The 66932-nt window shown below is 46.2% G+C and overlaps 1 protein-coding gene across 2 annotated transcripts; it reads right to left on the bottom strand.

Annotated features, from left to right (window-relative positions):
- Positions 1-6845: 6845 nt before the first annotated feature.
- On the bottom strand, positions 6846-39211 carry VSTM5 (V-set and transmembrane domain containing 5). 2 transcript variants are annotated; one of them, XR_007156412.1, is made up of 5 exons: positions 39040-39211; positions 9593-9919; positions 9338-9478; positions 8629-9202; positions 6846-7253 (listed from the first exon to the last, which is right to left on the bottom strand). XR_007156412.1 is itself a non-coding variant. In XM_047878710.1 (4 exons), the coding sequence occupies exons 1-4, from the start codon at positions 39128-39130 to the stop codon at positions 9159-9161; spliced, it is 603 nt and encodes a 200-aa protein (XP_047734666.1). In that variant the 5' UTR covers positions 39131-39211; the 3' UTR covers positions 7920-9158. The 2 variants fall into 2 exon arrangements, 1 of the variants encoding a protein (XP_047734666.1); XM_047878710.1 differs by lacking the exon at positions 6846-7253 and having other exon boundaries at positions 7920-9202.
- Positions 39212-66932: the final 27721 nt, after the last annotated feature.

Here is a 66932-nt window from a genome sequence, read left to right as displayed (position 1 = left end):
GGAACTTGTAAGCCACAAAGTACCATAACATCTCTGTGTGTTTGTTTTCCCCTTCTGATCGAGATGCTGCATCTTTCTATCCATGGAAATTCTAAGAAACTGTTAGGACTCTACAATTACAAAGCTTTATAAAAAATAAATCTCTTCATGGTGGCCCACAAAAGTTGCCTTAGCTAATTATCCTAAGCTAATCCATACAGATCGACTCACATGTGGAGTCTTCTGTAATTTTGAAGGCTCATACTCAAAGGACTTTTGCCAGGAGACTTCGTTTTGGTGGGGGTTTTGTTTTTTTGTTTAATTTCCACCCACTACAAATTGATAATTTGGTAAATATAATAAAAATGAGTTATTAGAAGAGTTACAGTTTAAAGAGATCCAGAATAAAAGTCCCCCTCATTATAATAGACATAAAATGGCTATCAACTAGAAAAAACGAACGCTTTGTTGTGTAGGATTATCTGGTCAGGAGCCAGTGCCACGACCACACCGAGTGGAGCGGAGAGCCCAAGGTGTAACCACGGGCTCTCTTAAGCTTTATCCGAGGACAGTGGAGCAACCGCACGCTGCCACGATCTTCATCGCTGGGGAGTGAAGAGCCATTACCCGCCACTTAGAAAACAGTGGAAAAGGAAGGAGAGGCAGGGGGAAGATGGCAGCTCGGCCACTGGGCCAGCAACTCGTGTGCCTTGTGTTGATTCACATTCTCCAGCTTAATTAATGTTGCAACCTGGATGACCCGGCAATGGAAGAATATACCGTGAAAGTTGGGAGGCGAGCGGGAGCAAACCAGTTAGTCCCTAACCGTGTGTTTAATGGGCTGGCAAAAGAGCTGGGTTCTGATGTCGGTTCTACCCCTGCTTAGCTGTCTCCGTTTGGCAACGTTACCCCGGCTGCACCCGGTCCCTTACGTGTTAAAACAAGGACAAGAATGCCCCTGCTCACCTCAGTGGTGGTTCAAAGGTCTCAGTATGGTTGGTAATGGATGTGAAGTTCTAAAGGGCTGGCAGATAGAAAACATAGTGACTGTTCTCGGAAAGTCCAGCGTTTTAGAAGTCAGTCAGTGGTTAAGACGCCGGCTTTATGTGTATTTATCCGTAGGAGAGAGCATTTTAGAATGTCCTGTTTTGCTCAAATTTACAGGTGATAAAGACAGCGAGTGCATCTGTGGCCATGAAGATTTTTGTTTTTTTCCAGTTCATTTTGAAAGCCATGCTCTGTGGTCAATTTCTTTCCATACCTTGGTTCACTTCTACTTCGTACTCCAATTCTTCGTTGCCTTGGGACTAAAATCTCTGACTCTCACTTCAGGGTGGGAACTGACGTTGACAGGCAGTTCACAGCTGAGAAACCCTGTGTCTGAAATAGCAAGTGCCAAGTGCTACGCGAACTTTGTGACTGGAGCTTCGTCTTCGTTCTCAAGTTTGCTGTTTCCTATTTACAAGTCTACCTCTAGAAATTCATCCTCTAGGCATACTTCGCAAAGGACAGAGTCACAGAGATCACCGTCTGCAAACTGAAAAGTTGAGACCGATCTAAATACCCAAAAAAGGAAATGGCCTAAATTATGGTAAAGGAACCCGAAATAACTGGTGCTCATTTTTACTTCTTTAAAAGTTGAGCTCACCACATGGCCAACGTGTTTTTCTGCTCCCAATATTCTGGCTCCCCTTGATGAGGAACCAGGAAAACTTCTGTATTATACTTTATTTCTCTTCCTATTTACTGATTGTGAAACATTTGTTGTAGAACAGACTATATTCGGCTTGAAATGATAGATGAGGGAGAAGTTTGAGATATAAAAGTAGCACACGTGCAACAGGATAGAGAGCCTGGAAATAAACCCATAGCTACATGGTCAGTTAATCTAGGACAAAGGTGGCAGGAATATGCAATGGGAAAAAGTCTCTTCAACAAATCGTGTTGGGAAAACTGGACAGCGACATGCAGAAGAATGAAATTGGACCGCTTTCTTTCACCATACACAAAATTAACTCAAATGGGTTAAAGATGTAAATATGAGACCTGAAACCATAAGACTCCTAAAAGAAAACATAGATAGTAATCTCTTGGATGTCGGCCTTAGCAAATATTTAAGGATATGTCTCAAGGGAAACAAAAGCAAAAATAAACTACTGAGACTTCGTCAAAATAAAAAGCTTCTGCACAGCAAAGGAAACTATCAACAAAACCAAAATGCAACCTGTTAAAGATATGTGCAAATGATATAGCCAAAGGGGATTAAAATCCAAAATATATAAAGAGCTGATAAAGCTCCACACCAAAAAAAAAAAAAAAAGCAACAACCTGATTTAAAAGTGGGCAGAGGAACTTAATAGCCATTTTCTCAAAGAAGATATACAGATGGATAATAGACTTATGAAAAGATACTCAGCATCAGGAAAATGCAAATCAAAACCACAATGAGATGCCACCTCACACCTGGCAGAATGCCTAGTATCAAAAAGACAAGAAATAACCATGTTGGTGAGGATGTAGGGGAAACGGACCCCTCCTGCACTGTTGGTGAGAATGCAAACTCGCACAACCACACTGGAAGACGGTGTGGAAGTTCCCAAAAAAATTAAAAACAGAAATACCTGTGATCCAGTATTTCCACTGCTGGATATTTACCCAAAGAAAATGAAAAGATATGGATCTCCTGTGTTTATTGCAGCATGATTTACAATAGCCAAGGTATAGAGGCAACCCAAGTTTTCATCAATAGATGAATGGATAAAGAAGAGTGGTGTGTGCGTGTGTGTGTACTTCTATATATGTATATACACCTATTATGCTAAGTGAAACAAGTCAGAGAAATACCATAGGATTTCACTCATACGTGGAATCAAAACACAAAAGAAGAAACGGAAACAGACTCGAATACAGAGAACAAACTGGTGGTTGCCAGAGGGAGGTGGGTGGGGGAATGGGTGAAATTGATAAAGGGGATTAAGAGGTACAAACTTCAAATTATGAAATAAGTCACAGAGATTAAAAGTACAGTGCAAGAAATACAGTCAATATTGTAATAACGTTACACGGTGACAGATGGTATCTAACATGGTGAGACCTGAAACTACCATAACATTGCGTGTGGATCATACTTCAATTAAAACAGAAACCAAAGTGGGGCACCTGGGTGGCTCAGTCGGTTAAGCGTCCGACTTCGGCTCAGGTCATGATCTCACGGTCCGTGAGTTCGAGCCCTGCGTTGGGCTCTGTGCTGCCAGCTCAGAGCCTGGAGCCCGTTTCAGATTCTGTGTCTCCCTCTCTCTCTGCCCCTCCCCTGTTCATGCTCTGTCTCTCTCTGTCTCAAAAATAAACGTTATGGGGCGCCTGGGTGGCGCAGTCGGTAAGCGTCCGACTTCAGCCAGGTCACGATCTCGCGGTCCGTGAGTTCGAGCCCCGCGTCGGGCTCTGGGCTGATGGCTCAGAGCCTGGAGCCTGTTTCTGATACTGTGTCTCCCTCTCTCTCTGCCCCTCCCCCGTTCATGCTCTGTCTCTCTCTGTCTCAAAAATAAATAAACGTTGAAAAAAAAAAATTAAAAAAAAAAAAAAAAAAAAAAGTTAAAAAAAAACCAGAAACCAAAGCTTTCTGAGGTTAAAAATGTACATTTCTCTTAGTAGAGTCTTGGCTGTATTTATTCATGTAATTTAACCCACCCCCCCCCAAAAGTAACATACAATCTGCAAAACTTCCCAATAATTTAGATGAAGCCAGTGATGTGTCTCTTACCTAAATCTATTCACAGCTTTTCTTTTGACGCACTTGACAAATGCTCCCAGTCCAAGCCCCTTGGGACCCAAAAGGCACTAATAGAGAACTGTGATCTGTGTTTAGTATTTAAAAAAGCCTAAAGGCGATCACACATTTAACCAAAACTTCACCATCAGATTTCTTTTCCAGAACACTATCAAAGTGATACCAATGATTTCGTTTTGACCAGGAATCCTAATTGACACTTTAATATTTGTGATTAATAAAAACAGGAAAATAAATAATTGTTTAATAAATTCATTTTGTTTGGCAAGAAAAGAAATCGTTCAAACCATGAGGTACCTGAAGGAAAAATACTTTTAGCATTTTTAAGGCCAGAACTGCCCAAAACAAACCCTGGTCTGTTGCATCAAAGGAATGTAACCTACCTGTTTCCACTTTATAAGGTGACATCTAAAGCTGAAACTTTAGGGGTGCCTGGGTGGCTCAGTCAGTTGAGTGTCTGACTTCAGCTCAGGTCATGATCTCGCGGTCTGTGAGTTCAAGCCCTGCATTGGGCTGTGTGCTGATAGCTCAGAGCCTGGAGCCTGTTTCAGATTCTGTGTCTCCCTCTCTCTCTGCCCCTCCCCCACTCATGCTCTGTCTCTCTCTCTGTCAAAAATAAACACACAAAAAAAATTTTAAAGCTGAAACTTTGGATTTCTTTTACATGAACAATACTCTTTCTCCCTCCTCCAAATAGTCCCTAAGAAGCTTTACAGTAAAACCCACCACGGGCGCCTGGGTGGCTCAGTCGGTTAAGCGTCCGACTTCAGCTCAGGTCACGATCTCGCGATCTCACGGTCCCTGAGTTCGAGCCCTGCGGCGGGCTCTGGGCTGATGGCTCAGAGCCTGGAGCCTGCTTCCGATTCTGTGTCTCCCTCTCTCTCTGCTCCTCCCCCATTCATGGTCTCTCTGTCTCAAAAATAAATAAACGTTAAAAAAAATTAAAAAACAAAAAACCCACCAATATTATGAAACAATCACTCTGAAGTCCTGAAAGAGTAAAGGATTCCTAGGGAACAGAGCTGACTGTGTTAGTTAACAAGAAGCAGCCACCTTGGTTGAAGGAACAAGTCTGCCATTCAAAGAAAGATGGCTCAAGATATTTATTTTTGTATATATCATTTGAAATAAAAAGTACCTTCTGAGTGAACAATTGTAATGTATCCATGCTAGGGATTGCACTGTGCAGGCAATAAGAATGAAGTTTAGGAATAAGTAGAGACTTGAAATACTGCCTAAGAAACATTAAGGGAAAACAAGCCAATTGTAGGATAACACGTATCACAGAAGCCCATTTGCCTAAAAAGAAAACAGATGGACTATTGGGATGTGTGCATGGAAAGAAAGAGAAAGAGAGAGAGAGAGAGAGGTGTTCACAGATGCCTACGGCTAGAAGGATACATGCCCAATGTAACTACTCTTCCCTCTGGGGAGTAGGACTTGAGGGAGAATTTTACTTTTTACTTTATATACAGACTTGAGTATCATTTCAATTTTAAAGAAGGATTTCTCACTTTTGCAATGAAACCAAGCCCCAACGCCCACCCGATTTCTAAAAGGCAGTGGAAGTGGTGTCCTGAGCCTCACCACGCGTGGACTGGAAAGGCCGCCACCCCTTGAGAAGTTGCGTGGTGGACAGACGCTCCCACAGTGGCCACAGGCCTGGCTCTGTGTCCCTAAACCCGAGGCGCTCGATGCTTCCCTGCAGCGGCCAAAGAAACCCAGGCTGGGATATGAAACCGATGGGAGAGGGAGGGTTCCCCTTGCCCCAGGGTTTGACAGCAGGCTCCTGCTCAGGGCAGGTCTCAGAACTGGCTACCTCGCACTGCGCAGCTCCTCACCTTCCGGTGACTTCTATCTCAAGGGGGCGTGGCGTGCTGTGCGTGCCTCCCACGGGGGCCTCCGCCGTCCTTCCAAACCCGGAACACGATGAAATGAGAAAGTACGGTGTATACCTTTTTAATTTTCTTAGATCGCAATCTGAGAGGACGTTCTGTAGACAGAGCATGTTACGTTCCGTGCGGCATCTCACGCACCGTTGAACGCGGTGGTACAATGGTCACATCTTTATTTCAGCCCTTTCCGGAAGCAGAAAGGACTCTGTTGAATTATGGTTAATATTCTGGAAGCAAAAACTTCCAATTAGGCTTCTGGGAGGATGCAGGGCAGAATGATGGGCAGGTGTTTTTCAGAATCACTAAAAAATGTTTACAGTTCCTCGTCATTTAAAAAAGGTGCCAGACCAGGATGTGGAGAAACAGGAACCCTCTTGCACTGTTGGTGGGAATGCAAATTGGCGCAGCCACTCTGGAAAACAGTGTGGAGGTTCCTCAAAAAATTAAAAATAGGCCTACCCTATGACCCAGCAATAGCACTGCTCGGAATTTACCCAAGGAATACAGGAGTACTGATGCATAGGGGCACTTGTACCCCAATGTTTATAGCAGCACTCTCAACAATAGCCAAATTATGTAAAGAGCCTAAATGTCCATCAACTGATGAATGGATAAAGAAGTTGTGGTTTATATACACAATGGAGTACTATGTGGCAATGAGAAAGAATGAAATATGGCCCTTTGTAGCAACGTGGATGGAACTGGAGAGTGTGATGCTAAGTGAAATAAGCCATACAGAGAAAGACAGATACCATATGTTTTCACTCTTATGTGATCCTGAGAAACTTAACAGAAACCCAGGGGGCAGGGGAAGGAAAAAAAAAAAAGAGGTTAGAGTGGGAGAGAGCCAAAGCATAAGAGACTCTTAAAAACTGAGAACAAACTGAGGGTTGAAGGGGGTGGGAGGGAGGGGAGGGTGGGTGATGGGTATTGAGGAGGGCACCTGTTGGGATGAGCACTGGGTGTTGTATGGAAACCAACTTGACAATAAATTTCATATATTGAAAAAATAAAAATAAAAAAGGTGCCAGACCCATGGCTGTGGCTGGGGTTTTTCTAATGCCCACGGGTGATGGAAACCTCACCCAGGGCCTCTGAGTGCTTGGCAGGACTGGGCTCACACACAAAGGGCTGGGGCTTTATTTTCAGGCTTTATTTTGTTCTTTACAACAATTTTTTTTTTCACAGTTTAAAACATAACTTATAGCTTAACATTTCCAGTGGCCAACCTCTGGAATTTCAGATTTTCTTTTCTGAAAAATAGACAAACACTTCAGGCTCTGGAATCAAATAACTTTCCACAAGACCGTTCAGGATGGAGGGAGCTTTAAAAGTGCAAAATAAAGAAATGGAGAGGCAGGGGCATAACTTTTCATGAGCTATGGGGTGGGGGGCAGTTTAATTTACATTTGGGTTTGCCATGAAGGCCTCTCACTGGTTCCGGTTTTCCATTTCTCCTTTTATTCTGGAGATTACCACCCCTGACTTCTGACAAGCTAGAAGCACAGTTCTGGAAAGCAGGTGGTGTAAAAGAGCACACACAGATGCCAGCAGGTGCCCGGATCCAAACGGGTTTCCTGCTGATGCGCTTTCTGTGGGAAAGAGAAGAAAGAACTAATCAGATTATCCTTGACCCCCTTTTTATTCCCGTGCTCCCACCCTGCTTCTTCATGATAGTGGGGACTTGTATGAGGAACCCATCCCGGGGGGGGGACTGGTTCCTCTGACTGCTGCCTGGGGAAAGGGCACAGGTGTGCGTGCTTACAAGTGCGTGCACAGGAGGTGGCCTGGGGGGTGAGAACCTTCTCTGTGCAGGTGCTCAAGCTACAAATCAGTTGTGTAGACCAACTACTCTCTTGCCTTTTGAATCAAGTAATGCCTTTAGAGACTTTCTCTAAGAGCACAGAGCTCCTGTGTGACTACTCCAAAAATCCCTTCTTGTTACCCCGGATTATTTACAGAAAGGCCTAACTTCTCCAGGCAACTTTTTTTGCCACATGGGAAGGAGAAAAGATATTGACACTGGGGACTTCAAGCGAAGAGAGGGGCACCTGAGTGGCTCAGTTGGTGAAGCATGGGACTTCGGCTCAGGTCATGATCTCACAGTTCATGAGTTCATACCTCAAGTCGGGCTCTCTGCTGTCAGCACAGAGCCCATTTTGAATCTTCTGTCCCCCTCACTCTCTGCCCCTCCCTGGCCCCCCCCCCTCGCAAAAACAAACATTTCAAAAAACAAAGAGGAGAAGAGAAGGGAATGCTCCACTAATTGGCCTGGTGCGTTTGGTCTGTAGCTAAGAGTGTTGGAGAGAGAAAGGATAATGGAAAACAAGTTCATGCCTATTTAGAGCTTGCTAAATGGAAGTCGGGGTGGAGAAACTTTCAAGTAAACACGGTGACTGACAAGCCGAGAGCCTAAGAGCCCAGGCCACTTGTCCTCCAGTCCCCAGGTCCCCGTGGAGCCCCGGTACACCAGAGCGTGTATCAGTTTACAGCACTCGGTAGCCTGCTTGGCTTTCCAGACCCTTGAAGAATCCTCCTGCTTTCCTGAAATTGCTCAGTGAGCTCTGTGCATACTGTGGGCTTCACCTGATACCCCGACTGTGAGGTAGGTGAGCGCCAAGTATTCCTAAGCCCACTTGGGAGGGAGCAAGGGCCTGACTTGAGACAAAGTGTTGGTGACGAGGGGCACAGTCATACCACCCACCACGCAGGCTCACTTTCATAGGTACCAGAACCTGGCTTGTCGGGAAACCATTTGGAGGCCAGCTGCTGCCCACAGTGGAGATGAACATCTGTGTTCCTCACTCTGGCCTAAGTAGGGGCCAGAGGAGGCAAAATCCAACTAATGTTGGGCTACAAGAGGAAGAGAGAGGTCATTTTCTCCCTATTTCTTGCTTCTGACATCGATCCCTCAGGAACAAGCGGAGCCCCTCTCCCTAACCAGGCCCCGGGGTCTGCTCCAAGCACCTCATTAGGGCCCAGTCTCTCCCCCTGCATGGCAGGCAGATCATCTAAAAGCCTCGGGTTTTCTCACAGTAGCTCCCGCAGCAGAGGCTGGAGGGACCAGCAGAGCAGAAAGGAACACGGAGAGCCTGTCCAACGCTGGCTGCACGCTCGGTCCGGGGCCACTCCGGCCTCGGACACGGGGACACCTCCAGCGGCCACCCCCAGGGCCGCGACGAGTGTAGCCAGCAAGCGGCCCGACCAGCACGAGGCCACTGGCGTGGGTCCGCAAAGCGGCAGCCGAGCGAGGCTCTGGCCCAAAGCCTCAAGCACGCTTCTCCTTGAGCTTCTTGCAAGCACTAGAACGGACTTTGTCCAATCCAGAGTCCTCGAGTCCACGGAGTCAATTTCGCGAACATCCGCAGTCCCCTCGGGACCGTGTGGCTACTGGCCGGGCGGCAGGAGGCGGGGAGGGCGGATTGGCGGCGTTCGCGCCCTTTGTGGAAAATACTCTTCTCCTCTTGAGGTAGGAATGTAACTGGGCGCAGCCTTGGCTAACACTCCACATCTTGCAGCTCAATCTCCTCAGTGGTGCTCTCTGCAAAGCAAAAGACAAGCCGGTCAGTTGCCCGCCAGCCACAGGGGGGGGTTGGTTCTCGGTGAGACCAGGATAACAAGAACCACCTCCAGCCATAAAAGCGTGAATGGATCACCACAGGGCCCAGAGAATTACCTTTGAGTTTGTGTCTTCTCTTCCTCTGGAATTTATACGCACACTTATTACAAACCCACATGAGGCTGATTAACAGCGCGGCCACGGCAGCGAGCAAAGCAAGGAAGACAGCCACAAAATGGAGGTCTTCGTAGAGGATCTCTACGGGGCGGGCAGGGCAAGGGGAAGATAATGGCTCTTTTAATACCACGAAGTCGCTGCCCCACACATGGGCAGTTCAGAGAGGTGCCAGGCCCCGGGGGGGGGCTGCCTTACCCGACACGTGCAGCACGATGGTGCCAAACTGGCTGCTCCCCAAGCGCTCCGTCACCGTGATGATGTAGTAGCCCGAGTCCCTCACGCCCACGCCGAAGAGCTGGATGGAGCCGTTGTCGAAAGTGCAGAGCCTGTCCTTGTGGCTCTGGGAGATGTTGGCCTGAGTGCCCGGCTTCCACTCCACGATCTTCTGTGCGCCCCAGTTGGAGGTGTACTTCCATTCAATGGTGGGGACGCCATGGCAGGAGTACTCAACCGAGAGCAAGATGTCTTCCTCCACCGTGGCATTGATGGCCGACTGGGGGATGTACAGGGACACACCCTGACCTGCAGGATGGAATGCCAGACGAGGGGCAGCGTCTGTATGAACTTAGAGGAAAGCGGACTTCCACCACTCGTTGATTTATTCAGCAACTATTTATTGAGTGCCTAGCACATGCCAGGCTATCTTCTAGGTTCTGGTGCTGGCACTACAGTGGTGAACATTATGGACCGAGTAATTGTACCCCGCATCACGAAACTCCCATGTCGGAATCCCAACCTCCAGTGTGACTGTATTTGGAGATGCAGCCGCTAAGGAGGTAATCAAGGTGAGGGGCACCTGAGTGGCTCAGTCGGTTAAGCGTCTGACTTCGGCTCAGGTCACGATCTCACAGTTTGTGAGTTTGAGCCCCGCATCGGGCTCTGTGCTGACAGCTCGGAACCTGGAACCTGCTTCAGGTTCTGTGTCTCTCTCGGCCCCTTCCCCACTCACACTCTGTCTCTGTCTCTCTCTCTCTCTCTAAGATAAACATTTAAAAAAATTAAAAAAAAAAAAAGAGGAGGTAATCCAGGTTAAATGAGGTCATAAGGGTAGGGACCTGATCCAATAAGATTACTGTCTTCATAAGAAGAGACACCAGAGAGCTCTCTCTCTCATTACCTCTCCACGGGAATGCAAGGGGGAAATGAGAGAAAATGCTATGTGAGGTTGCAGCAAGAAGCAGGAAGACAGATTTCACCAGAAACTGAACTGACCTGTGCTTAGACCCGGGATCTAGGACTGTCCATCCTCTGGAACTGTGAGAAAATAAATTTCTGTTGCTTAAGCCCCTCAGTCTGTGCTATTTTGTGTGTGTGTGTGTGTGTGTGTGTGTGTGTGTGTGTATGTGTGTGTGTGTGTATACACACACATACATATATATACATATATATACACACACACACACACACATACACACACACACACACACACACACCCCGTGAACAAGATCCAAGGTGACTGTTTACTGGATGAACAATAAACCTCCCTGGTGACTCCATTCTAAACGGGAGGCACACAAGGATGAAATAAACAAATGAAATCATTCTGGATAATGACAAGTGCTTTAAAGACAATAAACCAGGGCACTAGTGACCAGTGGGGTAAAGGTGGCTCTAGAGAGAATGGTCAGGGAAGATCTCGCAGAGGAGATGACCTTTTTTTTTTTTTTTAATTATTTTTTTTCTTAAATTTACATCCAAGTTAGTTAGCATGTAGTGCAATAACAATTTGATTTCAGGAGTAGAATCCAGCGATTCATCCCCTCCGTATAACACCCAGTGCTCATCCCAACAAGCCTCTTCCTTAATAATGCCCATCGCCCATTTAGCCCATCCTCCCACCCACAACCCCTCTAGCAACCCTCAGTTGGTTCTCTGTATTTAAGAGTCTCTTATGTGTTTATATTCTTTTTTCATCCCTTCCCTTATGTTCATCTGTTTTGTGTCTTAAATTCCATACATAAGTGAAGTCATATGATATTTGTTTTTCTCTAATTTTGCTTCGCAGAATACACTCTACTTGCATCTATGTTGTTGCAAATGGCAAGATTTCATTCTTTTTGATAGCTGAGTAATATTCCAGTGTGTGTGTGTGTGTGTGTGTGTGTGTGTGTGTGTGTATTCCACTTCTTTATCCATTCACCAGTCGATGGACATTTGGACACTTTCCATACTTTGGCTACTATAAACAGTGGGGTGCATGGGCCCAGCAGAATCAGCGCTCCTGTTATCCTTTGGATAAATACCTAGTAGTGCAATTGCTGGGTCGTAGGGTAGTCCTATTCTTCATTTTTTTGAGGAACCTCCATACTGTTTTCCAGAGCAGCTGCACCACTTTGCATTCCCACCAGCAGTGCAAAGGGGTTTGAGGAGATGACCTTTGAATGGAGACCTGAATGACAGGCATGCAACGTGTGGAGACTTGAGGGAAGAGCAGGTCAGGCAGAGGGAGCATGTGAAAAACTGTGAGGGGATGGTGAGTGCTGGTGTGTCTGAGGGACAGAAGGAAGGCCAGCATGTCAGAATGCAGTGGGGAGAGACAGAGGTGGGGCTGGAGAGCTGGCAGGACACGGGCCACAATGTGAGGGTCAGGAGTGGGGTTCACTCATGGCTGATGGGAACCACAGGAGGGCTCAGGCAGGAGGGGACATTCTCCGCTAAGCTTGAGAATGTCTGCTGTGGAGAACATTCTGGGGGAGAGGGGATAAGCCCAGATGCAGGAAGAGCAGGCAGGTGGCTGCTGCAGGGGACAGATAAGAGATGGAGGTCAAGGGGCACATGGGTGGCTCAGTCAGTTAAGCATCCGACTTCAGCTCGGGTCATGATCTCACGGTCTGTGAGTTCAAGTCCCATGTTGGGCTGTGTGCTGACAGCTCGGAGCCTGGAGCCTGCTTTGGATTGTGTGTCTCCCTCTCTCTCTCTGCCCCAACTCTGCTCATGCTCTGTCTCTCTCTCTCTCAAAAATAAATAAACATTAAAAAATAAAATAAAATAAAAAGAAGAGATGAGGCATAGCCTCACAGGGCATGAACGGGGAGAAGAAACATGCTGGCGAACTAGATGTGGGCGGTGGGTGAGTCAAAGAGGCGTCAAGCAGAAGTTTCTGCACAAGTGTGTACTAGCACCGTTGACTAAGGTCATACATATATGCCGTCATACGTGTAGTAAGCGGGTGCCATGCACAAGCCCTGTGCAACCACCTGCACAAATTGCCTCATTAATGTCTCGCACACAACCTACTGCAATTCTATCGAGAATGGAGCAAAACCTCATTGTCAACAGGACTAACTAGCTTGTCCAAGTTCATTCTGCAAGGCTGAGAGTCAACAAGCTGGCTCCAAAGCCCACATATTTAATCTCTATGTTCAAACCAGTCATCACTGGTTGGCAGTGGAGAGCACGGAATGTGACAGATGCCCCCGCACCCTCCCTGAGAGGACCGGCCAGAGACGGCTGGACATTGGGTAACGAACAGGGCAGGACTTAAGCCCAGAGCCCATCCCTTGGTTTCCACCCTCCACTTCCTGTTTGGCCCCTCAATTTTGGGTGTCCAGGTGCTCCAAGGCCTCTGCTGTGTGGCTCTAGGTAACCACACCTGTTAACTTTTCCAGACATTTCTCCCTGCCTTCTTCCATCCCCAGCATTTTCCACTAGTGTTTCTCTCCGAAAGGCCTTGGCTAGGTGACTAGACATAATCTGATAAACATCAAGGCGAGACACTGGGAGGTAATAATGGTTCTCACGGGTTACAACTGCCGAGTAACAGAGATCGATTTTCTCACCAACTCTGGGCTTTAAAACATGTTAAATTCACAGCAAAGTTGAAAGGCAAGTACAATTAATATGTACCTTCTCCTTAAGTCACTAATTATTAACATTTTGCCACATTTGCCCCCTCTCTCAGGAAGAAAACAGAGGTCAAATTCCAGGTCAGCCCTCAGAGGGCAGGAGTTATGTATTTTCTTCATCTTTGTGTCCCCCAGCAGAATTCCGGACACAGAGGGATTGGTCAGTAAATCTTTGTTGAGTTGAATAAGTGAATGACAAATATTTATAGCAACAAGAAGGGTAAGATTTCCTGAGAAATGCTGCTGCCGAAATGGTTTGACAAATTTGCATATCTAAAAGGTAACACGCGGGGCGCCTGGGTGGCTCAGTCGGATAAGCGGCCTGCTGACTTCGGCTCAGGTCATGATCTCGCGGTCCGGTCCGTGAGTTCGAGCCCGCATCAAGCTCTGTGCTGACAGCTCAGAGCCTGGAGCCTGTTTCAGATTCTGTGTCTCCCTCTCTCTGACCCTCCCCCGTTCATGCTCTGTCTCTCTCTGTCTCAAAAATAAATAAATGTAAGAAAAAAAAATAATAAAATAAATAAATAAAAATAAAAGGTAACACACAAGTAGGAAAGAGAACTATAATTTAGGCAAGACTTCATGTGCCAGTTACGATAATACATACTTACGTGCTTACCAATCCTTCTAATTTTTTACATGAGTCAGCAACATGCCCATGTAGCTAGGAAATGGAAAGGATGGGACTTAAGTGCAGTTTTGTCTTATTCAAAACTTTTTCCTAAAGACACCACCAGAAATGTAGCAATATTAAATGAATCCCGTCATTGCTGAATATAGAATATATAGAAATCTGTTGCATCTCTATACACTATGATACAGTAGCACAAATAGAAACTAAGAAAACATTCCATTTGCAATTGCTCTATAAAGACTAAAATACCTGGGGGTGAACCTAATCAGGGAGGTGACAGACCTCCATGAGGAAATCAAAAAGAAATAAAAATATCCATAGAGACAAGAATGAAAACACACCGATGGAAAATGTTTGGAATACACACACACACACACACACACACACACACACACACACACACAATGGAGTATTAGTCATAAAAAAGGATGAGATCTTGCCATTTGGGACAACACAGATGGACCTTGAGAGTGTGATGCTAAATGAAATAAGTCAGACAGAGAAATTCAAATACCGTATGATTTAACCTACATGTAAAATTTAAAACACAAAACAAACCAACAAACAAAAAGCAGAAACAAGCCCATAAATGCAGAGAAGAAATTGATGGTTTCCAGAGGGGTGGGGGTAAGGAGATGGGTAAAATGGGTGAAGGGGAGAGGGAGGTACAGGCTGTAGTTATGGGACAAGTCATGGGTACAGCACAGGGAATGTAGTCAATGCAACAGTGTTGTATGGGGACAGAGGGTAACTGCATTTGTGGTGAGCACAGCATAACATAAAGACCTGTGGAATCTCACTGTGTAACATTGTACGTCCACTATACTTCCATTAAAAAAGCAAACATACAAAAAACTTTTTCCCACTTCACCTTGTGACCATCGTTTATCTATGTTTTCAGATTTCTCTGACCCCAAATATGAACAGTTGGAATATGATTACCATAAGATTTGGAGAACCATATTTAGAGCTAGTGATAAACCTGCATCGCAACATGTGTATTTCACGCACACTCATGTTAAACATGTTGGTCAAGGTTACTGACAGATTAGTTTCCTGGGATACTGCCAGCCCTTTCAATACCCTTAGGGACCTTCATTTTGAGTCTTATAGGTACTCTGGCCCAAGAAATAGCAAAACTGAAAAGCAAACAAACAAAAATAACAAGCCCAAGTTTCTGAGACGCTGATACAGCTGGAAACTGGTCGACTAGTCTGTATTTTCCTTTGACCGTAAAAACCTCCTCCTGGGGTATCTGGCTGGCGAGGTCAGGGAAGCATGTGACTCTTGATCTGGGGGTTGTGAGTTTGAGCCTCATCTTGGGTGTAGAGATTAACTAAAAAATAAATAAATAAATAAACTTAAAAAAAATAAAGATTTTAATATTAAAACCTCCTTCTAATCAAACCAACCAGGCATTTAACTAGGTTTTTAGAACAAAGAGTTCCTTTTCCTATCTATCTATAATTAGGAGGGAAAATTAACAGTTCTAAAAATTTAAAGGCAAACTGCTTGTCACCTTAGTTTAAAAAGTTGAATTAATGAGTAACCTGCCTCTGTACCTCATGCTAAGATCACTCAGAACAAGTCCAGAGAAAGTTAGTAGCTAGACCAATCCTTAGACCTGGCTCAAAATGTTCTATCCAAGGAGGTTGGTTTAATAAATCAGATTTCACTTGGACAATGGATGCCAGGCAGCCATTAACAAGGATAAGTTTTGCATGGACAAGGGAGAGTGTCTACAACATGTTACTAGGTTAAAAAATAGATTTATAAAGCAGCATATGATCTTATTTATGTTTGTATAAATAGGTACCTATTACATACAGAAAATGTTGTAGTAATATATGTTCACTGTCAACAGGGATTGCCCCTTAGAGACTGGATGTCAATGGAATTTTATTTTCCAAATTATACATTTATAAGTTTTGAATTTCAGTTGTTTACTGAATAAAAAAATAAAATGTATTTTAAAAAACCTTTTTAAGGTTCTCCTGATTAGACCAAGCAATCTGGTGGACAAAGTTTAAAGAAAGGTTAAAAGCTGACCTTGGTTTATATCTTTTTTTTTTTTTTTTAATTTTTTTTTCAACGTTTATTTATTTTTGGGACAGAGAGAGACAGAGCATGAACGGGGGAGGGGCAGAGAGAGAGGGAGACACAGAATCGGAAACAGGCTCCAGGCTCTGAGCCATCAGCCCAGAGCCCGACGCGGGGCTCGAACTCACGGACCGCGACATCGTGACCTGGCTGAAGTCGGACGCCTAACCGACTGCGCCACCCAGGCGCCCCGTCCTTGGTTTATATCTTCACTTGCTTTCTATGTGAAAAGCAGAGAAGAACTAAATTCCACCCATTTCCCAGATGCACATCCCTCCTTTAAAGAAGGCATCACAGAATTAAAGGTTTTTAATAAGGCAGAAGTCACTGGAACCTGAACCAAGGTGCTCCCTGAAAGCCTGACTTCCTGGTACTGGGGAGACCCACTTAGAACTAATCAGAGGGAGGGGCACCTCTGACTCTCGATTTCGGCTCAGGTCATGATCTCACACTTGGTGAGATTGAGCCCTGTGTCAGGCTCTGGGCTGACAGCACAGAACCTGCTTGGGATTCTCTCTTCCCCTCCCTCTCTCTCTGCCCCTCCACCGCGCGTGCTTGCTCGCACGCTCTCTCTCTCAAAATAAATAAACATTAAGAAAAAGAAACTAACCAGAGGGAAAGTGCCAGCAGAAATCAGCTACTAGGAATGGGCTGGAATATACTACTCAGAATGGTTCCTTACTCCTTTTCTGACAAATAAATTACAGAGGTTGTATTTTGCTGCTTTAAAGAAATTGATGATTGAAGATGATCTATTTCCTGAAATCACAGCAAAGGTCAAGCCTATTCAGACCACAATCTCGATGAACAAGGGTATCAACTAATGGACGGATGGCTGGTGCAGACTCTGGGTGTCAGGAGTCATGGAGGCCACCTCTATCGGGACAACTCATCTTATCTGGAAAGCCACCTGTGCAGCCAGCGTGACCATCTGACACAGCCGAGAAGCAGCAAGTGTTGCTGTCACCCTGAGCGAGCCTGTGAGCAGTAAACTGGAAGTCAGAAAGCCTACATCAGGAACACTGCTGGAGCAGGGCGGCGGAGCGAGGAAGCACAGGACAGAAGTGTTATTCCAAGGGGTGGGGAGGTGTGGTGGGGGCTCATGATGTGAGCAGATCCACGTGGACTCAACCCGGGGGGTGTCCTCCCCGTGGAGAAATCCCTTCACCTTCGAGAGCCTCAGCTTCCTCTGCTGTGGAAAGAGGACCGAAAAGCCTCCAGACGAAGGCTGTGAGGCAGGGGAGGGCGGGTGACAGGACACGTGTGATGCCCCGCAGGGCACAGCACTCGGGCCCCCGTGCTTGCTCTCCTCGGCTCAGGTCTGTGTCACTAGCCTTGGGATGACCAGCCCTCCCGGGGTACCCAGGGGTTTTCCCAGGATTGGGGAGTGTCAGTGCTAGAAGCAAACCAGGACTGTCGGCTACGCGGAGACTCACAGAAATGTTGAGGAGCAACGAGAAAACTCAAGAGCTGATCTCTGAGGCACCCGAGGGTGGGGGGCAGAGGCAGAGGTGAGGGAGGGCCAAAGCCACTCTTCCCTTAACGCTCTGCCTTCCTAACGCATCTCCAAGGTCAGCAATCCCACTGCAGTCCCACAGTCACTGAATGCCACCCCAGAACGCCATCGCATTCTCCGCAACAGGGCGCTGGCTCGCGGGTGTGACCTGGTGAACAGTATTATTATTATCCCCATTTGACAGAGTAGCACATGTTAAGTTCACTGAGGTTACAGAATTTGTGCAATGTCACATTAAGTGGCTGAACTGAGAGTGACATCCAGTGTGCATTTCACTGCCCTGGTACGAGCCAGGGAGTTTGCAAGGAGCTGGAGAAGGGAGCAGACAGACACAGAATTTGTGCAATGTCACATTAAGTGGCTGAACTGAGACTGACGTCCAGTGTGCATTTCACTGCCCTGGTACGAGCCAGGGAGTTTGCAAGGAGCTGGAGAAGGGAGCAGACAGACACAGAATTTGTGCAATGTCACATTAAGTGGCTGAACTGAGACTGACGTCCAGTGTGCATTTCACTGCCCTGGTATGAGCCAGGGAGTTTGCAAGGAGCTGGAGAAGGGAGCAGACAGACACAGAATTTGTGCAATGTCACATTAAGTGGCTGAACTGAGACTGACGTCCAGTGTGCATTTCACTGCCCTGGTAGGAGCCAGGAAGTTTGCAAGGAGCTGGAGAAGGGAGCAGACAGACACAGAATTTGTGCAATGTCACATTAAGTGGCTGAACTGAGAGTGACATCCAGTGTGCATTTCACTGCCCTGGTACAAGCCAGGGAGTTTGCAAGGAGCTGGAGAAGGGAGCAGACAGACACAGAATTTGTGCAATGTCACATTAAGTGGCTGAACTGAGAGTGACATCCAGTGTGCATTTCACTGCCCTGGTACAAGCCAGGGAGTTTGCAAGGAGCTGGAGAAGGGAGCAGACAGACACAGAATTTGTGCAATGTCACATTAAGTGGCTGAACTGAGACTGACGTCCAGTGTGCATTTCACTGCCCTGGTACGAGCCAGGGAGTTTGCAAGGAGCTGGAGAAGGGAGCAGACAGACACAGAATTTGTGCAATGTCACATTAAGTGGCTGAACTGAGACTGACGTCCAGTGTGCATTTCACTGCCCTGGTATGAGCCAGGGAGTTTGCAAGGAGCTGGAGAAGGGAGCAGACAGACACAGAATTTGTGCAATGTCACATTAAGTGGCTGAACTGAGACTGACGTCCAGTGTGCATTTCACTGCCCTGGTATGAGCCAGGGAGTTTGCAAGGAGCTGGAGAAGGGAGCAGACAGACACAGAATTTGTGCAATGTCACATTAAGTGGCTGAACTGAGACTGACATCCAGTGTGCATTTCACTGCCCTGGTAGGAGCCAGGAAGTTTGCAAGGAGCTGGGGAAGGGAGCAGACAGACACTCAATGAAACGAAGCCGCAGGGCACCTACGCGGCTCACTTGGTTAAGCGTCCAACTTTTGATTTCAGCTCGGGTCGTGATTTCAGCTCAGGTTCATGGGTTCGAGCCCCGCATCGAGCTCCACATCGACAGCACGGAGCCTGCTTGAGGTTCCCTCTCTTCTTTCTCTCTCTCTGCCCCTCCCGCGCTCATGCTCTTTCTGTCTCTCAAAATAAATAAATAAGCTTAAAGAAAGAGAAAGAAGCAGAGCCTTGAAGGATAAAATTTTAAAATTGTGGGAAAGGGAGGAAGCGCCATCCTGGCTGGGAGAACAGTGAGCCCACCCAGGGAGGCAAGAAGGATCCTCCGCTCCCTCCGGCCCTATTGAGTAAAAGGGTGGTAGGTAGCCTGAGGAATCCGTAGCAAGCTGGAGATTATCTGAGGGACTTAGCCCTCGGGCAGGGAGGCCCTCAGATGGCATTTAAGTAGAGGCACAGCATGATCTGAACGGGGCCTCCTGGAGGGCGATCTGGCAGCAGATCGAACATTTACACGCACATGGCTCACACTGCCCTGAACCCACCACATGCGCCTGTCCTACACACCTTCAGGACAACCCATGACTGAGCCCCAACAGTCGAGAACAACCCCAGGCACTGGCTTTGGCCTGTACTTGGCGGGGAGCGAGGGCAGCAGGAAGTGAGCGTGTGCACAGTAGGTCTGCCTGGAACTCGTTTTCAGTCATTTCAGAAGCCCCAGAGCCCAGCACAGTGCCTGGCACTTTGTGCGCACTTAGAATATACTGGAATGGACGAATAAAGACACGCGTGCCCTGCCTGTCAAACTGCTGCCCCTCTGGAGGGATCAGGAACAGGAGGATCTGTGCCGAGCTGAGGGGGATGCTGGTGAGGCCCCCTTCCCCTCCAAGCCTGCTGAGGGCCAAAGAGCTCAGAGGAGAAACAGCAGTTTTAAGCTGCAACTAAAATATTTACCTCGCTGCCTAACTTTTGTCATTCTTCTTCTTTTTAATGTTTATTTTATTTATTTATTTATTTTTTTTTTTTTTAAAGATGTGTCGTTTTAACGTTTATTTATTTTTGGGACAGAGAGAGACAGAGCATGAACGGGGGAGGGGCAGAGAGAGAGGGAGACACAGAATCGGAAACAAGCTCCAGGCTCTGAGCCATCAGCCCAGAGCCTGACGCGGGGCTCGAACTCACGGACCGCGAGATCGTGACCTGGCTGAAGTCGGACGCCCAACCGACTGCGCCACCCAGGCGCCCCTGTGTTTATTTATTTTGAGAGACAGAGAGACAGAGCACGAGTGGGGGAGGGGCAGAGAGCGAGGGAGACCCAGAATCTGAAGCAGGCTTCAGGCTCTGAGCCGTCAGCACAGGGCCCGACTCAAGGCTCGAACTCGCGGACCGTGAGATCGTGACCTGAGCCGAAGTTGGACACTTAACCAACTGAGCCACCAAGGCACCCCTAACCTCTGTCATTCTTGAAACAAGTAGCCTGGAATTTTGGAGACCGTTCTACGTTGGAGGCCAGCATGGCAACCCTAAACATTGGCATTTGGGTTTAGACGCCATGAATGGTGTTGAGGGTGGACATGTGTGCCCAGTTTACAGGGTATCTATCCCTCCTATTAGCTCAGGTAGTAATTCTCCCTCTCAGTGCCTGATTACTCAGGGACCAAAGCTCAGCTCGCCCCTGATCATCTTACTGTATAATGAATGGCCTTGAGGAGTCACCCAGTCGTCAGCCAAATCCAAACAGTATGGACAGGCGAAGGCTTGCAGGGGCCTCCCCTGCATCAGGTCCCTGTAGTTGTACCCCAACCAAAAAAAAAAAAAAATCACTCCAAAATAGCATTTCTGTGGGTCACCACCTGTGACCACCTGTCTTATGCAATTATCACAGCTCAGCAAAACCCCGGCTGGGAAAGCTGAATGGCTTGGCCGCTATCCGCTGGGAAAGACGAAGCGGTCTGATAACGTTACATTGTCAGAAGCAGGATGAAGTTATACTCCAACATTACTGTGGGGATTTGTAAATGGGTGTCACCTTCTTGGAGGGCAACATGGTAAAATCTATGAAAATAGTATTAGCACACACCTCTTGACCCAGAAATTCCACGGTTATGAACGGATCCTACAAGTAATAAGGGAACACAAATGTAGGTTTTGTTACTGAAGCACAGTGTAGTCTTTTGTAGTAGCAAAAGACCAGAGGCATCCTGTATGCTCACCAGTAAGAGACCAGTAAGGGAAAACAGGCTCTTACACTACTCGTAACTCTTCCAACACCAACTACCCGCAGGGAGAGCACACCCCACCCCTAAAGGGCTCCGTCTTATGAGACCGCCCCCACTTTAGACACCAACTACAAGTCCAGGCCTCTGTACTTCCTTTTTTTAAATGTTTATTTATTTATCTGGGGGGGGGGGTGAAGGGGCACAGAGAGAGGGAGATAGGGAACCCCGAGCAAGTTCCGCACTGTAGGTGCAGAGCCCGATGTGGGCCTAGACCTCACGAACCTCGAGATCATGACCTGAGCCGAAATCAAGAGTTGGATGTTTAGTTGACTGAGCCCCCCAGGGCGCCCCTGGGCCTCCTGTACTTCTGACCAACTGGCTATAAAACAGAGGTTTCTGCCACCCCCTCCTCAGGTTCAATAGTTTGCTAGAATGGCTCACAGAATTCAGGAAAGCACTCTACTATTATCTGTTATTTTTATAAAGGATACAACTCAGGAAGAGCGACACGGAAGAGAGGTGTAGGCAGGTATGTGCAAAGGTTCCATGCCCTCTCCAGGTGTGCCACCCTCCCAGCACCTTGATGGGCTCACCAATCCAAAATCTCCAAGCTTCTTCAGTTAGCATCTGGGGGGAAGTTACCTTACTTGGGAAGAGTTGATAAAGTCATTGGCCATTGGTGATTGACTCAATCCCTAGCCTCTCTCTTATCTCCAGAGGTTGTGGTGGAAGGAGGTTAGGGCTGAAAGTTCTAACTTTCTAATCCCATGGTTAGCTCCTCTACCAACCAGCCTTCATCTTCCAAAAGTCACCTCATTGGCAAACAAAAAGACAGACTTATCACTCTGGAGATTCCAAGGGCCTCAGTTAGCTTTTGTGTCAGGAACCAAGGAGTAAGACCAAATATTGTAACAGGAGACACTCCTATTACCTAGTAAATGACTAGGATATGAGGGGCTCTGTGTGAGGAACCAGGGAGAGGTGACCAAATATGTATTTCTTACTATGTCACAACTGGTTAAACAAAATTATCAATATTCATATTCTAGTACTACAGAGACATTTAAAGAATGAGACACATCTATATGCACTGATATTCGATTATCTAAAAAATAATGAAAAAGCACAAGGCATAACAGTATATAGAGAATATTTCCATTTAAGTAACAATATGTATATACATACGCACATAGATTTATCCACATAACGACATAGAAAATCTCTGGAAGGATACTCTAAAAACCAGTGATGTGCTCGTCTTTGGGGACGGACTGTGTGTCTGGGGTTGAAGAAAGCCTTACATTTCATTTTATACCTTTTTGGACAGTTGGGCTATTTTAGCAAGTTTGTGAATTACTTAAAAAATAAAAAATGGCGTGATCCTCAAAATAAATAAATTGCATGCCAATCTCAGCCACGGACTTTTCACATTGGAAAATGTTAGTAATTCACAGGTACTATCTCCACCTGGGAGGCAGGCAGGCAGGAGACCTGGGTTAATATGCTTCACAGGCTGCCTGGGTGGCTCAGATGGCTGAGCATCCACTCTTGATTTCAGCTCAAGTCATGACCTTAAGGTTCGTGAGATTAAGACTACCCCCACCCTACCCCACCCCCACCACGTTGGGCTCTGTGCTGACAGTGTGGAACCTGCTTGGGATTTTCTCCCTCTCTCTCCGCCCCTCCCCCACACATCCGCTCCTCAAAATAAATACATAAACTATCAAAAAAAAAAAAAAAACAAAAAAAAACTATGCTTCACTTGCTTATTTACTTTACATTACTTTCCGGACAAGGACACGGAGGCCCAGAGGCGTAACACAGAGCCCAAGCTCTCACCAACTAGAAAATCAGAGCTGAGGCTGGAACTCAAGGCACTTTCTTTTCTTTTCCTTTCTTTTAACATTTATTTATTCTGGGGAGAGTGCAAGCGGGGGAGGGGCAGAGAGAGGGGGACAGAGGATCTGAAGCCGGCTCTGTGCTGACAGGCTGACAGCAGTGAGCCCGATGTGGGGCTCGAACTCATGAAACCCGAGATCATAACCTGAGCTGAAGTTGGACCCTCAACCGACTGAGCCACCCAGGAGCCCCCCCAAAGCACTTTCAATGCTCCACAGACGCCTCTAATAAAAATAAAACACTGAGGACAGAGGTGGATTTTTACACCTCTTTTATATTTCCCCACATGGCACATGGCTCAGTGCTGGTAAAGACTTGCGAGGCCCATGTCACCAGAGGCAACAGTCCCGAGCTGGGCTTGCCAGTACAGGAGCTACTAGCCACACATGCAGCTATTGGGCACTTGGAATTGGCCAGTCCGAACGGAGATGTGCCCTAAGTGTAAATACACCCCAGATTTTGAAGACAGCATTTAGTATGTTAAACAGAAGGCAAAATATCTCATTAGTAATTTTTTTACATTGATTAGATGTTGGAATAATACCCTGAATATATTGGGTTAAAAATATATGATTAAATCACACCTGTTTCTTTTTACTTTTTTAATGTGGCCACTAGAAAATTCAATATTACATATATGGCTTGCAATATATTTCTTTTAGACAGCACTGGTTTAGACGATCACTTTCCGCTGCCTTGCAAAATCAAATCTGTTCTCTTGCAGTTAGTCATTCCACCCTCTCCCCTCAACAGCAGGAGAAATCCCCTAGTCTTTCTTCTTCTCCTTCTCCTTTTTGTAAAAATTTTTTTTAATGTTTATTTATTTTTGAGAGACAGAGAGACAGAGTGTGAGCAGGGAAGGGGCAGAGAGAGGGGGAAACAGAGAATCTGAAGCGGGCTCCAGGCTCTGAGTGGTCACCACAGAGTCCAACGTGGGGCTTGAACTCATGAGCCTCGAGCGAGATCATGACTGGAGCATGACCTGAGGCAAAGTCGGATGCTCAACCAACTAAGCCACCCAGGCGGCCCTTCTTTTTTTTTTTTTTGAGACAGACAGAATGAGAGAGAGAGAGAGAGAGAATGGATCCTAAGCAGGCTCCACACTCAGCACAGAACCAGACTCGGAGCTTGATCTCACGACGGTGAGATCATGGTCTGAGCTGAACTCAAGAGTCAGACGTTTAACCAACTGAGCCACCCAGGCACCCCTCTTCTTCATTCTCCGAACACACTGGCAACTCTCCTGTGGGGCTTGGCATCGCTGTAAGCACCTCCAGCATCCCCCTGGACAACCCATCCAGCACCCTTGCCTACCAGAACATTCACCCTTGGCCTCCAGTAAAGCAGCCCTCCCTGACCACAGCCTTTTCTCGTTCCTGTTTACTCTTCAACTGCTCCCACTGGCCTCATGCGTCCTTCCCTTCCGACTCCTTCCACTTTTCCCCATCCATAATCCTCACTTCCCTCCCTAGCCAGCCTGGGTACCATGGCCTGCCATGTTCCAAGCACTCTTGTCAGTTCTTCCTGCTCCACTGGTCTCTGTGTTTTCATCACATCTGCCGAGTCTGGGTCCACAGCTCTCTACTTCCTCTCTGCTCAAACCCGAGCCGTCGACACTGCGGGAGAATGTCCCTCAACAGACACCCTCCAGAGCAAAGCACACGGTTTCCAGCACACATTCACGATCACCAAATTCAAGGGGACCCTCCATACTGCCAACCTCACAACGCTTTTTCTTGTGAATGTACTCCCTTTTCCACGATTACTATGACCAGCTCCCTCCAATCTCTTTAGACCTCCAAATTCCTCTTCCTTCTCAGCAAACGACCTTCTCCTCCTGGGCACCGCTGGCCACCTCTCCTACCTGAAGCACACTTGTGCCTTCTGGACTGCCACACTCCCCGGGTATCCTGGCGTCCCTTCTGGCTTCTTCTCTGACCACACAGAGAACACTCCGCAGGCTTCCTCAGACGCTGAGAAGGCACACCTGCCTGCCGGAGCGGAGGGTGGCAGAGAAGGGCAGGATGTGGGCCTGGGAAGGTCACTCTACTCACACTGTGTGTAACGAAAAGCCACAGGTGCCATTTGGGTGGCACCACACCCTGGCTGGGTGACTCTGCAAAGCCTTTTATCTCTCTGCCCCTCCATTTCCTCATTTGTAATTAGGGACCATGAAGGCTTGGCTGTCAATGATCCAATAACCCCCCCCCCCAAAACCCTTAAGGGTGTGAGAAGCTGATAGGGGCACAGGGGGAGCTCCCTTCCCTGATTTCTCACCCAGATGGAGCTCTGATTCCAGGCCATGAGAATCCAATCGAGTCTCCTTCCATTCAACAAGCACTTAGGAAGGGAAGCCAAGGGGACTAACATTCACAGAGCACCAATTCGGGTCGTTCGCTCTGCGTGGAAGGCCATTATTAGTTAATGTGGTGCCTGACCAGCTCCACTGCTATCGCTCTCAGAATTCCCATGCAAAGGGCCTTTCAGCCGGCCTCCCTGGCCACAGCTAACTGGACCCAAGTGGGCCACTTGACCTAATCTACTCATTCACCATAGCCGAGAAGCCTGATTGAATCCTGACATCCTTGATTGAACATTAGATCATCTGGGGAAGCTTTTAAGAATCCTACCCCTTTGGGTAGAAGTATTCAGAATCTTTTGGGGGGAAAGGAAAGAGGGACGGAAGCCTCTGCGATCTTTAAAAGTCCCCATGTGGGGGGCATGTAGGTGGCTCAGTGGGTTAAGCATCTGACTCTTGATTTCAGCTCAGGTCCCCATCTCATGGTTCGGTTCATGAGTTTGAGCCCCACATCGGGCTATGCAATGACAGTGCAGAGCCTGCTTGGGATTCTCTCTCTTTTCCTCTCTCTCTGCCCCTTCCCCGTGCTCTCTCTCTCAAAATAAATAAACTTAATAATATCTAAAATAAAAGTTCACATGTTATTCCAGTGTGCAGCCAAGATTGGTAACTACTGAGTGAATCCGCACTAAGGGGCTAGCCGCTGAAGGCTCATAACCCTTCAAAGAAGCACTTAACAAAGCCTAAAGCCAAAGCAATGGAGGCCTGCCAGGTAAGAGGGATGTGTGGGGCACCCGTGCCAGCTCTTTCTGGGAGAAATGAATTTTTTCTGGCATCCTGCAAATTTTATTACTTCTAGGGATGCTTTGGGGGTTAGGGAGGAAAGTTAAATAATTCCATTTGCCCCTCCCCTTTCTCCAAGGCTATAATGCAGTGGTTCTCAACATTTAGCTGGATCAGAATCACCGGAGGTCTTGTTAAAATGCAATTACAGTCACTTAAGCGTCCGACTTTGGCTCAGGTCGCGGTTGGTTGGTGAGTTCGAGCCCCGCGTGGGGCTGACAGCGCGGAGATTGCTTGGGAGTCTGTTTTCCTCTCTCTCTGACCCTCCCCCGCTCGCCCTCTCCCTCTCTCAAAAATAAATAAATGAACATTTAAAAAATAAAATACAATTGCTAGGCCGCATTCCATTTCTCATTCAGTAGTCTTGGGGGACGGCCTCAGAGTTTGCATTTTTAACAGGTTTCTAGGTAATGCTGCTGCTGGTCTTGGGACCGCATGCTCAGAACTTTGGTAGCTGTGAATCTGCAAGCCCTGAGGGGCACTGAGGAGGCTCCCAGGATCCCTGCAGGCCGGCCCCTCCTCTCCTTCTCCGACACTGCTAACACCTCTTACGCCACGCGGGGGGGGGGGGTACCGCCTCTGCTGCAGGACATCTCATCTTGGAGAAAGGAAGCTTTGGGACGCCCAGTCATTGCCAGAATGAGGATCGGTGGGTAAAGATTGAAATGAGGAAGGTTCTGGTAAACAGAACTGAGGCCATGTGGGTGTAATAGATGCATTCATGGACTCTGGAGTCAGAATTTAGGTCTGCCAGTAATGGCTGTGTGATCTGGGATAAACTCCTTAGTCTTCCAGCGTCAGTTACGTACTTATGAAATAGATACACTACCATAGTGCTGTGACCCAACCTCCTGCAGCAGAAAGAAGTTTCAGTGAGACAATACCTATAAGGAGCGTATCACAGTTTCCAACGCCTGGGGATCACTCAATAAATATTAGCTATTATTAATGAAAATTCTCTGACGATCCACTGAGCTGCTTACTGAAGTAGTGAGCTCCCCATCCCTGGGTGTGTGCAAACAGAAGCCGGAGTTGTACCAGGGACCGGAGCTGGTTCTTCCAGCCCAAATCCCATAGCAGGTATAGACTGGAATGAGCACTTGTAAGTCTTATGATTTCCTCACAGAATTCCTTTTGGGATCTCTCTACCACAAGCAAGAGCCACCCTTGCTGCAAAGCTGAACCCTTCAGCCATGGGCTGCATTTCTACCCGGATGTCAAGGAAGCCAGCCAGGCATGGTGGAGGCGGGCTGCCTGGCTGGCCTGCACAGCCTTGTGGGGGAGGGGGGCAGGGTGCCGCAGGGTTCGCTGTCGGCAGAGCGGGGCTACAGGACTTATGGTCGGGCCTGGGCCAGTGTCCAGCCTGGGGAACTGGAAAGTGGGGTTCTCAGGTAACTCCACAGTTAATATGTGTGGAACAGGAGGACTAAGGAAGAAATGGAGTGGGGTGACTTCCCAATGGTTCTTCGAGAGGTATTTATAGGATGCCTGAAGGCCCTTGGAAGAAAGGTATAGAGCAATGAAAGGATTTAGGCACATTCATGACTAGGTACCACAGTTAGGGCACAAAGTTCCCCCTTCAGAGGCACTGAGGGGCCGATTCCTCTTCACCCTGTAGATTTTACCTATCACTTCTTTCAGGAAGCCTTCCCTGATCGCTCCACTCTAGGTTAGGGGGCCCAGCTCTGTGTTCCCATAGCTCCCCGTTCCTGTCTATCAACACACTTATCCCAGTCCGTGGTAATTCCTTGTGATTAATGGCTCATCCTCCTCGATCAGCTGTCAACTATGAACATGGTGGTGGGGCGGGCAGATCCATTGTCTTCACTGTTGAGTCCCCAGGGCCCATCACAATGCCTGGCACTGTGGGCTTTCCAGAAGCGCCTAGTGGAATGAGTACCTTTAGGCAAGCTCCTCAACCTCTCTGAGCCTCAGTTTCTTCATCTGTATAATGGGGGCCAATAGCCAACAGCACCTATTTGCAGGATTATGTGAAGGTGAGTGGAAGGAAGCCTGCTGTTTGCAGTACCTGGCACAAAGCAGGTGCTCAATAAACAGCCACACATAGCGTTGTCTTGTCACTGTTATTAGCAAGTATAAAAACTCAGGAGAGACTGCCTTTTCTTCTTTTCGGTCAGCTGGAGTGATCTTCTAGACCACACACATGCTTGTGTCTCCCCTGGCTCTGAAAGTCCTCAGTAATCTGCTCTCAACTTTCTTTTCCATCCCCATCCCTCAAGACTCCTCGCCACCCAGTTCTAGTTCACCAGACTACAGACCTCTCCCCTCTGGGCCTTTCTCCCCTCGTTCTCAGCTCAGACTCCCCCGTCCCCTATCTCAGGTGTGTGCTCACTCAAGGTGCCTCCTCCGCCAGGGTCCTCCCCCCGGGATCCTGTAACATAGTTCCCAGCCTGCATTGCGTTCATGTCAGACGACTGACTGCCCACCTCCCTGCCGGAAGGAGCAGGTGAGCGCCCAGCATGTGCTGAGGTCCGAATGGACAGCGCCCAGTGACGTGTAACACGATGGATGGCTCATGCAGGCTGAGGCGGTCTCCTCGACATGAAGGAATAAGCTGTGGTTCAAGAACCCCTGAAATCCCATCCTAACGTATATAGAAGGCTTGGTTGATGGCAACAGGAGAGATCAAGCCTGCGCTTCTGCTTCTGGGCATTGGCTTCCAAAAGGAATGTGATCTATTCCCCTAGTGAGCCCGGGGGAGCGAATGTTACATTGGTAGAAAAGGGCAAATCGAGAAGTCTCACGTGAGGTCCCCTGGTCACTGCCTGGGGCCAAGGGACCCACGTCTCCCTCCCAATTCTCTGGCAGTAGTGTAAGGGTCTATCAGAGGAACTATTCCAGCTCGCTCAACCTATGATCCAGAGCCAGAGCCTTCCCAAACTCTGTTTCTTTAACTTTTACAGAACTTACAAGATTGCATAGGAAGAAATTGGCCAAGTGTTGGAAGACCTGGTTTAACCAAAGAATGGTCACCTGCTATTGGCGCAAAGGGAGGAAAGAGGGCAATGCTGGGTCTGTGCTTCTTAATTCCTGTTACTCAGAACTGCCTCCCTCCTTGCTCACCTGGCTACCTCCTACTTGGCTTTCCCTGGTTTCCTCTTCTAGAAGCCTCTTCCCAAATCCAAACAAGCCAGGTAAATCCCTTTCTCTGTGGCCCCAGGGCACCTAACATCCAATCATCAGGCTAGGATGTGACTCACCCCGCCCTCCCCGCCCCTGCCCTGCCCCAGGCCATGCCTTCCCCTCCTGCTGAGTATCCTGGCCTCTCACACCCTGGGTACTCAGGAACTATTGAGCAAACCCAACTTCCAAGCTAGGCAGCCTTATCTTCCCGACCTAAGCCTGGTGGGAAAGTATCTATAGGTTGGTCAGGATAAAAACCACAAATAAGACATAAGTGAGGCTCCGCTACACAATGGTGGGTGTTCTGAGACCAGAAGGTAGGAGAGACATGTACGCTTCCTGACTGTTTCCGTGGGATGAGACTCATGGAGGGGACATAGAAATGGCCTAGTCCAGGAGCACTGCCTGGTCACACATTAGGATCACCTAAGGAACTTAAAATCAGAACACAGCGGTACTGGCTCCCGCCCTTGGAGATGCCAGTTTGACTCTCTAGAGTAGGGTGTGGGCATCTGTAGGTCTTACAAGCCCCCCACGGGGTTCTAATGTGCAGCCTTGGCTGAGAACCACCAAGCTCACTGCCCTGTGCACTCAGAGAGGACGGGGACTTGCACGGGTACAGGGTTTACAGCCAGCGCTGGGACTGGGACCAGCTCCCTGGGCTCTTCCTTTTCTGCCAGCTAAGGACCCCTCAGGAAGTCCCAGAGCAGCCAGGTTCCTCTGGGGTCTGCATGGCACAGGCCATAGCTGTCCCCAGGGCGCGACTCAGCAGGAGGAAAGGGCAATGTGCTTCCTGAAGCACACTCGAACAAGGAACGTCCAGTGCTCCCTTTACGGTCCAATGTGCTATTTCTTCTTTGCCCACAAGGCTGACTGGGGCCTTCCCAGTTACGGGAGAAAATCATTTTCTAACTTTGAACTTGCCAACCTGGCCTCTCTCCTACCCCCATTTACTGCTGGATAAGTAAATACTTTCCTGTCCAGGGAAAACGCAGGTGCGGGCAGACCAGGCTCACGAATGCACTGGACCAAGGAGGCGCAGTGTCAGCAGGGTCTCGGAGTGGGGTTTCCGCTAAGATCCTGGTAGATGCAGGGTAAGGCAGCAGCACACTTCCCCTTCCTTTGTTTAGCATGTCTGGACCCTTCTGGGCCAGGCCGGAGAAGGAACCGGGCACCTATTTTTTGAGTGCCTGCTGTATCCCTAGAATTGTCTACTCCTATCAGGGGTGCCTGGGTGGCTCAGTTTGTTAAGTGTCAGACTTCGGCTCAAGTCATGATCTCGCGGTCTGTGGGTTTAAGCCCCATGTCCGGCTCTGTGCTGACAGCTCGGAGCCTGGAGCCTGCTTTGGATTCTGTGTCTCCCTCTCTCTCTGCCCCTCCCCTACTCACGCTCTGTCTCTATCAAAAAATGAATAAACAGGGGCGCCTGGGTGGCTCAGTCGGTTAAGTTTCTGACTTCGGCTCAGGTCATGATCTCGCGGTCTGTGAGTTCGAGCCCCACATCGGGCTCTGTGCTGACAGCTCAGAGCCTGGAGCCTGTTTCAAATTCTGTGTCTCCCTCTCTCTCTGACCCTTCCCTGTTCATGCTCTGTCTCTCTCTGTCTCAAAAATAAATAAACGTTTAAAAAAATTAAAAAAAAATGAATAAACATAAAAAATTTTTTTTTAAATAAAAAATTGAAGAAATAACAGCTGAAAAACCCTAATCTGGGGAAGGAAACAGACTTGCTGATTCAGAAAGCACAGAGAGCCCCTAACAAGATTAACCCTAGGAGGTTCACACCATGGCACACAATCATTAAAACGATGACGATGACGAAAGAGAATTGAACCTTTAATTTGAAAAGCAGCAGGATACCAGGGCACCTGGGTGAGTCAGACAGTTAAGCATCCAACTCTTGATTTCAGATCAGGTCATGATCTCCAGGTTTCGTGGGTTTGAGCCCCACATTGGGCTCGTGCTGACAGTGCAGAGCCTGCTTGGGATTCTCTGTCTCCCTCTCTTTCTGCCCCTTCCCCCACTAGCGGTGTCTGTCTCTCCCCAAATAAATAAACTTAAAAAAAAAAAAAAAGCAGCAAGAGAAAAGCCAACAGTTACATACAGGTAAAACTCCATAAGGCTATTGACTGATTTCTCAGCAGAAACTTTATAGGCCAGAAGTGGCATGATATATTCATATGCAAAGTGCTAAAAGGGAAAAACTACAACCAAAAATGCCCTACCAGGCAAGGGAATCCTTCAGAATAGAAGGAGAGTTTCCCAGGAAACAAAAGTTAAAGGAGTTCATCACCACTAACCCAGGCTTACCGAAATGTTAAAGGGAATTCTTTGAGGGGAAAGAAAAGGCCGTAACTAGAAGTAAGAAAATTATGAAAGAGAAAGAATTTCACAAGTAAAAGCAAACATATAGTAAAGTAGTAGATTAACCAGTTACAAAGTCAGAATGGAGATTAACGTGCAAAAGTAGGAAAATCAATTATATCTACAAAAATTAGTCACGGGATAGGCAACATAAAAACATGCAAAATATGATATCATATACAGGACACATTAGTGCTTTTAGAATGTGTTCCAACTTAAGCGATCATTAACCTAATATAGACCGCTCTACATATAAGATGTTGTATTTGAACCCAATGGTAACCACAAATCAAAAATCTATAATAGGTGTGCAAACACCAAAGAGAAAGAAATCCAAGCACAACACTGAAGAAAACCATCAGACCACAAGGCCAGAAAACAAGAGAAGAAAGGAGCAGAGAACTACAAAAACAACCAGAAAACAATGAACAGAATGGCATTAAGTACCTACCTATCAATAATTGCTTCAGATGTAAATGAACTAAATGCTCCAATCAAAAACATAGGGTGACTGAATGGATTAAAAAAAATACCCATCTATATGCTGCCAACCAGAGACTCATTTGAGACCTAAAGACACATACCTATTGAAGTGAAGGTCTGGGAAAACATATACTATGCAAATGAGAGGAGAGAAAAAAAGCCAAGGTAGCAATACTTCTATCAGACATAATAGGCTTTAAAATGAAGACTGTAACGGGGTGCATGGGTGGCTCAATCGGTTCAGTATCTGACTCTTGATTTTGGCTCACGTCATGATCTCATGGTCTGTGAGATCAAGCCTTGCATCTGGCTCTGTGCTGACAGTGTGGAGCCTGCTTGGGATTCTCTCCCTGTCCCTCTCTCTCTGCCCCTCTCCATCTCTCTCTCCCTCTCTCTCTAAATAAATAAACTTAAAAAAATAAATGAAGGGGAGCCTGGGTGGCTCAGTCAGTTAAATGTCGGCCTTCAGCTCAGGTCATGATCTCACAGTCTGTGAGTTCGAGCCCCACGTCAGGCTCTGTGCTGACAGCTCAGAGCCTGGAGCCTGCTTCAGATTCTGTGTCTCCCTCTCTCTCTCTGCCCCTCCCCTGCTTATACTCTGTCTCTCTCTGTCTCAAATATAAATAAAAACATTAAAAAAAAATTTTTTTTTTAAATAAAATAGAAAAAATACATTAAAAAAACCATGAAGACTGTAGCAAGACACAAAAAAGGGCCCTACATAATGATAAATGTATCAACCCAACAAGAGGATATAACAATTGTAAATATTTATGGACCCAACACAGAGTTCCTAAATACATACAGCAATGATTTTCAGGCATAAAGGAAGAAACTGACATAATACAATAATAGTAGGGGACTTTAACACAGCACATACATCAATGGGTAGATCATCCAGACAGAAAATCAACTAGAAAATAATGGCTTTGAACAACAAACACATTAGACCAGATAGACTAACAGATATGTACAGAACTTTCCATCTCAAAACAACAGACTACATATTCTTTCAAGTGCATATGGAACATCTTCCATGTTAGGATAGATCACACGTTAGGTCACAAAACACGTCTTAGTAAATTTAACAAGATTGAAATCCTATCAAGCATCTTTTCCAACCACAACCATATGAAACTGAAAATCAATTACAAGAGAACAACTGGAAAAAACACAAACACATGGAGGCTAAACAACATGCTTCTAAACAACTCAATAAAGAAATCAAAGAAAAGACGAAAATAAATGGAGACAAGTGAAAAAGAAAATACAACCATCCAAAATCACTGGGACACAGCAAAGCAGTTCTAAGAGGGAAGTTTATGGCAACAGGTCTACCTCAGGAAACAAAACAAATCTCAAATAAACAACCTACCCTTACCCATAATGGAGTCAGAAAAAGAAGAACAAAGCCCCAAACCAGTGGAAAGAAGGAAATAATAAAGATTACAGCGGAAATAAATGAAGGAGGCAGAAAAAACAGTAGGAAAAAAAAAAACAAAACAATGAAACCAAGCGCTGGTTCTTTGAAAAGATAGCATTGACCAACCTTTACAGCCAGACTCATCAAGAAAATAAAGAGAGAAGACTCTAATGATTCAAATCAGAAATGAAGCAGAAGAAATAACAACCAACAGCACAGAAATATAAAGAATTATAAGAGAATATTGGGAAAATTTATATGCCAACAAATTGGACAACCTAGAAGGCGTGGGTAGATCCCTGAAAGTGTACACCCTTCCACAACTGATTCAGGAAAATCTGGACTAATCAATTACTAGTACTAAAATTGAATCAATAATAAAAAAAACTCTCAACAAACAAAAGTCCAGGACCGGATGGCTACACAGGTGAATTCTCTGACTCATTTAAAGAAGACTTAATACCTATTCTTTTCAAACTATTCCAAAAATAGATGAAGGAAAACTTCTTAATGGATTCCATGAGGACAGCATTACCCTGATACCCAAACCAAACAAAGACACTATAAAAAGGGAGAAAACTACAGGCCAATATCTCTGATGAACAAAGACGCAAAAATCCTCAGCAAAATATGAGTAAACAGAATTCCACACCACAGTAATAAAGTCATTCACCATGCTCAAGTGAGATTAATATAAAGATCCAGGTGGTTCAAGATTTGCAAATCATTCAAGGTGATACATCACATTAACAAGAGGAAGGGTAAAAACCATATGATTAGTTTAATAGATGCAGAAAAAGCATTAGACAAAGTACAACACCTGTTCACGATGAAAACCCTCAATAAAGTAGGTCTAGAGGAAACATACCTCAACAGAGCAAAGGAAATCTATGGAAAACCCACAGCTTACATCATGTTCAAGGGTGAAAAACTGAAAGTGTTTCCTCTGAGATCAGGAACAAGACAAGGATGTCCACTCTCCCCACTTTGATTCAACATAGTCCTGGAAATCCTAGCTGCAGTAAGTGGACAAGACAAAGATTTTAAAAGGCTCCATACTGGTAAGAAAGAAGAAAATTGCCGCTATCTGCAGATGACATGATACTGTATATAGAAAATCCTAAAGACTCCACCAAAAAACTATTCAAACTGATAAATGAATTCAGTAGAGTTGCAGAACACAAAATCAATATGCAAAAATCTGTTGCATTTCTACACACTAATAGTAGCAGATAAAGAAATTATGAAGACGATTCCATTTACAATAGCACCAACAAGAATAAAATACCTACAAATAAAATTAACCAAGGAGGGGAAAGACCTAAACTCTGAAAACTATACTGATGAAAGAACACTGATGAAAAACTGCATTGGTGAAAGAAATTGAGGACGACACAAACGAATGGAAAGGTATACCATGCTCATGGATTAGAAGAATTAATATCATTAATTCTTATTACCATTAATCCATATTACCCAAAGCAATCTACAGATTTAATGCAATCCCTATCAAAATGCCAACAGCATTTTTCACAGAACTGGAACAAAGAATCCTAAAATTTGTATGGAACCACAAAGACCCCAAATAACCACACAATCTTTAGAAAGAAAAACAAAGCTGAAGGTATCATAACCCTGAACTTTAAGACATACTGTAACTATAACTATAATAATCAAAACAGTATAGTATTAGCACAGAAACAGGCACAGAGATCAACAGAACAGAATACAAAGACCAGAAATAAATCCAAGATTATATGGTCAATTAACTTACAACAAAGGAAGCAAGAGTACATAAGAGAATACTTGTCTCTTCAACAAATGGTTTCGGGAAAACTGGACAGCTACATGCAAAAGAATAAAACTGGAACACCTGCCTAAACAATACACAAAAATGAACTCGAATGGATTAAAGACATAAATGTGAGACCTGAAAGCATAAAACCTCTAAATGAAAACAGAGGCAGTAATCTCTTGAATATCAGTCTTCACAACATTCTTCTAGATACGTCTCCTCAGGCAAGGGAAACAAAAGCAAAAATAAAGACTCAGGACTACACCAAAATAAAAACCTTTTGCTCTACAAAGGAAACCATCAACAAAACAAAAGGGCAACTATTGAAGATACTTGCAGTGGTATATCTGCTAAGGGATTAATGTCCAAAATATATAAAGAACTTATACAATTCAACAGCAAAAAGCCCAAACAACCTGATTAAAAAATGGGCAGAAGATCTGAATAACCGTTTTTCCAAGGAAGACATACAGGTGTCCAACAGACACGTGAAAAGATGCTCAACATCACTAATCATCAGGGAAATGAAAATCAAAACGACAGTGAGATACCACTTTGCACAGGTCAGAATAGCTAGTATCAGAAAGACAAGAAAAAACCAATGTTGGTGAGGATGTGGACAAAAGGAAGCCCTCATGCATTGTTGGTGGGGACGAAAACTGGGGCAGCCACTGTGGAAAACAGTATGGAAGTTCCTCAAAAGATTAAAATTAAAACTATCATGGGTTCCAGGATTTGCGCTGCTGGAAAACCCAAAGAAAACCAAGACACTAATTTGAAAAGATATATGTAACCCTATGCCTATTGTAGCATTATTGTACAACGGCCAAGATATGGAAGCAACAGACGTGTCATCAATAGATGAATGAATAAAGAAGGAGTGGTATATATCTACAACGGAATATCACTCAGCCATAAGAAAGAATATCTTGCCATTTGTGACAACATGGATGGACCTAGAGGGTATTATGCGACGTGAAATAAGTCAGACATGGATAAGACAAATACCGTATTATTTCACTTATATGTGGAATCTAAAAAACAAAACAAACGAACAAACAAACAAACAGAAACATACCCTTAAATACGGAGAACTGGTGGATGCCAGAGGGGAGGAGGCTGGGAGGGTGGGGACACGGGATTAAGAGGTACAAACTTTCAGTTATAAAGTAAATGTCACGGAGATGAAAAGCACAGCATAGGGAACGCAGTCAATCATCTTTTAATAATGTTGTTGGTGACAGAGGATGACCACACTTATCTTGATGAGCACTGAGCGATACATAGAATTATCAAATCAATATGTTGTACACCTTAGGGGCACCTGGATAGCTCAGGCGGTTAATCGCCCGACTCATGGTTTCATTTCCGGTCATGCTGTCATGGTTCACGAGTCTGAGCCCCACATCGGGTTCTGTGCTGATGGTGCAGGGCCTGCTTGGGATTCTCTCTCTCTCCTTCTCTCTGCACCTCCCCTGCTCGCTCTCTTGCTCTCTCTCAAAAGAAATCAATAGACTTAAAAAACAATTTAAAAAATCTAAAAAAAATGTATTGTACACCTACAGTAATATTGAATGCCTTGTATGTCCATTATACATACATACATACATGATAAAGAAAAAAGTCCGACAGCAAATAGGGTGTCACATATAGGTGTCCTCAGGTCCTGGTGGTAATAGAGAAAGGAGGGTCTCCTGTCTGCAGCCCCCTCCCAGACCAGCATGGAGTATGTCAGATCTCCCGTGGAGATCAGAAATGAAGGAATTTGGAAGACTTCCTTTTTTATTTTTATTTATTTATTTTTTAAGTTTTTTTTTTTTTTTTTTTTTTTTAACGTTTATTTACTTTTGAGACAGAGAGAGACAGAGCATGAACGGGCCCTGTCCTGGAATGGTTTCTGGGCCTTTCCGGGGGCTTCGGTGAGATTCCCCCTACACTGGCTCTCCCGCCCCTTCCCACCCATCCCGTCCCCAGCTAAGCCCAGAACCCACAGCTCCATTCTAGCCGTGGTGGCTTCTGGCCTATCTACTCCCTCCCCAGACCAGACTCAGCCTGCTCCTCTGTCCTCCTGGGGACTGGGCCACGAATGACTCAGTGGGGCCAGTTCTCCAGTCTGGGTTCTGAACGTCCAGGGCTCCCAGAAGGTTTGCACTTCCTGCCTCTCCAGACTCACCACTGCAAGCTGGCACTGTCGTTTGCTTGTCTGAGGGCACGACTCTGAACTAGGTTCCCCACCGGGGCCTGCTTCCTACAGGCAGAGGGGGCCCTGAACGAGTGAGCGAATGAATGAATTACACACTGTGGCAATTGGCTGGTGCCTGAGTCTTGGGAACATCTGTTGTGTAAGAATGGTGGTTGGAAACGTGTTGGAGCCTTGAAAAACAATTGAAAAGGTCACTGCCAGGCCAAACACACCCACCTACCTGAGAAATAACAATCTGTTACTTCTCCCTCAACAGGCAGCCAGAAGTGCATGCCTGGTGCCAGTCTTTCTGGGTTTCTGAGATGTGCAGTCTCCAAAGCTGGGGTCTAGTCAGAGAGGTGTAAGGGTGCAGTGCTAGAGTGCTCGGGTTGGAACCCTGGCACCCCACCCTCCCCAGGAACAGCCGGTGACTTTGTGCAAGTAGCAACCTCTGTGTCTCCTTTCCTCACTTGTGAAACAGAAATCGAGTAGCACTTAAGAGGGTTGCCTTGTGGATTCAAGGACAGAAGTCTTGTAAAGTCTGAGGGATCGTGAATGCATCCATGCTTAGTGAGAGCTGGCTCTTACTATTGGCCCTCCCACCTCCAATGGCCCTGCACTGGTCACTCTGAACCTCACTTAGCTAATCTGTAAAATGGGAATGACGATAACGTTAATGACTAGACGAGAAAGTAAAACTTACAGTCTGTAGTTTGTGCCATTGGGAGTTTGTGCAGCTGTGACTTACATCCAGACTCCCCATACTAGGGAGATTCTAGGGTCACCCAAAGCCCGCCACTCGGTGCACAGTGGCAAGGGCCACCTCAAGCCCCAACATCCAAACCCCAACCCCCAGAACCCCTTTACTTCAAGAGAGTCTGCTGTGGGCTCTTCTGCTTTTAGGGAAGGCCTACAGAATGTCCTGGTGACCGGGGAAGCCCGGAGGAGGACAAGGGGTCCCCACAGTAGGGGGCGGGGCCCGCGTGCCCTTGGGGTCGGAACACCTCAGCTGCAGTCCGGTCATTCCAGGAAAAAGAAATAGAAAATACTGCAGAGGAGGCGGCCGCCCGGGCCCGGAGCCGGTTATCTCCCCGCCGGCTTCCGGCTCTGATAACGCCCCGCCGGGCGGGGCCGGGACGGGCACCCCCAAGTGGCCCAAGGTGCCAGGACCGGAGAGCCTGCGGTTTGCTCGTCCCCTCCGGCGGCCGCGATCGGCGCCGTAGGGGACGCGCCCAGCCCCGCCGGGGAGCAGCGCGTCCCCTGCCAGGCGGGGCCCCCAAAGTGGGCTAGGGCCTGTGGCCCGGCAGCCGCGACACCCGGGACCCGAATGCCGCCCCACGCCGCCCTGCGGTCCCCCGCCGCGCCCCGCGCACCCCGCGGTCCTCCGCAGCCCCCCTGGCCCCGCCGCCCCGCCGCGCCCCGAGCCTCCCCGCTGCGCTCGCCCCGCCGCCTCCCCCTCTCCGCCGCCCCGCGCTTACTTTGCAGACAGCAGGCTGCGGTCAGGCAGAGGGCGAGGAGCCCCAGGGATATGCCGCGGTTCTTCCTACTCCTGCTCGGCAGAGGCCTCATGAGCAATCCCGGCACGGCTCCGGCCCGACATGGGCTTCCAGGCGGCGAGCGCGGGCCCGACTGTGCGCTGTCACAGCGCCGTGCGGCTCCCGCCCGCCCGCCGCCTCTGCCCTCCTCCTCGGAGTCTGGCAGGTCCTCTAGGGCCAAATGCAGATGAGCTGATCCTATTGTGGTTGAGCCAGTTCCCAAGGAGTGGGAAGGAAAAGAGAGGAGAGACAGAGAGAATGGGAAAGCAGTGGGAATGCACACGCTCAGAAGTAAATAATGGCAAATAGCAGGCTCCTTCCGTTCACACCCAGCGTCCTGGTATTGATTCCAGACTCAGCTGGATGCTGGATACAAGAGGGAGGGAAAGTACTAGCTGTTGGCTGAGGACCAAGAGAGACCATCTAATGGCTCCATGGGCAACCAGAAGGCTTTTAGGAAAGTGAAGTGACAGCCTGGGGTAAGAGGGGTGGGAAGAAGGGGACAACAAGAGAGCCTCAGGCAGCTCTGGGTGGAGCCATTGGATACTAATGAGATCCACCCGCCATCCATCCATCCATCTGTCCACCATCCACACATGGGTCCATCCATCCATCTACCCACATACCCATCTACCCAGGCACCAATCCATCCCTTCATCTATCCAAGTGTTCTTGGACAGCCTATTTGTTTGCAAAGGGCCTGGCCCCTGGGAGATACTAAGAGAGCATTGAACCAGATAGTGTTTGGTTCAGGGATGGCCACATGGGCCTTTGGAGGCTGCCCTGATGTCATTGCTGGGATTGCTGAAATCAGAGGATACAAACCTGAGAATACTGGGGAGCCATCTTGCCTGTCACATGGAGAGCCTGTGAATTAAGAATGAAGCCAACGGACACAGATTGAGCCAGCTGGGAGCTGCCAAGAAAGACTGAGCCCTAATAACATGGTCTGACCTCTGGGATTCTGCACATTTGCCTTTGCCAATTACGAGCAAGTAAATACCCTCTCTTGACGGAGAGAATTTAAGTTAGATTTCAATGACATAGAATTGAGAGAGTCCTGACTAATACAAGTGGTCTTCTTGACATTTTTCTGTTTTCTTGATCCATGAGTGGGGATTTAGGAATCACTTGTATTTGTTTATTCATCAACCTTTATCAAATCTGCCTTTACACCAGGCAATGTGCTAGGCTCTGCAGCTCCAAAAATAAATAACTTGTGGCTCCTGGTCCCAAGGAATTCACAAACTAGTGGAGCCCAAATGATCCAAATTGAGAAAGGCATCCAGGTTTGAGGGCTCTTCTTGCTGAGGCCAAGGTGAGAGGAAACTGGCTGTTTTGCTCACTGCTATAGACCTGGCACAGGGTAGGTGCTTAATAACTATTTGCTAAATGCATATATGGACGAGAAAAACTGAAGTCTGAGACATTTACGAGAGAAGAAAGAATATCGTGAGATCAAGAGGTGATAAAGGCTAGAATGACCCATCACTTACAGTGATGCTGTAAGTTTATATCCCGCCTCTGTCACCTCCCAGCTCTCCAGCCATGGAGAAGTGACATCAACTCTCTGGACCTCTGAGGGGACTGGGCTGTGCCAGAAACGGTCGACCCTGTCTGCACATTAGAAACAAAGCACCAGGGGATTGAATGTTACAATATGGAACTGGGTGTCCCTCCAGTTCAATGAATCAGATTTTCAGGGTGGTGGGGGGCAGGGGCTGGGCATTAGTGTTTCTCAAAAGCTCTCTCAGTGATTCTGATGTGCAGCCAGGGTTGAAAACCACTGCTCTGGATTAGTTAGAAGCTTCTTGAGGTCATGTTTGATGACACTTAGAACTTAGTTTATCAGATCCTTTCTTTAAATTTTTTTTTTTAACGTTTATTTATTTTTGAGACAGAGAGAGACAGAGCATGAACGGGGGAGGGTCAGAGAGAGAGAGGGAGACACAGAATCTGAAACAGGCTCCAGGCTCTGAGCTGTCAGCACAGAGCCCGACGCGGGGCTTGAACTCATGAACCGCGAGATCATGACCTGAGCTGAAGTCGGAGGCTTAACCAACTGAGCCACCCAGGCGCCCCTCAGATCCTTTCTTTAGAGTAGGGTTGCATAGAGGGGAGCAGGAAGATAGCATGAGTCCATTTCAGCCATGATTATATTTACCATTTCCTTTTCTCTCTCTTTCTTCCTTTCCTCCTCTCTGTCTTTCAACAAATATCGGTTAAATGCCTACAAGATCCCAGGCATGGCATCAGTCTGGTTGAGGCAGAGAAGGAGTGGGAAGGAAGACCGGAAAAGTAGACTGGGACTAAGACTTGAAGGGCTGATATACTGAATACTGAGTGAGGGTGTTTGTTTTTGCTAAAAGGATGTAATTCGAGAGTCACACCTAATCCGATATATTGGCTCCTTCTTTGCCATCTTTGGCATATATTACAGCAATTAGGTATTTGGTAACTCTTCTCACCAACCAACCACTCTGGAAAAGAATCAACATCCACCAGTGCTTATTTTCTCAAAGGCTTCGGAGCCACTTTTCACTTCCAAGAGAAACAAATGATGTGTTTACAGTGCCCAAGGTTATGACAGCCCTATAGCTGCACACAGTTCTTGTTTTTGAGGACAGTCCTGATTTTACATATGCTCTTCCATTGTTCCTGTACGTACATAAGAATTTGTGAGGCGATATATCCTGGTGTTTCTGGAAAATTGACCCTATGTCCAGATGATCTGTAGCTTCTTGCTTCTTTTGTCTCTCTTGAAAATATGCTTATTGTTTATCATGAATGGACGTTGGTAAGGTGCCAGGAGGGTGGCGGGGCTGGGAGGGGATTGAACGTTACAATATGGAAGACCTACCCAAGCTTCGTTAAAGTTGGTTCCTTGGAGCTGGGTTTTTATGGTGCTATATAGTGTACTAAGGCTCTTAACACTGGACTGGTTTGGTCCAAACTGCCTGTATCCTAGAGTGTAGTCTCTATGACCTACATTCCCAATGAGCCTTAAGGGTGTGTGCCAATGCTTATTATGTTTCTCTCTCTCTTTTTTTTAGTAGTTTTTTTTTTTTTCCTTAAGTTTATTTATTGAGAGAGAGAAAGAGTGTGTGTACTCATGGGAGAAGAAAGGGCAGAGATTGAGGGAGAGAGGGCACCCCAAGCAGGCTCCGCACTGTCAGTGCAGAGCCCAGTGAGGGGCTGGAAACCACGAACCGTGAGACTATAGCTTGAGCGGAAACCAAGTCTGCCGCCCAGGCTCAACCAACGAGTCTGTTCTTTTTTTATCCCGATTTTGAAAATCCCTACTGCCTGATAATAGAGAGGCTGGAGACACAGTGCACAAGAACTCCAAACTCCAGTTCGGGAGTTGGACAGACCCAGGAAAAGCCCAGCTCTTCTACTCCTGGCTGTGTGACCTTAGGCAGACTATTTAACATTTCTTTACAGCAGTCTCCTTGGCTGTGAAGTGGGATTTCAATATTCTTACCTACTGGTGCTGCTGTGAAGGTCACTAAGACACAGGTGTGAAGGGGGTGACTGCACGGAAAACTCTGGATCCTTTATCACAGAGTCGAGATTATTAGTGCCTTGAATAATAGGTGCTCAGTAACTGAATAAATTTCCCTGTGGTATTCGTGCTTTTTAGTTTGGGCTCAAAGATTGTACTTCTAAAGGACGGAGACCATTTATTCTAGATCTTCTATGGGTTATCTCTTCCTATATAGCGCTGAGCATGTAAAAGGTGCTCAGTACATATGCAGTGGGGGCACTGGGGCGGCTGGCAAAAGTCTAACTTGAATTCTGGTCTTAGCTGTTCCATTGTGGAAATGATTTAATGTCTCTGGGTCTCAGTTTCTTCCTCGGTAAAAATGGGATATTAGGCATTGGGTACACGGTCTGGAGCAGATGGCATGTGCTTGATCTCAGAATGTGATCTGCATATTTTCAGACAAAGGTAACAAAACAAACATGAAAATTAGAAAGACAGATAAACAGGGGCACCTGGGTGGCTCAGTCGGTTAAGTGTCCGACTTTGGCTCAGGTCATGATCTCGCCGGTCGTGGGTTCAAGCCCCGCATTGAGCTGTGCTGACAGCTTAGAGCCTGGAGCCTGCTTCAGATTTTGTGTTTCCCTCTCGCTCTGCTCCTCCCCCACTCATGCTCTGTGTCTCTCTCAAAAAAATAAATAAACATAGGGGCGCCTGGGTGGCGCAGTCGGTTAAGCGTCCGACTTCAGCCAGGTCACGATCTCGCGGTCCGTGAGTTCAAGCTCCGCGTCAGGCTCTGGGCTGATGGCTCGGAGCCTGGAGCCTGTTTCCGATTCTGTGTCTCCCTCTCTCTCTGACCCTCCCCCGTTCATGCTCTGTCTCTCTCTGTCCCAAAAATAAATAAAAAATGTTGAAAAAAAATTAAAAAAAAATAAATAAACATTAAAAAATTAAAAAAAAAAAAAGAAAGACAAATAAACAAACTGGTTTTCCTGAACTGGCTGGCATTTGTAGTTGGCTCACAGGGTTTGATATTACCATTTTGTGCCTGGATGGGCTGGGCATCCTATGGACAAGACAGGCTCTGAGCTGTTCAAGTCTAATTTCAGTAAAAGTCAATGAAAACGTCATGAAGGCTGGGCACCTTGAGGGAGTCCTGCCAAAGAAAAATAAGTGTGAGACCAAAGCTTATCAATCGTATTTTAAAAATCGCAGTTTACCACTATATTCAGTAACAATTACTGAGAACCGTGTGCCACACGGAATTTTCTGATCCCGTGAACCATTACAGAAGACAGTGGCTGGTGTAGGGGCGGTCTGCTCCAGCAGGAAAGAGCATTTTGTTTTGAACTGCCAGTGCCTGGTGATCATCAAAAATTTTAGGTGGGTCTCATTCTTATTTTTTCATTCTCTTTAGACGCTGAACCTCCTCATTTTGCAGCAGGGGCCAGTTGCTGGTTCCTGGTTCGCCATGGATTGAAAACATTTAGGTGCCCTTGGACTACACCTCTTTGGTTCCTTACACCCTGAACATCCTTCTCATCACCTAGTTCTCAGCACAAGCACAGTCATTGCCCTGGTGTTTTAAAACCACCTTTACTGAGGTTTCATTAATGTGCGGGAAACTGCATCCATTGAAAGCGTGCAGTTTGAGGAGTTTAATTATGTGGATACACCCATGAAACACCCACCACAATCAAGATACAGAATATTTCCATCGCTCTTGAAGCTCCTCTGTGCAGTCAGTCCTTCTCTCTGCCCTCAGCCCCAGGCAGCCATTGGATTGTTTTTGTTATGACACATTCATTTGCATTCTCTACAGTGTTGTATAAACCGAATCATACAGTACGTAGTGTTGGGTTTTTTTCCATCCAGGATCATTTTGAGATTCATCCTGTTGTTGAATACATCAGCATTTCATTTCTTGTCCACAGCGTGTGTATTCCTTCCCCTGTTGATGAACATGTGGGTTATTTTCAGTTTTTGCCAGACATCAGTCTGTTTTACTGTCTTCGGTGCATAATCGCTATCTGATATTATCTTGTGCTTTTCTTTGGTTGTTTTTGTGACTCCCTCTTCTCCTGAGCTAAAACAAAAAGTGATTTAGTCTCTTGTCCTTTATCGGTAGTGGGAACACATGATAGGAGGTCATGAATTCATTCATTCCAGGAATTTCAATGTTGGGCTGTACTTGGAGCGTTCCTGAGTTCAAACACCAAGTCTGGCACCATTAGGTTTGTGACCTTGAGCAAATGGCCTCACCTCTCTGAATATCAGTTACTACATCTGTAAACTGAGTAGGAATCATACTGTCTCACAAGCTTGTAGCAAAGATACACATAAATTACTAATAATGGAAGGTCAGTGCTGTCCACATTGTCTTGTAATAACTCACTTAATCATTTAATCCATTAATCACTTCCATGCAGAAAGTACTCTATCACTCTACCCATTTCACAGACGAGAAAGTTGAGGCACAGAGTCAGTAAGTGCCAGAGCTTCACTTGGACTCAGGCTGTTAGGCTTATGAGACTGCTCTCCCCGTCACTCTGTTATTCTGCTTCTCTGTTATTAAATGACACAATATGTGAAGTGCCCAGCACAGTACCTGACATATACTAGCTTCACAATAAATAGTAGTTTCCTTCTTCCTTAGGTGTAAAGTCACAGAGAAAGGTGCCAAACATCCTAGCATTTACCTATAATTCCGGAACAGTATGTGCAACGTTGCAGCACATAAAATTCAATGGAATTTTATAGACCGGATGTACTGCATTATTGTCAATCCATTGACATTTTAGTTTCTTAGCCTACGATATGATTAGAAGTATTGAGAAGGTTGATAAGTTTGTCCAGTAAATCAGTGTTAATATGCTTTTCCAGTAAATTGTGAACCCTCGTTGGTACATGTGGTCTAGGAGACTCCTGAGACCCTTTTAAGGCAAGGTGAGGGCCGGGCCTGAGAGCCGGGTCTGCCCCAGAGGGGGTGCAGGTGAGCACTGTCAGCAACTTGTAAACAACCACACTCAATGTCAAATGATCAGTGTGGGGGAGGTGCCATCCCTCAGGGATGGGATGGTTCTTTTCTGATTTGGACCATAAAGCACTTTACAAACAATAACTGTTGAGGAATATTCTTATGTTTGTGATTCATTGTTTTATATATTTGGGGGCTCCTGTATTCGGCGCATAGACATTTATAACTGTTAGCTCTTCCTGATGGATAGACCCTGTAATTATTATATAATGCCCTTCTTCATCTCCTGTTACAGCCTTTAATTTAAAGTCTAGTTTGTCTGATGTAAGTATGGCTACTCCAGCTTTCTTTTGACTTCCAATAGCATGACAGATAGTTCTCCATCCCCTCACTTTCAATCTGAAGGTGTCCTCAGGTCTAACATGAGTCTTTTGTAGACAGCAAATAGATGGGTCTTGTTTTTTTCCATTCTGATACCCTATGTCTTTTGGTTGGAGCATTTGGTCCATTTACATTCAGTGTTATTATTGAAAGATATGGGTTTAAAGTCATTGTGATGCCTGTAGGTTTCATGGTTGTAGTGATGTCTCTGGTACTTTGTGGTCCTTGCAACATTTCACTCACAGAGTCCCCCTTAGGATCTCTTGTAGGGCTGGTTTAGTGGTGACGAATTCCTTCAGTTTTTGTTTGTTTGGGAAGACTTTTATCTCTCCTTCTATTCTGAATGACAGACTTGCTGGATACGGATTCTTGGTTGCATATTTTTTTCTGTTCATCCCATTGAAGATTTCCTGCCATTCCTTTCTGGCCTGCCAAGTTTTAGTAGATAGGTCTGCCACTAGTCTTATGGGTCTCCCTTTATAAATTAGAGGCTGTTTATCTCTAGCTGCTTTCAGAATTTTCTCTTTATCCTTGTATTTTGCCAGTTTAACTATGATATGTCATGCAGAAGATCGATTCAAGTTACGTCTGAAGGGAGTTCTCTGTGCCTCTTGGATTTCAATGCCTTTTTCCTTCCCCAGATCAGGGAGGTTCTCAGCTATGATTTGTTCAAGTACATCTTCAGCCCCTTTCTCTCTCTCTTCCTCTTCTGGAATTCCTATGATACGGATATTGTTCCATTTGATTGCATCTAATTCTTCCCTCATACTCCTGAATTTTTTTTATCTCTCTTTTTCTTAGCTTCTTCTTTTTCCATAATTTTATCTTCTAATTCACCTATTCTGTCCTCTGCCTCTTCAATCCGAGCTGTGGTCACCTCCATTTTATTTTGCACCTCATTTATAGCATTTTTTAACTCCTCATGACTGTTTCTTAGTCCCTTGATCTCTGTAGCAATAGATTCTCTGCTGTCCTCTATACTTTTTTCAAACCCAGCAATTAATTTTATGACTATTATTTTAAATTCATGTTCTGTTATATTGCTTAAATCATTTTTGATCAATTCGTTAGCTGTCGCTACTCCTGGAGTTTCTTTTGAGGAGAATTCTTCTGTTTGGTCATTTTGGACAGTCCCTGGAGTGGTGAGGAACTGCAGGGCACTTCCCCTGTGCTGTCTGGAGTAACTTGTGTTGGTGGGCGGGCCGCAGTCAGACCTGATGTCTGTCCCCAGCCCACCGCTGGGGCCACAGTCAGACTGGTGTGTACCTTACCTTCCCCTCTCCCAGGGCAGAGAGTGGTGTGGAGTGGCGTGGCCCCTGTGTGGGCTGCTTGCACACTGCCAGGCTTGTGGTGTTGCTCTGATGGGATCTGTCATATTAGCCGGGGTGGATCTGCAAGGTGCACAGGGGTGGGAGGGGCAGGCTTAGCTCACTTTGCCGATGGTGATCCCCTGTGGGAGGGGCCCTGCAGCACTGGGAGGGAGGTAGGCAGACCCGTCGGAGGGATGGATCCGCAGAAGCACAGCGTTGGGTGTTTGCGAGTGAAAGCAAGTTTGGTGACAGAAACTGGTTCCCTTTGGGATTTCGTCTGGGGGATGGGCGAGGGAGATGGCCCTGGCCAGCGCCTTTGTTCCCCGCCAAGCTGAGCTCTGTCGTCCGGGACTCAACAACTCTCCTTCCCAGTGTCCTCTCACCCTCCCTGGTCTCCGAGAGCAGAGCTGTTCACTTTTAACATTCCAGATGTTAAGTCCCGCTGGCTGTCAGAACTCACGCAGTCCGGCCTCTCCGCTTTTGCAAACCAGACTTCAGGGGCTCTGCCTTGCTGGGTGGGCTGCCCCTTCACTGCCCCGCTCCTTCCCACCAGTCCGTGTAGCGCGCACCGCCTCTCCCCCCTTCCTACCCTCTTCCATGGGCCTCTTGTCTACGCTTGGCCCCAGAGAGTCCATTCTGCTAGCCTTCTGGTGGCTTTCTGGGTTCTTTAGGCAGATGTGGGTGGAATCTAAGTGATCAGCAGGATGAGGTGAGCCCAGCGTCCTCTTACGCCTCTTACGTCATCTTTCCCTGGATCTCCTGTTGAGGAATATTCTTAGAGCTACCACCCGTGAACTCTGTTCACAACCTGTTATCCGAGGATCCAATCTGAGAGAGGCCTTCAGATCCAGGGAGGGGCTGGAGGGAGGGGGAAACTGGCTGATGTTGCCCACAGCAGCATCGCTCTCCCTTGGTGGAGCATTAGCCCAACAGAGGTAGATTCAGGACCGGTGACTCAGGCACGGGCCCATTCCTGATCTTGGGGGACTTATCCATGCCATGCCCCTGTGAGAACTGGTTGGGGGGAAATAACAAAGGGATCACTCTCCTGTCCTCTGGCACTTTCCAGTCTCACAGAGGCAGAGGAGCTAACAAGACCAGCGCCTCATTGTAGGACAATGTGTGAGGGAGTTTTAAGGCACAGAGTACGGCGTACTCCTGATGAGGGAGCCTAAGGCAGGCTGAGGGCAAAGCACAAGCTAGCACACCGCACCTCCCAAGGTGGGATAGTGTGATATTCCTCAGGCACTCCTGGCTGCCCAAGGACAAAGGAAAGGTCAGAACACAAATGTTTAAACTGATAGAGTCTCCAAATATCTTAGTACAATGACAAGGAAAGGACAACCTTATCAACAGCCCGATGCCCAGGAACTCCCTGCCGTTTTAACGTTAATGCTCTGCTAGAGGGAAAAACAACCTTAACCTTGACAATAGCTAGGCCTCCAGTAACCTGTGAGTCTTTAGCAGATGAAAATCCCTTTAAGAAACCTCCTTTCAAGCTATCTCCCCCGCAGACTATGAGTCACTCCTCACAACCCCACTGCAGCTTTTCTGCCCACAGCTCCTGTCCCCGAGCTTTAATAAAATCACCGTTTTGCACCAAAGACATCTTTGAGAGAATTCTTTCTTGGCTGTCAGCTCTGAACCCCACCGTCATCCCAAAATACCTCATCACTCCAGTGCTGAGGGGATGAGAGTTTGGGTGTCAGGGTAACCAAGTGTGGTTTCTTGGAGTAGTTACGTCTTGAACTTTGCCCGATCTGTCCTTGGGCTGACTTCATGGGTGTATGACCCACGCTCAGAGGCCCTCACACTCTAGGATTAAAACTCTGCTGTCACCATCTTGAAATGCTTAATGATTTGTGAACAAAGCGTACCACATTTTCATTTTGTACTGGGTCCCGCAAATTATGTCCTGATCATCCTTATCGGGTTACTTCCACCAATTACTATTTTTCCTCCCAAATAGGCTTCTCCTTTTTAGCTTCCTCATCTCACCAGAACACACCAGCTTCTTCCCAGTCCTCTGGACTTGAAACCTCAAGGCAGCTGTTAGCCTTGCCTCACCCTCCACAGCCAAGACCTGAGGAGTATTCCTTTACATGCCCTGATGTCCTGCAGCCTCGTGCTTCTTACCATTTCCAGAGTCATACATGCAGTCCAGTCCCCCTCGGCTTTTGCCTGGAGTCCCTAGACCCTTGCTACTTTGGGTGGTCTAGGGATCATCATCACCAGCATAAAGTGGACCTTGATGGGCATGCAACACCTTGGGCCCCACCCTAGATCTACATTTTGACCAAAAACGTAGGTAATTCTAATGCGTCGTAAAGTTTGAGAAGTCCAGAAAGCAGACTCTGGCTATATTTTGGAATCACCTGGGGAGATTGGAAAACCACCAATGATTGGGTTCTATCCTTAGACGTTCTGATATAATCATTTAACATCAGTATTTTCTTTAAAGCCCCTCTTTCCCACTTGTTTTAGTTCATCTATCGCTGGGTAACAAATTGCCCCAGCACTTAATGGCTTCAACCAACACATATCTGTTACCTCACAGTTTCTGTGTTCAGGGATGCAGACACAGCTTAGCTAGATCCCCTGCTTCAGGGTGTCTCATGAAGTGGCAGTCAAGGTGTTGGCCTAGGGTCTCTCAGAAGACAGCAGTCAAGGTCCAACTGCAGCACGATCTGCTTCCGAGCTCACTCAGCTCCCTACGGGCCACTGGACCGAGGGTCTCAGTTCCTTCTTGGCTGCTGCGGGGGAGGCCACTGTCAGTTCTTTGCCACTTGGACCTCTCCAACATGGAAGCTTTGCTTCATTAAAGTCTGTGTGTGAGAGAATCTGCTAGCAAGACAGAAGTCACCATCTTTTATAACCCATTCACGGAAACAACATCCCATTACTTTTGCCATGTTCTATTCATTAGAAATAAGTCACTAGGTCCAGCCCACTCTCAGAGGAAGGGGATTCACAAAGGCATGCCTACCAGAGGCAGGAATCACTGGGGCTCTCTTGGAAGTCCGCCAATACCACCACCACCAGGATTGAGAACCATTGCTCTAGAACAAGGATGTAAACAAACCTTCCTTTATCTCCACTCAGATGAAACAGTGATTAAAGGGATTTCAAAGCTATAGCTGGGCTCTACGGGGTCAGTGTGGATATCGAATAGTGCCATCTGACAAGGTCAAGGTATAGGTCAAATATAGAATATGCCATCCCTGGTCTAGACTCTGCCAACCCAAACATAGACTTTTGGGCAGTTGAGTAACCCTCTCTGATCTCCTCCAGTCCTCCAACAACAATAATTTCTAATTTGTTTGCAACATCAATTGTTCTAAGCCCAGTTGTAGGTCTTTCCTCAAACAGTCCTGTAAGTAATTGCTAACACATGTTGAGGGCTTCCTAAATGTCAGGCAGTGTTCTAAATGTCTTACATTTATGACCCCACTTAACCTCACAGTGTAGTGAGGGGAGGTACTATCAATATCGTCACTTCCAATGAGGAAATTGAAGCAGAGACAGGTCGGATAACTGCCTGGGTCACAAAAAGCAAGTGGTGAGACTGAGATTCAAACTGAGATGGTCTGGGTGCCAGAGTCCCTGCTCTTAAACCACTTATTCAATGTAAAAAATCTTCATTATGTACACATTTCCATTTGTGTTGTCATGACATTGCCATGTACAATAATGAAAGATTGGAAACAACATACCTGTCCAACAATAGGAAAGTGGTAAGTAGATTATGATGCATCTTTATGGTGACCTATTACGTTCATTTACAAAAAGGCATGCTTTTCAAATAATTTTGAAGACGTGGAAAAAATGCACAAAATGTTTTATTTTTTTTTTTATTTTTTTTCCAACATTTATTTATTTTTTTTGGGACAGAGAGAGACAGAGCATGAACGGGGGAGGGGCAGAGAGAGGGAGACACAGAATCGGAAACAGGCTCTGAGCCATCAGCCCAGAGCCTGACGCGGGGCTCGAACTCATGGACCGTGAGATCGTGACCTGGCTGAAGTCGGACGCTTAACCGACTGCGCCACCCAGGCGCCCCCACAAAATGTTTTTAAGAGAAAAAAGACTGTGTGGGACATTTAACCATAATTATGAAAACAGATCTGTATGTGAATAGAAGTGGAAATATAACACTACCTTTCTGTGCATTATGTAATTATGATTGTTTTTAAAAACAATTTTTAAAAACAAACATAGGGGCGCCTGGCTGGCTCGGTCGGTTAAGCGTCCGACTTCGGCTCAGGTCATGATCTCGCGGTCCATGAGTTCGAGCCCCGCGTCGGGCTCTGTGCTGACAGCTCAGAGCCTGGAGCCTGTTTCAGATTCTGTGTCTCCCTCTCTCTCTGACCCTCCCCCGTTCATGCTCTGTCTCTCCCTGTCTCAAAAATAAATAAACGTTAAAAAAAAAATTTAAAAACAAACATAATTTATACACAATGGAATGCCCAGATCTTAAGTGTCCAGGTCGATGAAGTTTGTGAACTACATATAACTGTCACTGTCATCCAAAATGATAGGCCATTTCTATCATCTGATGAAGCTATTCATTCCCTGGCCTTCTTGCCAGTCCTACACCGTGCCTTTTATCACAACAGATTGGTTTTAACGACATGGAAAAATGGCCCTCCGTTTTAGAGTCTCACAAAGCTGCCATCAAGGTCAACTGGGGCGATTTGTTTGTTTTTGAATTTTATATGAATGGGATCATATTCTTTTGTGTTTGGCTTCCTCCACTCAACGTTTTGGAGATTAATCATTACACTGCATGCTCCTTTTTATTGCTGAGTGATATTCCATTGTGTCAATATACCATAATTATTTACCTATCTTCTTATTGATGGACATTTGGGTATTTTCTAGATTTGGGGTAGTATGAATAAAACTGCTATGCGTATTCATGTTTTGTTTTTATGTGATCAGAGATTTTCACTTCTCTTGGGTATATACCAAAGAGTGGAATTGTTGGGTCAGGGAGCAGATGTATGTTGAGTTTTATGAGGAAAGAAAAGGACAGTTTTCCAAAGTGGTCGTAACATTTTGCACTCCCACCAGCAATGTGTGAAACTTCCAGTTGCTTCTACATTCTTGCCAAATTTGGTCAAGTCTAATTTTTAGCCAGTCTTGTGGGTGTAAAGTGATATCTTATTGCGTTATAGTTTTGAGGGGTGGGGGAAACTCCTTTTTAACCTGGCTTCAAGTTTGTAGATAATTCAAATACCTTCCCAGATCCCTCTATGTGTCTTGTGTTCCTTTAGAACTGGACTTTTCCTGTGCCCTGAATCCCATGCTTTCCTGCCCCCGGAATGGTTGCAGTTTTAAGGCAAGGAGTTAGGAGTGGCGAACAGGAGGAGCAGAAGACAACTCAGAAGGGAAGACAGGGACAGACATATACAAAGGGACAGAAAGAGGCAAAGTGGCAGAGAGATGGAAATCAACCAAGACGAGAAAGACAACGATAGAGAAGGAAGGGAGGTAGGCGTGGGATAAAGGGGGAGAAGGACAACGAGAAAGCAGGAAAAGTGACAGAGTAAGAAGAGGTGTGAGGGGGGAGGGGACGAAAATAAAGTGAGAGGGGGACAAGGAAGGGAAGGGAAGGGAGGGTAGAGATGGGAGACGGAGGAAGGGAAGGGACTGATGTGAGGGCGAGAAGCCAAATCCTTCCTGTGCCACCCATCCAGCAGGCAGCCTTGGGACGGCCTGGAAGTGGAGGGAAGTGCACTTGCCAGTGACATCTGTCTGCTTCTGGAGGGCTGATACTCAGGGAGCAGGGCTGAACTGTGCTGAGAGCATCCCTCATTAATATCAGAGGCCCCAGACAGCCTTAATGCTCCTGAGCCTGTGGGCTGCGAAGAGACTGGAGTGCTAACATAATGGTTGGGTGCATGCCAGGCTGTGCTCATAGAAATGGCATCGCCCTGGGCCATCCTGGGGTCTGATGCCAGGCCAGGGGCTAGAGACTGCTGAGTCGTCTGGAGGACACGGAGTAGTTTGTTTGGGGTGATGGAAAAATGATGAGCACGCTTCCCTCTCCTGGGCCTGACCGGGGTGACAAGAAGCCCCCGCGAGTGTAGCTAATGGTCAGAGAAGCACTCGTGGCAGCTGTGTTATTGAAGACATGGTCAGTTGTTTGGGTCCGTTTGGTCAGTCAACAGGCACTGCACCTTGCCTGGATCCCACGTGGCCTCAAAAAGCTCACAGTCTAGTCAGTAGGAGGTGAAAGTCAACTAAATTACTAATAAGACTGAACTATGTCCTATAAGAGATAAATACTGTAGCCCCTTTCAAATGTCAGGACTCAATAACGTTTATTAAATGAATAAGGGATTGAAGGGATGTTCAACCCATGTATCTAGTATCATAGAGGAGGACAGGTTATTTTTGAACTAAGTTTCTCAAAGTTTATTTTATTTATTTTGAGAGAGAGAGAGAGAGAGAGAGAGAGTCTCATGAACCATGAGACCGTGATCTGAGCCGAAACCGAGGGTCAGACACTTAACCGACTGAGCCACACAGGCGCCCCTGAGCTAATTCTTTGCACTGGGATTGAACACATGGTAGACTAGGGATCAATTCAGTTTCATTAAATGAATGGCTGATTATATTTCACTGCAATCAGGAATGTAATACTCTCCAGAAAAGTACCACTCTGAGCTGCAGTTCTCCCTGGTACTTTATTATTTTTTTATTTTAAAAAATGTTTATTTATTTTTAATTTTTTTTTTCCAACGTTTATTTATTTTTGGGACAGAGAGAGACAGAGCATGAAAGGAGGAGGGGCAGAGAGAGAGGGAGACACAGAATCGGAAACAGGCTCCAGGCTCTGAGCCATCAGCCCAGAGCCTGACGCGGGGCTCGAACTCACGGACCGTGAGATCGTGACCTGGTTGAAGTTGGACGCTTAACCGACTGCGCCACCCAGGCGCCCCTGTTTATTTATTTTTGAGAGAGAGAGAGAGTGCGAGTGGAGAAGAGGGGCAGGGGAGAGAGAATCCTTTTTAAAAACGTTTATTGATTTATTTATTTGGAGACAGAGAGAGAGCAGGGGAGGGGCAGAGAGAGAGGGAGAGAAAGAAACCCAAGCAGGCTCTGTGCTGACACGGGGCTCGAACCCACGAACCGTGAGATCATGACCTGAGCTGAAGTCGGACACTTAGCCGACTGAGCCACCCAGGTACCCCCCTGAGACAGGGAGAGAATCTTAAGTAGGCTCCACGCTCAGTGCAGAGCTTGACGCAGGGCTCGATCCCTGGAATCATGATCTGAGCCGAAACCAAGAGTCAGACGCTGAACATACTGAGCCATCCAGGCGCTCCTCACTGGTACTTTATTTTTATTTTTTTTTTCAACGTTTATTTATTTTTGGGACAGAGAGAGACAGAGCATGAACGGGGGAGGGGCAGAGAGAGAGGGAGACACAGAATCGGAAACAGGCTCCAGGCTCTGAGCCATCAGCCCAGAGCCCCACGCGGGGCTCGAACTCACGGACCGCGAGATCGTGACCTGGCTGAAGTCGGACGCTTAACCGACTGCGCCACCCAGGCGCCCCTCCTCACTGGTACTTTAATACAAACTTCTGTCCTTTTTTGCTGATGTTTATAAATCACATTCCCTCCATTCTGTGAGGTGGGCAGGGCTCGAGTCGGCATCTGTCTTTACAGATGAAAAACTGATGGCCCAACAGGCTGAGCGTTGTGCCCAATTGAAGCACTTGCTAGAGCCGCAACCAGAATGCAGGGCTCCTGAAGCTCATCCAGTTCTCATTCCATTGGTCCACATGGCCCTCCTCATGCCCAGTATTGGCTAATGGAGGGGCCTCTGAGGCAACTGGGGTTTTGGGGGGGGGAAAGACTGATGGTGGTGGATGCGGGAACTATGTGCTGGCACGAATGTCGTAGCTGGATAGAAATTATTTCATTTAACTATTACAATGACCTTACGAGGTGGGAATTACTATCCCTATTTTAGAGATAAGGAAATCCACGTTTAGCAAAATCGAGTAACTTGTCCAAAGTCAGAACTGGGATTCAAATCAGATCTGTTGCACTTCAAAGCTTACACTTTTTCCAGGGCGCCCTGGTTACCTGAGGTAGTTTTGGAGAGCGAAGAACAAAATGGTAGCACGAAGCTCCCGAGACTCTTCTAGCAAGCACGGTTGCTCTGGGGCAGGATGGGAGTGGAAGGAAGACTGTGCATCTCCAGGCCTCAGGGACACTTCAAGATTTCTTCCCTGTGGGGTGAACACCCTGGATTTTATCTGGCTTCTTTTGCAGAGATAGAAAGAGTGGAAAGTTCTCATTCATTGGGGTAGCTGGCCTTCCAGGCAGATTTAGGAACCAACCAACCAGTCAAACTTGCTGGGACAGAGTAGGGAGAGGTTCTGAGGGGAAAGAAAACAATTAGCTCGTCATTCTCTGAGGTAGATTTCTACTTCATGCCTGCAACTGGCTTGGGGCATTTAAGTGCCTGGAAGACAGCTGAACTTCTCAGTTCAGCCTTCTCCTTTTCAGTCCATCTGATTCAGCATGGCTCCCACGGCCCCACCCCATGACTTTGCTGTTACCAAGAACAAACCTACTTCTGACATCTTAAGTGGCTTTCTCCTTCACACTGCCATTTTAAAATTTATGGAAGCCTCTAGAGACTGGAATCCAGGGTCTGATCTGTCTGGTATCCGTTTTTTTTTTTTTTTTTTTTTAATGTTTAAAAAATGTTTATTTTTGAGACAGAGAGAGAGACTGAGTGTAAGCGGGGGAGAGGCAGAGAGAGAGGGAGAGGGAGACACAGAGCCCAAAGCAGGCTCTAGGCTCTGAGCTGTCAGCACAGAGCCTGATGCGGGGCTCGAACCCACAAACTGCGAGATCATGACCGGAGCCAAAGTCAGATGCTTAACCGACTGAGCCACCCAAGCACCCCTGGTAGCCTTCATTCTGTTTGTCATTGCACGTTATTAGTCGGCGCTTTTCCAGAGGCAAATGCTAAGACCCCACATTAAACTTGCTGAAAGAAAAAAAAAAGTTTTGAGAACAGGCATGCAGTACCTAGGGTCAGAAAATGTCAGGCTTAGGATCCCTGCGCACAACTGTTCAGGTTGTGCACTGCACAAGGGCACCACATCTAAGAGACAGCCCCCTCCATGGTATTATATGTGAAATACATGCCACTCACGTAATAACCCACATGAAGCCCTGGACAAGCTTAGGAGACTATGTACACACACGTGTGCAACTGTGCCCTGTTCCGACCACTGCCTGCCTCCCCTGAGACTGCTTCTCTTACCCCATAGCTCTCAGAGACACATTCCTGTTCTTCTGCCCCTCAGCTCCAGCATTCCTAAGAGGGGAGGACAGCCACTAGGGTAGAAAGCTTCTTCAGAGTGGCCCATGTCTAGAGTCACTGACCATGGCAGAGGGCACAGATACTTCTATTCCCGTTTTCAGGGCCGATGACTTATGGTTGCTTAGGTTGTACAGTGATATATTGACAGAATTAAAAAAAAAAAAGAAGAACACGTGAGGCACCTGGGTGGCTCAGTCAGTTAAGCGTCAGACTTCAGCTCAAGTTACGATCTCACGGTTCCTGAGTTCAAGCCCTGTGTCAGGCTCTCTGCTATCAACACAGAGCCCACTTTGAATCCTCTGTCTCCCTCTCTCTCATTGCCCCTCTTCCGCTCATGCTCACTTTCTCTCTCTCTCTCTCAAATAAATAAACATTAAAAAAAATTATTTAAAAAAAAAACAAAACCTTTTTTCGGGGAGGCTGGGTGGCCTAATTCATACAAAGATGCTATGTAGGCTGGGTTGACCCTGGCCAGTCTTTTACTCTTCATCTCTCAGGTCAGCTTCTAGCGTTTCCCCACTGTCACGGAAGGGCTCCTCTCTACTGTGGGGAGGATGCTTCCGGGGGCCCCAGACTCTCATACTTCCAGTGTGAGTCCTCCACCAGCAGAAGTGTGGCTTCCAAGCTAGTTCCAGGGGAAGCATTACAAGGAACACTGATTGGCCTGCCTTGGGTCACATGACTGCCTTTAGGCCTATCATTGGGTCTCTCAGGAGGATGGAGTCCTCTGATTGGACAAACCTCCATCATGTGACCACTCTTGTCACCGGGAGAGTGGGCGTATCCATCCAGAAGAAGGGGAAGGTCTGCTGGGGAGTAGAATCAGTAGCTCCTCTTTTAGCAAAAATGTATTGAGTTGCCAATTTGGTTCAGGCCCTACACTATGCTTCCTTTCTACACAACCTGAACCCTGTGGTGAGTCATCAGAACTCTCTCGCCAACGACCTTCACTCTCTGGGCTGATATGGCAAAATTCTGACTCTGCATCTGTCTCACACACTGTGTTTTTTGCTCCTCTACTTGGTCTGTTGCGGGTTGGCGTCTTTGCAAACTTGTGATTTCGCATCTCAGCCGGATCCTCAGTGCAGCTCGATAATCTATTTGTCCCTGAATACCTCCTTCTCTCATTCATTCATTCGTACAATAACATCGGATTTACACGTTAGAAAGATCGCTCTGGAGCCTGATAGTTTGAAGGTGGACAGACAGACAGAAATCAGTGATGCCTATTTGGATTTGGAACCCAATGTTCCCATGACATCCTGGGTATGTCTCTATCACAGCACTTTATCTTGTTGATGCTGTCTGTCTGTTTTCCCCACCAGTTGGTCTGTTCTGGGAAGACAAGGGCTATGTCTAATTCATTTGTGCATCCCTGGGCCTGGCACATGGAAGGGAATTGAACTGATCTAAACCGGCCTCTGATCCATGAAGCTTTTCTAGCCACTTCTCTATGGAAGCTTTACTAGGCACCATTTTTCTTTCATGCGCTTAAGAGCTGCAGCCTTTGCTCCAAGAGAGTAAAGTACATTTCAGTCCTGCTGGTGCTGCACTGGGTTTCCTGCTTAAGCCATAGATAGAGCAGATGTCCTACAGAGCTACCCGACAAACCACTCATTGCCTTCCTGGTCCGTTCTTGTCATTACAGCTCCTAGCATACAATCCGAGAGGTAGACATGTCCTGGCATTCAGAATCACACCTCCCCTCCGTCATCATGACTCCCCACATTCGAGGGACTCTTCTATTAGGATGAATGCTTTCCCAGGATGGTACTTGTTCCTGATGTAAAACAGGCCCCTGGCTCGCAGTCAGTTGCCCAAACATGCTTGGCTAGGTCTGCACCACAAGTAGGCGTGGCTTAGCTTTTGAAAGCAAGGGACTCACTTTCACAGGAGGTTGGTTTGAGCACGAGTTTTGAAATTCAGAAGAAGCTTGTTTTCCTTGGAGATCCTTGGTTGATGAGTACTATTGCCCCACCAAACGGTCCAGGGAGAGTCTCTGATCTGATGTGATTGTTCTCAGAACCTGGACCACCAGGTTGTGTGAAAAGAGAGAGAGAAAGAAGGCTTCTCTCTGTAGACTTTTGAGTCGCAAGATGGCTGCTGGTTTCTTGTGCCCAAAGAGAGGAGAGGCCTCTACTCACACAGGAATTTTCATTATTTAGCATTTCACATCCCTAATATAGTTCTGTTGAACAGTCTAGAAATGAGTTTCCAGGAACAGTTCTTACGAAGGTATAATGGGGCAACACTGTAGGGCCCAAGTCTGGAAGGCTTGCCCATAGCTTTTGGGCTGCCCCTGAGGCTGGAAGAGAGAAAGTGAAGGGGCAACCACAGAGAGTGGTGTGGCAGGGAGGAAAGAGCTAGCAGATGGGATCTGGACCTAGACTTGATACCTGGGAAGGTCATTTTTTATTTTATTTTATTTTATTTTATTTTTTATTTTATTTTATTTTTTAAATTTACATCCAAGTTAGTTAACATATAGTGCAACAGTGATTTCCGGAGTAGATTCCTTAATGCCCCTTACCCACTTAGCCCATCCCCCCTCCCATAACCCCTTTGTTCTCCATATTTAAGAGTCTCTTATGTTTTGTCCCCCTCCCTGTTTTTATATTATTTTTGCTTCCCTTCCCTTGTGTTCATCTGCTCTGTGTCTTAAAGTCCTCATATGAGTGAAGTCATATGATATTTGTCTTTCTCTGACTAATTTCGCTTAGCATAATACCCTCTAGTTCCATCCATGTAGTTGCAAATGGCAAGATTTCATTCTTTTTGATTGCTGAGTAATACTCCATTGTGTGTGTGTGTGTGTGTGTGTGTGTATCACATCTTCTTTATCCATTCATCCATTGATGGACATTTGGGTTCTTTCCATACTTTGGCTATTGTTGATAGTGCTGCTATAAACATTGGGGGGCATGTGCCCCTTTGGAACAGCATACCTGTGTCCCTTGGATAAATAGCTAGTCGTGAAATTGCTGGGTTGTAGGGTAGTTCTATTTTTAATTTTTTGAGGAACCCCCATACTGTTTTCCAGAGTGGCTGCACCAGTTTGCATCCCCCCCCAGCAGTGCAAAAGAGATCCTCTTTCTCCACATCCTCGCCAACATCTGTTGTTGCCTGAGTTGTTAATGTTTGCCATTCTTTTTTTTTTTTAATATTTTTTTTATCAACGTTTATTTATTTTTTGGGGGACAGAGAGAGACAGAGCATGAACGGGGGAGGGGCAGAGAGAGAGGGAGACACAGAATCGGAAACAGTCTCCAGGCTCTGAGTCATCAGCCCAGAGCCCGACGCGGGGCTCGAACTCACGGACCGCGAGATCGTGACCTGGCTGAAGTTGGACGCTTAACCGACTGCGCCACCCAGGCGCCCCAATGTTGGCCATTCTGACAGATGTGAGGTGGTATCTCATTGCGGTTTTGATTTGTATTGCCTGGATGACGAGTGGTGTTGAGCATTTTTTCATGTGTCAGTTGGCTATCTGGATGTCTTCTTTGGAGAAGTGTCTCTTCGTGTCTTTTGCCCATTTCTTCACTGGATTATTTGTTTTTTGGGTGTGGAGTTTAATAAGTTCTTTATAGATTTTGGATACTAACCCTTTATCTGATACGTCGTTTGCAAATATCTTCTCCCATTCCACCGGTTGCCTTTTAGTTTTGCTGATTGTTCCTTCACTGTGCAGAAGGTGGAGGACAGCGTAGTTCATTTTTGCTTTTGTTTCCCTTACCTCTGGAGACATGTTGAGTATGAAATTGCTGTGGCCACGATCAAAGAGTTTTTTGCCTGCTTTCTCCTCAAGGATTTTGATGGCTTCCTGTCTTACATTTAGGTCTTTCATCCATTTTGAGTTTATTTTTGTGTCTGGTGTAAGAAAGTGGTCCAGGTTCATTTTTCTGCATGTCGCTGTCCAGTTTTCCCAGCCCCGCTTGCTGAAGAGACTGTCTTTATTCCACTGGATGTTCTTTCCTGCTTTGTCAAAGATTCGTTGGGTTCTCTACTCTGTTCCATTGATCTGAGTGTCTGTTTTTGTGCCAGGGAAGGTCATTTAATACAGCCTTTTCTCGGTTTCCTCATTGCACAATGAGAACACTAATGTGTGGTCCATGCTTCCTACCTGAGCCACTTGCCTACGTTTACTTAATCACTGCATGTGAAGCGAGAGTCAGTCAATACTGGGTGCTCATGTCTAACTGTGGTTAATTTTATGTGTCAACTTGACTAGGGTATGGTGCCCACTTGTTTGCTCAGACACTAGTCTAAATACAGCTGTGGAGGTATTTGTGAATGTGCTTAGCAGTTATAATCAGTTGACTTTAAGTAACGCTGATTACTCTCCAATATGTGGGAGGGCTTCATCTAATTAGCTGAGGACCTTAAGAGCAAAGACTGAGATTTTCTGAAAAAGAAGCAGTTTTGCCTCCGGATTAGAACATAGAAACCCTGCTTGAGTTCCCAGCCTACAGCCTGCTCTGCAGAGATCGTACTTGCTGGTCTCTCCATCATGTGAGCCGATCACACGACACTTTCTCTCTATGTCCTATTTACTCTGTTTTTCTGGAGAATCTGGACCAATACATTGGCTCACCCGTGTCCCAATCTCATCTGCACTGTTTACTAATCTGTGACCTTGGACACATCCCTTGACCTCCCCGATTTTCAATGTGTCGATCTGTAAAATGGAGATTTAAAAAAATATGTATGTAAAAAAAAATCTTTTTCTTGCCTTTGTACATAGCTTCCCTGCTTGCTTCCCCTGTGTCCACAAGGGAGTGTCTGAGGGGTGAAGCATCAGAGAGAGTGCAAACCGGTTGTCATCTCTCACCATCAGGCCTGTCTGTCCTGCCTCATTCTGACCTGTTCTTCTCCTGCCCGTGGCCCTCCCAGGCTGTCCACTGGGCTCCAGTGAAACCCATGGCAGTGACCCTTCAGGCCCAGCCCCCATCAGAACCCAAAGAATGTGGCAGCCTTCTTTCTTTTTTTTTTTAAGTTTATTTACTTATTTTGAGAGAGAGAGAGAGAGAGAGAGAGAGGACGCGCACAAGCAGAGGAGGGACAGAGAGAGAGGGAGAGAGAGAGAATCCCAAGCAGGTTCCACACTGTCAGGGCAAAGCCTGATGCGGGGCTCGAACTCATGAGCCATGAGGTCATGAGCTGAAATCAACACTTAACCGACTGAGCCACCCAGGCCCTCTGGTAGCCTTCTTTCCACTGCCCAAGGCAGCTTCCAACCAGGATGGTTCCTTCTGGTTCAGGAGCCCCTCTGCCTTTGAAGTCCACACATCTGGGCATGACCAGCCTCCCTGTTCTTAGGGGCATCATCCCCTTCCCTTCCGATCCTCTCCCTTGCTACCTGAGCAGGACATCATCACCTGCCTACCTGCCTCTTCAACCCTTTTCTGTACCATTGTTTTTGTCGACTGCAGCTGATGATCTATCCAAACCCAGTACCCACAAAAAGGACATAGAACATCACACACAACTTGTCAAATGAAAAACACAGATGTGCAACTTAACAAATAATGATAAGACAACACCTGTGTTACCACTGTCCAAGTCAAGAAATAGAATATCGCCAGAGCCCCCAGGGGTCTCTTTCGGGTCACAACCCCCTCCCTCACCCAGAGGTATCCATGCTCCCGACTTGTATGTAATGATTTTCTTGCATTTCTTTGTGGTTTTAAGGCCGTTTATGCATTCCTGAACCCCATAGTATATATAAAAAGAAATCTATCTCTGTGAATTTTACCCGTGATGTTTATAGATGCGATGTGTAATGTGTGCATGTATTTGTTTCGCTTCTTTAGCTCAATGTTATGTTTGTAAGATTCATCCACAGCGTTGTAAAGTGTGATCCATTCATTTCCAATGCTGTATCATTCTCCTCTGTCTCAGGGATTGGCAAACTATGGCCCATGGGCCACATGCTGCTGGTGACTGACAGGTTTTGTATGGCCCATGAGCTAAGAATGCTTCTTACATGTGTAAAGTTTTAAAAGAAAGAATACCACAAAACCAAGATTACAAGATAGAGACCTGCAAAGCCTAAATTACTTACTCTCTGGCCCTTCATGGGAAAAGTTTTCTGACCTGGCTTTACATGAATATACTGTAACTTACTTTTCTGTTACATTCTGGATGGGTATTTGAACAGCGTGCAAGTTTTTGGCTCCTGAAAATGCTGCTATGGACATTTTTGTACATGTTTTGTGATGCACATATACGTGTGTTTTTCTTTTTTCTTTTTTTAAAAATTTTTAATGCTTATTTTTGAGAGAGAGAGAGAGAGAGAGAGAGAGAGAAAACTAGCAGGGGAGAGGCAGAGAAAGAGGGAGGCACAGAATCTGAAGAAGGCTCCAGGCTCTGAGCTGTCAGCACAGAGCCTGACGCGGGGCTCGAACTCACAAACCACGAGATCATGACCTGAGCTGACGTCAGACGCTTAACTGACTGAGCCACCCAGGTGCCCCTATACATGTGTTTTTCTAAGATATGTATCTAGGAATAAAAGTATACATATATTCAAACTTAGCCGATAACCCCAAGCAGTTTTCCCAATCAGCCGTATCACTTACATTCCCAACAGCATTATATGAGCATTCTAGTTGTTCTATATCCTCAACAACACTTAATAGTATCAACTTTAAAAATTTTTGCCAATTGGTGGGTGTGTAGTGTTATATCATTGTTGTAATTAGTATTTTCCTGTAATGAAGTTCAGTGAGTATTAATATATGTATTTTTTCTTTTGGCAAAATGCTGGTTCAGTATGTGTGTGTGTGTGTGTGTGTGTGTGTGTCTGTGTATTTGTATGTGTGTGTGTGCATATAAATATATGTACATATATTTGTATGTCTATTACATATACATATACATACATGTATTTGTATGTCTATTACATATACATATACAAATATATATTTGTATATATGTGTGTGTATTTGTGTGTGTGTGTATGTGTATCCTTTTACGTTAAAAACTTGAAAATACCTGGAATTGCTTTCTGTTTAACTTATATGGATAGCTACTTGTCCTAAGCAGCATTTATTAAAAAAGCTTTCCTTTGCCCACCTCCATCAAGTGCTCATATAATACAAAGTTCTCTTTCTGGACTCTACTTTATTGGTCTATTTATTGGTTTGGACCCATGTATTGTTTTAAATATTAGAGCTTTGTAAAAAAAAATCTTGCTATTTGATAGTGCCACTCTTCCATTTTTATAATTCTTCCTCAAGCGTATCTTGGCTGTTCCCTGTCCTTTGCATCTTCATATAAACTTGAGGGTCAACTTGTCAACTACTAAAAATCTGTCGGGATGTTGACTGGAATTGCACTGACTCCATAATGGATTTTGGAAGAACTGACTCCTTTACATATTGAGTCTTCCGGTACACAAGCATGGTGTATCTCTTAATTTAATTGTCTTTAATGCTTCTCAATAAGTTTTATAGTTTTCCTCATTAAAATTGTGCGCAACTTTAGTTGTATTTATTCCTGGGCAGTTCCTATTTTTTTTTTTTCCAACGTTTATTTTTTGGGACAGAGAGAGGCAGAGCATGAACGGGGGAGGGGCAGAGAGGGAGGGAGACACAGAATCGGAAACAGGCTCCAGGCTCTGAGCCATCAGCCCAGAGCCCGACGCGGGGCTCGAACTCACGGACCGCGAGATCGTGACCTGGCTGAAGTCGGATGCTTAACCGACTGCGCCACCCAGGCGCCCCAGTTCCTATTTTTTTTTGATGTGATTATAAAAGGTGGAGTCTGCCTGCCACAGATACAGAAACCTTTTCTATGTAGTTTTGATTACTTGCGAAATAAAAAAGCATCTTTGGTAAGGCATTCACTTTGCCTTGCCCTCGAGTACTCGGGTCAGTGATGACCCACCAAGGACAAAGGGATCCAGTTTTCCTTTAAGGAAGGTACCCTTCTATGGCCTAATAATAACAATAACCAAAACTTGACCAGCACATCGACAAGTGTTTCCTATTTTATTTTTTAAAAATTTTTAAGTTTTTTAAAAAAATGTTTCTTACTTGTTTGGAGAGAGAGAGAGACAGAGAGAGAGACAGGGGAGGGGTCGAGAGAAAGGGAGAGAGACAAAAATCCCCAGCAGACTCCATGCTCAGGATGGAGCCTGACGCGGGGCTCGATCCCTCAACTGTGAGATCGTGACTGAGCTGAAATCCAGAGTTGGACGCTTAACCGACTGAGCCACCCAGGAGCCCCTATCTTATTTAATTCTTATAGCCATCCTGAAAAATAGGCATTTTTATTTCCATTTAGCTAGTGAGGAAACAGAGGCTCAGGACACGTTCACATGGCTTTTGTCAGCTCAAGTTCAGGACTGTTGACTTCAGTCTGGTTCTCTTTCCCCTGCCCATAGTTGCCTCCCCTGTAGGCACCTTTGAAAATGTGGGTTTTGTAGTGTTTTGTAGGGTCTGCTCAGAGTAAAATTGAGGGAGCTCGAGAAGATGGACTAGGCTCAGGAGAAAAAAGGTCTCTACATAGGTGGACTGGATTTTATATTTTCTATTTGACAATGGATGCTATGGTCTCTTCTATGAGAAACCATAATTCAGCCAACAGATCAGAGTTCTCATTAAATTTGCTTTCATATAGGCTCTCAATTCCCAAATTAATATAAGTCCTCATAAACAAGTAATTTTTTTTTTATTATATTGGAAGAAACTTGAGGCCATATATTCATACTCCTTGTGCCTGTTTTGGGCAGTAGATACTGCGCAACGAATACATTTTTTCTCCTCTTACTGTCTAGAACTCTTTCCTCCGGAAGCTAAATGTTGAATACCTTGAAGACCCACTAGGTGGCGTTCCAAGACTACAGAATGTACACCCCCCCCCCCCCCCGCCCCCCCCCGCCCCGGGTGACTGTTCAGCATTGACTCTTGATTTGGACTCTTGATTTGGCTCAGGTCATGATCCTAGGGATTGAGCCCCATGGCAGGCTCCATGCTCAGCTCCATTGTTTAGATTCTCTCTCTCCCTCTGCCCCTTTCCCCTGCTCCTGTGCTCTCTTCTCTTTGTAAAATAAAAAAATTAAAACAAAAATTAAAAAGAAAAGACTGCCTAGTGTAGATCGTATTTGCTGAAAAAGAATTCTGGGCACAGAGACGAGGAACTGAACTGTGATTTTTCTTTTATATTTTTTTTAATGTTTATTTTTGAGAGAGAGAGTGTGGGGGGCGGCAGAGAGAGAGAAAGAGAGAGAGAGAGAGAGGGTGGGGATCTCAAGCAGGCTCTGCACTGACAGCAGAGAGATCAATGAGGAGCTCTAACTCACAAACTCACAAACTGTGAGATCATGACCAGAATTGAAATCAGACGTTTAACCGACTGAGTCACCCAGGCGCCCCTGAACTGTGATTTGTAGTTTGAAAAAAGGAGGAGAGGTATAGAAGAGAAAACACCTTTGGTCTTACCATTCTTTGCATTTACAGTTGAGCCACAGTATGAGATTTCCTGTGTCTTAACTTAAGTGTTCATGACTCCCTCACATTTGATGCATTTTCTAGCTTCTCCCAATCAGGGGCTCTCCTGTTTTTCTTTGTACTCAATACAAAGGTCCAGTGCATTGTAGGAACCTGGTAAATACTTGTTGACCTGAGATGACCAGTTCCACGTGCAAGTCTGCTCCCCCATAACTCTTCTCTGCATTAGGCTTCCTCCTCCGTCCATTCCCTTTCTTGGCTGATGGCATCTGTTCCTCTCTGATGCCAACCATGGTATCACAGTCGAACCTTAGAGCCACCTGCTGCCAGCCCTCGATGAGTCTCTGGTGGGCATTCAGTCTGGCTCCTTATGATAACTGTTTCAAACCTTCAGTCCTCCCCTCACCTTCCCCTCCTCTCTCTTGTCACCCTTCCAGACATCTTGTGGAGACTCCCTCAGCTTCCTACCTTGTGCCTTTGAACTTCCTCAGATTCCCGTCTGCCTTCCTCTACTCTCCTCCTGTGAAGCTAGTCTTCGATTTAGGTCAGGGCAAATTCTATCCACCTAAACCCTTTCATTCTCTCATTTCATGTGTATATCCATTCTTCAAAAAAAATTAATTATCCCTATGTGCGAGGTTCTGGGAAAACAGGGGTGAGTAAAACTGACAAAGTATAGTAGGAGGGACAGCTGTTAATTGAATAACCAACCCTCTAGATGAGGAGGGGTCAACATTTTCATGCTACAATGAGATGTGCTAAGAAAATAAGGCTTTTCAGTTCCTGTGACTGATGTGTCTTCCTCACAAACCAGCTGTGATACCTCAAGACTAAGGAATCAGACGAAACACACCCAAGCAGGCAACTTCCTCTGA

Source organism: Prionailurus viverrinus, chromosome D1 (genome assembly GCF_022837055.1).
Source record: "Prionailurus viverrinus isolate Anna chromosome D1, UM_Priviv_1.0, whole genome shotgun sequence".
Taxonomy (NCBI): domain Eukaryota; kingdom Metazoa; phylum Chordata; class Mammalia; order Carnivora; family Felidae; genus Prionailurus; species Prionailurus viverrinus.
The sequence above is the reverse complement of the archived record's forward strand: the minus strand, read 5'-3'. Positions and strand labels throughout refer to the sequence as shown.

Coding starts and splice junctions, on each gene's coding strand:
- VSTM5 (XM_047878710.1), bottom strand. CDS start 39,130: ATGAGGCCTCTGCCGAGCAGGAGTAGGAAGAACCGCGGCATATCCCTG. Junction 9,479..9,592: donor CATCGTGCTGCACGTGTCGG/GTAAGGCAGCCC, acceptor CCCGCCCCGTAG/AGATCCTCTACGAAGACCTC. Junction 9,203..9,337: donor GAGAAGACACAAACTCAAAG/GTAATTCTCTGG, acceptor TTTGCTTTGCAG/AGAGCACCACTGAGGAGATT.